At 45.4% G+C, this 70,063-nt stretch overlaps 7 protein-coding genes and 1 long non-coding RNA gene across 15 annotated transcripts; 6 read left to right on the forward strand and 2 right to left on the reverse strand.

Moving 5' to 3' along the window:
* Positions 1-5,001: 5,001 nt before the first annotated feature.
* LOC129599650 (uncharacterized) lies at positions 5,002-6,183 on the forward strand. Its single transcript, XM_055497946.1, has one exon. The coding sequence runs from the start codon at positions 5,002-5,004 to the stop codon at positions 6,181-6,183; it is 1,182 nt and encodes a 393-aa protein (XP_055353921.1).
* Positions 6,184-9,251: 3,068 nt separating this feature from the next.
* Positions 9,252-22,548, reverse strand: LOC129599648 (uncharacterized). 3 transcript variants are annotated; one of them, XM_055497943.1, is made up of 4 exons: positions 22,376-22,548; positions 13,338-13,741; positions 9,667-9,832; positions 9,252-9,595 (listed from the first exon to the last, which is right to left on the reverse strand). In XM_055497943.1, the coding sequence occupies exons 2-4, from the start codon at positions 13,454-13,456 to the stop codon at positions 9,542-9,544; spliced, it is 339 nt and encodes a 112-aa protein (XP_055353918.1). In that variant the 5' UTR covers positions 13,457-13,741; positions 22,376-22,548; the 3' UTR covers positions 9,252-9,541. The 3 variants fall into 3 exon arrangements, with proteins under 3 accessions (XP_055353918.1, XP_055353919.1, XP_055353917.1); XM_055497944.1 differs by having other exon boundaries at positions 9,650-9,832; XM_055497942.1 differs by lacking the exon at positions 22,376-22,548 and adding an exon at positions 21,005-21,126 and having other exon boundaries at positions 9,650-9,832.
* Positions 19,394-20,632, forward strand: LOC129599649 (uncharacterized). The gene is made up of 3 exons (XR_008691943.1): positions 19,394-19,552; positions 19,635-19,694; positions 20,437-20,632. It is a non-coding gene; the product is annotated as an uncharacterized LOC129599649 (long non-coding RNA).
* A 1,704-nt stretch (positions 22,549-24,252) lies between the features above and the next one.
* On the forward strand, positions 24,253-33,809 carry LOC129599631 (uncharacterized). Of its 6 annotated transcripts, none has more exons than XM_055497917.1 (10): positions 24,253-24,516; positions 25,051-25,324; positions 25,546-28,194; positions 28,603-29,144; positions 29,370-29,523; positions 29,779-30,183; positions 31,021-31,223; positions 31,436-31,805; positions 32,141-32,577; positions 32,866-33,809. In XM_055497917.1, exons 3-10 carry the CDS (start codon positions 25,605-25,607, stop codon positions 33,469-33,471), a joined length of 5,307 nt encoding a protein of 1,768 aa, XP_055353892.1. In that variant the 5' UTR covers positions 24,253-24,516; positions 25,051-25,324; positions 25,546-25,604; the 3' UTR covers positions 33,472-33,809. The 6 variants fall into 6 exon arrangements, with proteins under 6 accessions (XP_055353892.1, XP_055353891.1, XP_055353893.1 ...); XM_055497919.1 differs by having other exon boundaries at positions 24,262-24,390; XM_055497916.1 differs by lacking the exon at positions 25,051-25,324.
* A 3,223-nt stretch (positions 33,810-37,032) lies between these two features.
* LOC129599642 (uncharacterized) lies at positions 37,033-40,907 on the reverse strand. Its single transcript, XM_055497932.1, has 2 exons — positions 40,308-40,907; positions 37,033-38,146 (listed from the first exon to the last, which is right to left on the reverse strand). Exons 1-2 carry the CDS (start codon positions 40,486-40,488, stop codon positions 37,284-37,286), a joined length of 1,044 nt encoding a protein of 347 aa, XP_055353907.1. The 5' UTR covers positions 40,489-40,907; the 3' UTR covers positions 37,033-37,283.
* Positions 40,908-43,679: 2,772 nt separating this feature from the next.
* LOC129599636 (keratin, type I cytoskeletal 9-like) lies at positions 43,680-46,425 on the forward strand. The gene is made up of 9 exons (XM_055497927.1): positions 43,680-43,850; positions 44,543-44,749; positions 44,814-44,861; positions 44,992-45,114; positions 45,207-45,266; positions 45,418-45,459; positions 45,533-45,577; positions 45,654-45,836; positions 46,139-46,425. The coding sequence occupies exons 1-9, from the start codon at positions 43,814-43,816 to the stop codon at positions 46,231-46,233; spliced, it is 840 nt and encodes a 279-aa protein (XP_055353902.1). The 5' UTR covers positions 43,680-43,813; the 3' UTR covers positions 46,234-46,425.
* Positions 46,426-46,617: 192 nt separating this feature from the next.
* On the forward strand, positions 46,618-49,359 carry LOC129599643 (probable serine/threonine-protein kinase clkA). Its single transcript, XM_055497933.1, has 5 exons — positions 46,618-46,787; positions 46,884-47,141; positions 47,627-47,839; positions 47,905-48,375; positions 48,894-49,359. The coding sequence occupies exons 1-5, from the start codon at positions 46,751-46,753 to the stop codon at positions 49,145-49,147; spliced, it is 1,233 nt and encodes a 410-aa protein (XP_055353908.1). The 5' UTR covers positions 46,618-46,750; the 3' UTR covers positions 49,148-49,359.
* A 10,785-nt stretch (positions 49,360-60,144) lies between these two features.
* Positions 60,145-63,233, forward strand: LOC129599651 (E3 SUMO-protein ligase ZBED1-like). The gene is made up of 5 exons (XM_055497947.1): positions 60,145-60,586; positions 60,785-61,021; positions 61,162-61,698; positions 62,005-62,418; positions 62,583-63,233. Exons 1-5 carry the CDS (start codon positions 60,290-60,292, stop codon positions 63,231-63,233), a joined length of 2,136 nt encoding a protein of 711 aa, XP_055353922.1. The 5' UTR covers positions 60,145-60,289.
* The last annotated feature ends 6,830 nt before the right edge of the window (positions 63,234-70,063 follow it).

The raw sequence follows: 70,063 nt of genomic DNA on the forward strand, positions 1-70,063 counted from the left end.
ACCCACCTCCACATGAAACTGGATAAACACGAGGCGGAAGAGTTGAGAAAAGAAAGAGGTGTTGAAATCAGAACACTGAAGAACAGTAATCCAGTGCTGCGCAACAGGGAATGGCCAAGCGCAGTAAAGACGATACTGATCTTCATGAACCTTATTCCCCCGGAACCAAAAGAAGAAGAACAGGAGAGAGGAGTTAAAACTCCGGCCGAGGAGAGCCCCACTAAGGAAGAGCATACGGCCAAGCGAACGAGGAATGACCCGTTTCAGCCTCCGAGTGATCCGTTAGTAACTCGGGAAAGAGAACTGTTGAGAGAAAGGGATAAACTCGACAGAGAAATCATGGAATTGAGGTCTCGTACGGCATCGGCAGTACAATCAGGATCATCGCGTACCAGCCCGGCGAGAGAAACTAAACCGAAACTGAAATATGAAAAGGTCAACTCCCGGTGGAGGAAGGTCACACCGGTCGAGAAGAAAAACCGAAAGGTCATCCTGGCGCGAGCACGCGAAGGGGCGCAGCTCGAGAAACAAAGTGTAGATCGCACACCAGAGTTTTCCGGCTTAAAAATAAAACGGAAGGAGTAGTCAGCGCATTCCTAGTCCATAGAGACACTGATCAACCAATTCCATCAATGGGGGAAGGAGCTGACCGAGCCGCATATCAGCTGATGTGCAAAGAAGCCAGCGATACAGCAGAGCAAGCGATTGGTGAACTCATTAAGTCAGAACGGAATAACCCGACCATGATAGGAAGAATCCTGAGAGACCTGTTGAGAGAAACAGCATTCAAAGAGAAGGCGAATATCATGGTCACAATTGATGCGAAGGGTAGAATGGAGAAACAACTCTATAACCCGCAAGGCGAAAAGATTGATATGCTCTCGCATGGAGCATATCCGGCGTCAGGTGCGAAGGGGCACGAGGCGGAAGAAGAAGGAGAATGGGAAGATGTAGAAGATGAAGAAAAACCGCCATACAGAGAGACGGTGTGCAGATGTCTAAAGGTCAACTATCACATGGCAGACGGAGACGAAGGTTATGTCCACGGCTTTATTATCGATCCGACAACATACATGCCGATCCCCACAGCAGGAACGAATGCGACTCCTGAAGAAGTGGAATGGCAAACACAGAAGTCGTATAGTGACCTTAATAAGATACTCAATCTCCTGCCAGAGGACCAGCGGAATGACACTGCTGCGAATATACAAGCAGTGATGAGTATCCTCAGGCACAGGGCCGAAGAAGACCGAGCCTATTTGGTAGTCTTTTGGAAAGATGACGAAGGAAAGTGGAAATCACTCTTCGACTCCAAGGGCAAAGGGCTCTATTTTCCGGAAAACTTCCAATTTAACCCGACGGCGGAAGAGCACATTAAATATTACTCTGGTGACCCGCCGGCCCAAGCCGAAGCCATGGAGACTCAAGAAGAAATCGATAGGGGATCACCATGTCGACGCATCGACTATAAATTCATGAATCAAGAAGGAAGAGAAGGGATCCTCAGAATCGAAGTGGTCGATCCTCAGACGGGACAAATGGTGTCAAACGCAGGCTTCACTCCAGAAGAGGAAGAAGAGGAAACATCAAAACTTATGCAAGAGGTGGAGCAAGTACTGCAGGTCCTGCCACAAGAGGAAGAGCGCGAAGAATTCGAAGCCATAACCGAAGTATTGGTTAACGTCATGATGCCAAGAGCACGCCAGGACGGAGCATACATGCGCTTGACCCATATTGACCCTTTCCATGGAGAAGTGTACAAGCAGCTTTACACTTCGAGAGGCGAGACACTGACCAAGCTGTCGGGGGCGAAAAAGGTCAGGAAACCGGCTGAGAAGGGTCAGCCCGAGCAAATTAAAGCAGAAGAGAAAGGTTACGAAGAGAAGAAAGAAACGAAAGGTCAAGAGACTAAGGAAAAATCGCGAGAACGGGAGATCAAGAAGGAGGAACATCCGACTCCCGTAAGAAGCGCGGAAAGGGTCAAAGCGATAATTGCCGGAGAAGTTCAACCGCACTCATGCAACGACCCTAAATGTGAAAGATGTCAGAAAGACGAAGAGAAAAAGAAAGAAGATCAGAAGAAGAAAAGGAAACCAGTAAAGGTCACGGCACGAGAAGGTAGCGCCGGTGAAACTTTTGTCAGACAGCCGAAGTTACTGGGAGTTATGAATCGGACTCTGAGCCAGAACAATTGGCTATCAACGCAAAAGCAGGGTCGTCACAAGCCGAGACCGACGAAGAGAAGGACAGAGGTCAATCACGCAAGGTGATGGAGGAAGCGATGACGATGCAGCCGATCTATGCGTCGACGATGAAAGAACGCAAGGACAAGGCTGATAAAGAGAAGAAGAAAAGGGATACTTCTGTCGAATCGGCGAAATCGGCGAAATCGGAAGTCAGCGTCGCATCGTCGAAGTCGTCAATAAAAGAGAAAGATACAAGAAAGAAAGGTCAGAGAGACACAAGAAAATCTGACCCCAGCTTGGCAGATTATATGGATGCACAGAAGAAACCAAAGGTCACTGCCAGGAACACTCTTATCGGACGAGTCGATGCAGCTGACATCGTGAACTGGAGACCTGTTGAAGGGGACAGCGAATTGGATTACACGGACGACGAATACGATGACCGATTCTTCGTCTGCGAGTCTAACGAACAAACAACAATCGAAGAAATTGACGAAATCCTCATCGGAGCAACAGCAGATTGGGGAAAGGCGACGAGATCAGTTACATCGAAATTCAGAAAGGACGTCAAGGCGTATTGCGAAGAGACGAATAAAAGACTGCCGCAGAGCAAGTACAACGCCGTCCTGGAATACGCAAGGAGCACAGGAAAAGTCCTCCAGAAACATCCGAAATATGGTTCCAAAGCGAAGCTGTACATCACCGGGAACAATAATGAGCGGAAGTTGGCTACAGCAAACGCAGATATCCGAGAACGGATTGAACGCGCCATTATCGGGATGTGCAGTCCGATGGGCACGACGAAACACCGTATGGCGCAGTTCATTAATGGAGTCTGGAGCAAAGAGAAAGGAAATGCTTCAATCATCGAAAGGTCACGGAAAAGCGTTAACACAGATGGTAGCGGAAAACAAGCTGCACACCACAAACCCTCACAAAGGCGTGACTATCAGATACAGTTCACTGAATGCTGTACCAGAAGAGCTGAGACAATACAAGAAGGAAGAGATGAGCGAAGATACGACCATTATATTGGATCCCAGACTCGATGCGGAATGCCCCATCTTGAGTCAGATCAAATTGACAGTGAAAAGCGACAACTTCATCGAAAGAGAAAGAAGAGCAAATAGAGGAATCAATGGTCGTTGAAGAAAATGTCGTTGAAGAAAAGAGGCAGAAACGGTAGAGAAGGGGTGAACTGCATGCGCCGAAATCGGCTGAAGAGCTATTGCGTTGGTGGGACCACCGAAACCGATGTCGGTACAGGAAGCACTTGCCGCCGTACGTAAGTGGATCCAGTTCAGCAGTGGATACCCAAAAGATCCACCGATCGACAACAGCACTGACATCTTAAAGGCAGCACACGAACAAGCGACGCAAGGAAAAAACGACGTTAAAGGTCATGCTGCGGAAGAAACAGCTAAAGGTCATCAGACTTCAGCGCAAAGTGGAGTCGAGGAGAAAGGTCATCCGAGCTCAAGTCATGGAAAGATGGGGCAGCCTACTGATCGCAACCGCCGGTAGAAGCTACAGCAAGTGCAGTCCCCATCGCAGAAAGAGGAGACGGACGACGAGCTAAACGAGAGTAACGTCCCGTGGATGACAATTTACGCTGCGATCGGTGCAGCCCCGTCGAGAGAAATGGATAAGACGGATATTTCAAAAGCAGTCGGCGACGCCGGAGTCAGCAGGACACAAGTCAACAAGCTCATAAAAAAGAGCGTATAAAGAAGGACGAACACGAATCAACCGAACTATTACATTCCTCCGGCGGAAGAACAACGAAAGCAGAGACCGAAACCAGGTCCCCAGGCTTGGAAGGACGCTTTGACTCAAGATGCCATGCAGAACATAGGCGGGACTAACGGGTTCACCGCAGAAGACCTCTCCAATTACATGGCAGTTCAGTATGATTCCGGCCAAGAAAATATGAACGGGGATCGGTTCAAGATCCAGAACGCGTTGGACAGTTTGGTCAAAGACGGAACCATCAGAACATGGAAGAAGGATGGAGTCGACCAATACGACTGGATCGCGAAAGCGTAAACGGAAGAACATGTGTGGGAGGAAGGTCCACCACACAAAAAGAAGAATCAGAATCAGAAAAGAGAAAGAAATGAGCAGACCGTAGTTCTCAAATTACTTTCGAACCACACTCTGCAAAAAGAGTTGAATTAGCGAAGGGGCTATTTTACTTAGCGAATGGGCTAAGATGAGAAAGGTCACCATACAGTTGAGAATGGTTCAGTTAAAGAAGGATGACAAAGGTCACCATGAAACAGCGAGAAAGTCTCAGCTCAGCACTGCATAGCCTAGTTACCATAGGCGTAAAAATAGGCGTTGAGAAGGGTAACGTAAAGGTCATAGCATTATAATGTTTGAGATTGCAGGCTGAGACATCAAAATGACTGAACGGAGCCAATCCAACCAGAACGCGGCGAAAAAAGGGACAGCGACCAGCTGTAAAAAAGGTCACGGGAGACCCTTTGACGAATTACAACGAGGACTGCCCGGACTGTAAACGAAACAACATCCTATCGAACGAACGTTTCCCATGCTGGACTTGCGTGGTGGCAGTACCGAACCAAGCAGTGGTGGTACCAGAAGAGGCGAGAAGGGGGGTAACCTCGATGTGTTCCGGCATTTGGTTACGGGAGACACATGGATGAAACTGTCACCAGAAGACCGGATGATTTTGGAAGATAAGTACAGAATGTGGGTCGGACGTAGACCGGGTTGGGATATCACCCTTGAACCTCCGAAAACACCAGAAGCGGATGCGTTCAGAAAGAAGTTTGAAGAAGACACGATGAGAATGGTACAGGAAAAGCGCGAGGCAGAGCGAAAGCGGCTAGAAGAAAAGGAAAAAGCTGCGGCAGAGAAGGGTTTAGCCGAAGCAGCTAAAGGTCACGCACCTACCCCATTCGCGATATTGAAGAAACAAGATGAAGGAGAAGCAGCTGTAATCAGACAGTCGCTGATACAGCAGATTGACATCATCTTGCAAGATCCTCTCGCGGTATCGAAAGAGGAATACAAAATCTTCCTGGATGAAAAGGTCAACCTGACGAAAGGAAATAGACCGTCCCAGGTTATCAAAATTGCGATCGAAGAACGAATCGACAGGATGAGAAATTTCCGAAAACGGGAGAAAGATGTGGTTGAGGCCCTTCGGAACTTCAAGAAAGAGGAGTTCAAACGCCCAAAATCACCTCAAAGAGATGATCGCAACCGCGGCTATGAAAGGTCGTCAGACCGCTCCCGAGAAAGGTCATGGGACAGACATCATAACGACCGATACAGTGGATACGCGAGAGATACGCGTACGTCGGAGCAAAAGAGAAGGGATGAAGAACGTATCCGACGTGAAAAAGAACAAAGAGAAAAGCGCCGCCAAGAAGAAGCGGAAGAAAAGCGCTTGGCGGAGGAATACAGGAAAATCAACGAAACCTGTAATAGGCAGCAGGAGAAGGAACGGGCTGCTAAGGAAACGCAAAATCGCGATTTACAGAATCGAGAAGGAAGAAGTGAAGGCTCGAGTAAATCAACATCCTCAAAGGGGCCATATGATCAAGAGTGGGTCCAGGATAACCTGAACATGGCTGATTATGAGTTTGGAGACAAATCCTACAACAGCAAAAGGTCATCCAGCTCAGAAAGCCACCGCACGCCTAAGAGCCCGCGCAGAATGCAGTCAGTAGTCCATTCTGTTTGTTCAACGTTCAAGTCAGCCGAGAAACAACCGGAAAAGCAATTGGACGAGGTCATGGAATGCAGCCCGTCATCCTCGAATGTCATTGAAGTTCACGGAGACGAGGATATGCGACCGTCAAGACGAAACATCATCTTCGATCTTGAGCATCAGCTTACAAGCGCGGAGATGGCGAGTAATGCACCGCCAGAATCAGATTCAGAGAAGGGCGACCAGAAAGGTCAATCAAAGGTCACCGCTCCGAGGAGACATTCCTCCAAACCATCGAGCTGGTATATGAAATGAACGACATCATGGAGCAAACGAACGAGATCTGCCGTTCGGTGGGCATCGCGCCAGATAATAAGGATGAATTCGACAAAGTTTATTGGCTTCTCATGAACTTGCGCCAGGTCATCAACGACTCGGGATACGCGAAAGAGTACGAGTATGGCCAATGGGAAGACCTGATCATTACGCAAGAATCGGCGAATCTTCATTACTTCCCGACGAGAGAATGCGGCCTTGTCAGTTTGATCGACCTGAGTCTCTTGGAAACACCGTTGGACACACCGGATCCAACAGGAATGACACAGTTCCAGTATAGAGACATCAAGGAAAGACGTCTGCACGTGGCACAATTTGTGTTACGCCATGTAAATCCGGCGTTGAGACTCCTCGCAGGAAGGGCTGCGTTAGGATTGTTGGTCAAACCAGATTCTCCGCCTGATCACCGCGCCACGATTCAGAAGATTTTGCAGCAAGGCTCGGCCATTATGAATCGCATCACCAGCTGCGAAAGAGCGCTCAAAGAGGTATAGAGATACCGCCAGCACTGACCGCGCAAGTTATAAAGCTGGGAATGCCTGTTAAGAACTTTAACTCCTCGGAAACGGCCAAGAGGCAGCTGAAGGACGTCCAGAGAGCAATGAATTTCGACGAAAGTCTGAGACGTCAAGCGAAAATGCATGCCCACCGATGTGCGGAAAGAATCAGAATCACGATGGGTACGAGATTCATCCAGCCATCCGACTTCGTCTATGATTTCATCCAAGAAATCAGTGTAAATAGAAGCAGCTACCGTCCAGAGCTTGCGAGACAGCCGCAGGAAAATGAAATGAAACGAAGAGGACGAAGAAACCAACAGCTGCATTTGGACTATGTCGAATTGTGCAAAAGGTCACGGGATAATCCATACGATGAAGGATTAAAAGCGCGAATGGTCGACGCTCGAGATCATCTGATCCGTATTCAGCGCAGACGTGACCGAAATCGGCACAGTGGTGCTAGCAGCCGGAGCGAAGGAGACGAGCTGCCTGAGAGGGAAAAGGAACCTCGGGATCGAACGTCTGATCAGAACGAAAAACAAAGACGTTTCGATCGGAACCGCGACAATGGTTCAAATGATCAGTGATGACCTTTAGGGCATCGCTGATGTGCTAGTTACGGCCACCAGTCGGCAGCACGAGAATGGTAGTGAAGGTATAGTATTAGGGCGAAGGAGACGTAACTTTTTGAACTGTCATACCGTTCGTGTTTTGTTGTTTTCAGAATTTTGTTGCAGGGGATCAAGGTGATCTGCAGTATGGGGAGTTACGGAGGTCATCCGGCCCTCGAAGCAGGAAGAGTAACGGCGTTAACCGGCCTTCCTCATTACATTTAAACGTCACTTCTAGAGTGTAGTTGCGGCCTACTTAGTCGGCACACTCTTAAGGAATGTCAGAAGCCACAAGGGTGAAAAGAGAAAGAGTTCAAGAAAATAGGGTAAAACTTTCAGATGTTGAGGTTACGGCGATAACCGGCCTCAGAAGAAGAGGAGTTACGGCGTTAACCGGCCCTCGAACCTGGTGAGGAAAAGAAGGAAAGTGCGCGTCAATTAGCGCTAAAAGAAAGGAAAGGATGTGCGACAGAAGAAAATGGTTGAAAAGATGGATGACCTTTATCAGGGAGGCAAGCAGAATTGCTTGAAAGCCAAAAATCGGCTAAGTCCCTCCATGACCTTTAATATGGAACTTATGACAGAAATGGATGACCTTTTGGGTTCGTCACCTCCCAATTGAGTCGCACATCAGACGAGAAAGGATGACCTTTGAGAACTTCACTGCTCAAGAGAGTCATCAAGAAAAAGAGAATGACCTTACCAGGGAGGAAGCATTAAGCTTGTCTTTCAAGACGTCCCTCCATGTCCAAGAGGAAGAATCTCATTTTGACAGAAGTCGTACTTTGATACGCAACTAATCCAAAGATGAAGCATCAGTATTCCAAAGTCGTACTTTGATACGCAACTAATCCAAAGATGAAGCATCAGTATTCAAAAGTCGTACTTGATACGCACCTATTCCTACAAGCGGATCTCATTTGTGATTAAAAAGATTGCTCAAAAGAGCGGAATGGATCAAAGCGGATTACGGTTGACAGGACCCAGTGACCTTTACGAGTCGGAGGATCCTAGTCGTTTTGATTATGAATTCTGTTGATATTTTGTACTGTTTTACTTTTGTTTCGAGATCTCTTTATTCACACATGTAATTGGAATTTGTGATGTTAAAAGGAGATAAAATCTCGATGTTTTATTATGCGCACAGACGAGCCGTCAAGGATCCCAAGGAATTGGACGTGGATTATGCTTCGACGGAGCTCAGCCTCCCTCCCAGAGGCATGTGAGCGCAGGCGTACATGCGTACACCCTCGCTTTGGCAGTCTGTTGTGTTTTGTTGCACGCCCGCCTACGCGTGGCGAAAGCATAGTGTTCTGCGCGCACCCGCATCATGTGGCGGCTACGTGCGCACTTTTCACGCTTGCTGCAGTCAGCAATGCGGAGTTGTCCACGAGGAAATTCTATCGAATTTAGTCTGGTTATAAATTTCTAGCAATCACGCCGTTTCTCGCTTTCTGTAGCGTAGGCGTATTTATAGCATTGCTAGTCTTTTTGGTAGGCAGAATTCCGTCAATTCTGTTCCTACGCGTGAACCTTCATCAGGTCCACGCTCATAAGGTGAATGCTATAAAGAGGATCCCCCTGTGCTATAGGTCACATTCAAGTCACAGGGCACTGGGCGGTCACATTCAACTTTTAAGAGCAGCACCTGGACCTTGCTCAGATTGTTACAAAGAATCACGAAATTTTGTGATTGTTTGCTAGTCTGATTGAACGAATGTATGACGAGCGGCATTGTGCGTGCAGCCAATCACTCACTCCTGCAAACAATCTGCAACCGCCCACAATCCTGCAATTCGCAAAAGAATCGACGACTGTAACGGACTATTACCGTGTGGTGATTAAAACGATTGTATAACATTTCACAGCCGGACATTTCATGACGTGGCATTTCAAGGCGTAACACTTCACAACCCGTGCTTTCGTAACCGCAAGATTTCATGGCCACAACATTTCAAAATCACCGGAACGCTTCGAAGCTGAAACTTGTATTCCAAAATTAAGAAACTTAATACTTGTACATAAGAACGCATAAATAAAATTAGTTTTTGAATTCTGCTAGAAAACACTGAAACAGTAGAGAAATCCGCAATTCCGGAATGACGTAGCATATCTTTCAGTGACATTCCAGGAAGTAGTAAATCGATGAATAAATAATCAAGATAGCCACGTATGCCACCCCGATTATTAAAGTCCAGCATTTCCCCTTTCCCCAGATTCTTCTTTCTATATCCGTATAATCGTCGCTGACGTACTGGTTCCACACACATTTAGCCAGAACTGCATACAAAATCTGATTAAAAAAGGCATCAGTATTTTACCTAAAATAGTTACCCATAACTTATGGGTACCAAAAAGTAAGGGGAAGACTCCCCAGTAGAGACCAAGCAGGTTCCAAAAGAGCAAGTCGCCATGGCAGTGCTTGGACTGTGACACTGAATTTGAGTTGTGTTTTGGAGCATCTTCGCCATCGCCGGTAAGACGGCCACTTTTTTTGGCAGTCCAGGCTCCAGAGCCCTGGAAAGAATTCATTTTAAAACAGCCAACCAACCCATGTTCACATCATATTTTTGAAATTCTGAGATGGACATCAAAAATTTTGAAATCTACTTCAAATTGAAAGAAATTAGCCGGAAACGTTTCCGACCGATAACTTGTCGCGATCGTACAACTGCTACAAAAACTATGTACTCTAAATTTAGCCGGCAACGGCGTCCCCATCTTATTCAAATTCCAACTCCAACAGCACATGTTATTAGTTTTGTGATAGATACAGAAACCGACAGTTATGCATAGTGGTAGTAACACTCGATGTAAAGATAACTTCAGCGCTTGTTAGTTTGCTCGCTTGTTGTCTAATCTAGGCATTTGCTTGTTGTCGACTCTAGATATTTGCTGTTGGCCTGTTGCAAACGTAATGTTATTCTGAATTTAGGCAGATTATTTCATTAGTTTTCAGTTTTTGGCGCAACCGGATGAGCCAACTGCAACACCGTCAACGGTGAAGCTCAACATTTGAAGCTGCCGTATATCCTTTTCTTCACCACTGGCAGTTCTGTTTTTGTGAAAACGAGTAAAGAATGTTTGCGTTCTGCAAACAAAGATAATTTACAGTAAATATATTGGACTGTATTAATGTTCTTCAAGAGAAATCCAGCACGATACGACGCGCGTTACCAGAATCGGGTAGTTTGCTGTGCGCCCAATATCCGTCCCTATCGCCAATGTACTTCGCGCCCGGTTACCGGGCGCACAGCCAACTGCATCGCACTCAGATTATCAAAAAAAAGGAAAAATGTTAAAAAAACCAAAAAGTTTTAAGAGGTCAATCAATACCTTAGCATGACTTTCTGCAAAATCTGGAAGTGCCGCACAATTATTTTTATGCACATCTTATTTTTGAAATGCTTAATCGGGGCTTGAGGATGCACCGTGCCTCTCGATTAATCAAATGTGAAGAAACTCTTTACCACGGCATGGTAGAGTGTTCAATGAAGTTTGTAATAATATTCGTAATTATTATAATGGTGTACCTGACCTGTTTAATAAATAATAATAAATAAAAGTAATATCACCGGTCAAGTTTAAAAGGTTTCAGTAATGCGCCAGAAGTATTGATTTACTATCTATCAGCCAATTGCATCATTTTAGTTAGTTAAAAAATAAATAGCTACATGGCGCCGCGGCAGGCATGCCAACCCACGGTGCATGCAGTGACGCGATGCATTGCGGCAACAGCAACCTGAATGAAATACAGGTCAGCGATCGATGTAACAGTGAAAAGCTAAAATAGGTTTGATAAGGCTTGAGCCACTTCCGATGTAGACTGCACTATACTCTGTAGTTTTTAATAATTTGTGTTTGTCACCTCGACGTACCTTAGGAATGGAATACAATCCAGAAACAGTTTGTTCTTAAAAATGTCGGTGCATTTTGATTCCTCTGCTGGAGTTTCGTCTTCTAGCAGCCCCACTCCAAGTATGGAAATTAAAGCCACCACTAGCAGACAAAGCGACACCGGCTTTCTAAAGGGACATATGTGGCAGTTAACAGTCATTAGCAGCTTAGCACTATTTCCGAATACAGGGCGTGGAGTAGGCAGCGCACAGAATGACAGCGAACAGATAGCGGCCAACAGATTTTCAATTAAATCATTCCTTGATCACGGAGATCGTTGCTTGAAGAAGGTTGTATGTAACGTATAAAATCTGTCACGTTACGTAAAAGGTCCATCAGCTTACTAATACAATATTCAGGCAGTGTTTCAGTACCCATGTGGAAAATACAATGGACTTCATATACCGGCAGGAAGGTGGCTGCGAGTTCATTGGACAGGCATCATCCACCCCCCCATGCTCCTACCGGCTACAAGCTCTATTACGCAACTCGATAATCTTAACGCTTCCATTGATAAAATTTAATACCGTAATTACTGAATTACGGCAGAGCCCTGGGTCATAAATATTTACTACAGCGCCTTATGGAGGGGCTCCAGTTACTGGCCGGAACTCATATTGCGGGGGGTGCTTCTACGTCTTTCTCGAACTAGCATCTTGGCATGGCCTAATAAATCTGAGGCACATAAAAATCGTAGCTGAGCACTTTCATCGGGAAAAATGCTCGAAAATACAACAACCGTAGTACGACTGCTGGAATTCGTTTTGCCAGATTCTACACGGGTACAGGCATCGAAATTTAAAGTGTGCTTTAAATACTGTTAATAATCTTTATAACAGCTTATTGCATTTTAAGGTAGATGCGAGTTCACTGAACCTGCATCATCCATCCACCCACCTTCCTGCCGGTTACACACTCTATTACGCAACCGATTGTGTTCTTGTGTTCACACTAAACACACTTACACTAATCGACTGGTAAACCGTAATTATTGAATTACGGCATAAGCCCTGGGTCATACAATATTAATTTATAACGTACGTCTCATGGAGCGGGGGCTCCAGTTACCGGCAGGGGCTCGAAAGTAGCTTCGAGGCAACTATTTTCCTGGGAACTGGTTTCCGATTTACTATATTTCGGATTTCTAGGATTGGTTGTTACAGCTTTCGTAAACTTCGTATAAAACTTTCAAAATAAATAAATAAAAATATTGTAGACTTCAATGGTAAGAATGAGCAATTTTGTAACTTGCCCAACTTGCGCGGCAAGCATTTCTGTATATTATGCATTAACCAAGCCGTTTACGATACAAGTCGGTTAACGCAACCGCAAAGTGCGGCTGTGTGTTAAATTATATAATAATTGTTATAGTTATAGTACTGTGCAACCTGTGTGCTACGATAATTAAAAGATTTACCGTACAAGCATCAAATATTTAATTTTTAGCTGTAATGTACTCGTAATCTTTTAATAATTCAAAGGACAGAAATCGAATTTAGGTTTTGTTTAATTCTGACAATTGCTTGCCTGTTGTCACGAGGGTTTTCACATTTTTTTATAAAAACACTTTTTCGTTTTTTCAAATCCCTTATACACAAAAGGGGGTGTGGCCTTCGTGTTTCCGCTATTTTTTATAGCAACTATACTATACCAATCTTTAACATCTCTTCTACTCGTATATATCATTGGATTTCATCTATGTAGATGGGAAAATGCGAAAAAAGTTTCCGAATCACATTGTTTTAAATTTTTTACATACACTAAATGAGGGATATCTCATGATCAATAAATTTATTTAGCATAGGGCACTCCGGCACTGATACTTCAGCTTTCGAACATTAAGCAAAGGATGTGTGCTGTTCGAGTACTGTAATATTAAACAGGTACCCAAGTTACCCGTCTGCGAATACGTCCGCGAATACCAGCCCGTAATGAAGCTGAGACTTGACATACAATACTCATGTTTACGGAGTAAAATTTAATCTTTCGCAGTAATTACAGTATTAATTTTAGACTGGAGGCATTCAGCCGTCTTTTTGGTCGAATCAAGAATTTTTTAACGTGACTACCACGAGTACACTGTAAATTGTTCGCCTCATCTAAAATCAGTCCGTACTTCCCGTACCGGAAGCGGATGCTCGCGGTCAGGCTGGCGGCGATGGTGCTGACCACCAGCTGGACCACGCCCACGGCGATGAAGAAATCGGTGAGGGGCTGGTACAGGCAGATGTCGGCGTGGCGCATGATGAATTGTGGGGTGTATAAGTATAAGAAGGGACGTTGGCCCAGCCGCAGGAGGTGGATGATGTTGAGGGCAAAGAGGGCACCGGCGCCCAGGGCGCTGAGAACAAATGAGGACGATGTAGGCGGTGGGGAGTGCGGGGCGCCAGTGGTTCTGCTTGCTGTCCTGACTGAGAGCGGGGAGGTGGAGGAAGTGCGATTTGCGCAGCCGGAGCCCGGTGACCCCCGTGGCCAGGAAGAGCAGGCCCACCCAGACGCTGAAGGACAGCAGGAAGTGGCGCATTTCCGCTGGAAATGCAGCAGAATGATGCCGGTAAGTATGTTGAAAGAAGGTATTAGTATACCGGCACGTTTGCAACTCTGATCTTCGTTATTCAAGAATGTACCCTGATCCCGTTTTTAAGCTCCTTAACTTTGAAGAATTACCCAACTTTCGCACGGCGTTTTCTTTCCAGAATAAACTGTACATTTGCCGCTTGAAGGTTATAAGATCTCAAAAGTGTATGTAGTGTTGCCGTTTTGACTTTTCGTGAGTTTTCGTATCGTTTTCGTGCGACCTCCAGATGAAACGGACTTCTTGTATAATTATTAAAAAATGGTTTTCGTATTTGCGCCGCTTTTTCCAAAACCAAAATTTTACGAGAAGTCCGACCGTTGGGTCGTGAGATAAGATAAGTAACGAAAAGTCAAAACCGCAACACTACAAAAGTGGTACTGAATGGAAACGGACCTTACCGGGCGACTTGTCAGATAGTTATGTGTTTATTCATTCTGCTAAAAAAAGTCGTAAGAAAAATCCGTTCGCCTTCGCAGTTCGCACATGCTAGTTTATAGACAAGTTATAATACGAGTATTTCAGCCCTTTTTTAAAATCTGGGGCGAATACCGTATACTGTATGTAGTTTTAATTTTCTACCAGCGTAGGATGATTGCAATGCTCACCGTCAACACTGGCTGCAAAAAAAACTGGAGACATGGAAATAATATTAATGTTATATGACAATATAGCGTTTCCCTCAACATATTAATATGTAATTTGTAATAATAATAATAATGGAGTTTATTGTCCTTGCACGGAGCAGGCACGAGTACATTAAAGGCAACAGCGAACGTTAGTAGTTAGTACTTCTAAAATCGGTGTCAGTTGGCAAATATAAATTTCTTTGCTTTTTAACTACGGCGTTTATTAGGGAAAAATTTTGCAGACTTCAACCTACCCACCGGCGATAGCGCTATACAAGTGGGTGGGTATGCGTTAACACCATATTTTGAAGTTTATTATATGTTTCTGTTGCAGCGTTTGGAGTACACGTTATTGGGAGTGAACGCATGACTGGAAAGGGGCTCAAAAAGGGATCGATAACCCAATTACCTATATACATTCAAGCCTGTTGACAAATTGAGTATTCGCAATTACAGCGAACATCACAAATTGAAGGGTTACTCTTAAATCCATACTACGGCGTTACGCCGCATTGCTTAAATACGTAACATGCATTTGGCTGGCTAGTGACATGGCGTACGCCAGATATGTGAATGGGAATAATTGTAATTGCTTGGCGGAAGGAGGGTCTTAAAAACGGTCGGTGCAGTAAGGGAAAATCTAACTGCGTAGCGCAGTTAGGCATTGCGATAAGCGCAGTACAGTGGCCACCAATCAAGCGCCAACTTCACGTTAAAATCGATGTATCTGTACCTTTACATACTAATTTGTCGACAGGCTTGTACAATACATATTAAGGTTGTGCTCGGTTCACTGGCGCATATATTATGCCTGATTAAATCAATCCGGGCTGCTGTCACCGGAAGTCGGCGCCCGGATGTGTGGATATACCGATATAGTGATCTGAAAACGAGATAGGTAATTCTGCTGTCAGCCCCGGCGCGCAAACCTCACGAGCGCTTCAACGAATTATATAATAGGGTTATTGCCTCCGATGCAATAACCCTTTATGTTTATCGATTGGATGCGTTTGTATATCGATTGACTGCGATTGCCTTGCTTTCCAACTGCGAAACGTCTGGATGTGAAGTTAAGGTCACACCGCGTAAATTTAACCGAACCGGCGATCTGTGAGAAAAAGCTTCTTGCAAACAATTTGCAGCGATACGTTCATTTTCTGATAATATAACTATTACGGCAAATTGAAATTTCAAAGTGATTGAGCGCTTTGTTGTGCCCAAACAGCCAGTTAAATCCTGTCATCCTAAAACTTTGCGGAAACGCGCAGATGCAGTAATTACGAGGATGATTTTAAAATTAAAGTCTTTGTCAAAAATATTTCACACAAATTCCAAAGTAGATTTTAAAATTCTGAAATTTATTTTAAATTCGGAAAAAATGTCGTAAGTCTCATTTCGGTTCAGATTCGACTTTGTAGCTATATGGCTTAATTCCAGTCAATAGCAGCTTCAAGAAGGTCAAATAAGGTTACTACCGTGACCTAATTTTTGGTGTCCGACTGTGCTTTGGGAATATTTTCAATCGCCGTTTTATGACAATTGGATGTTACGCACACATGCGCACAAAGCACTCTGGTATAAGCCATAAAGCTAAAAAATGCCTGAGAACGCGCGAAAGCGAAATTCTCCATGGATGTATACGAAACGAATTATTTTCCTTAAGAGTTATTAGCGCAACTGCAAAAAAAAATTCGATTGAATAACAGAAAAATAATAATGAAAATATATTTAAAATACAAACAATGAATTTTGGAAAATATCAAATGGAGTTAAAAAACCATTACGCAAAAGAAATGTGAAGTAGTAACCCAGTTAACTGTAATAATAAAAAAAGAGAATACATGCGCCGCAGATGGACTAATAAAATATGTGTTTAAACAAATGCATAAGAATGATTGCGAGTACAATATGTGTACGCAAACTGCGCAGGGATTACAGTGAAACTGCAATGTGTTAAGTGCAGCCACAATTCCCTTCAGAAAAAGCCATATGGATGAGAGCGCGCTTATAACCGGCAGGAAAGTGGATGTGGCTTCATTGAACATCCTCGATCCACTCATTCGCCTTCCTGTCGCACACACTATCACGCAACCCGATGGTCACGAGGCTTCCGCTGATCGATTGGTATACCGTAATTATCAAATTACGGTAAAACCTCGGGGTCATAAGTACCGGCATTTAGAACGTCGTATGGAAAGGGCTCTAGTTACTGGCATGGGTTTATATTACGGGTAACCTTGCTACAGATTTTTTGAACCGGCATTCTTGGAAATGGGCTAATGAATCGGAAACAGGCAAATATCGCGTAGCTGAGCGCTCTTACCGGCAAAAGTGTTTGAAAATACAGCAGTTGTAGCGCGGTTGTTGCAATTTTTTGTCATATTGTACTCCTGTCTGTACAGGAGTACAGGAATTTTTGTCATATTTGTACTACTGTTTGTACTGTACTGTCTGTTGACTTGGTTACCGGAACAGGAAAGTGATCAAATGTTGCTTAAATGAAAAGAAAACGTGACCAATTGTTCATTACTGTCGAAGTACTTATCTTAAAAATGGAGATTGTTCTAGCAAAAGTTTAGCCTTTGCTCCGTCTGGTCTTCAAAGTACCCAACCGGACAACCGCTGGACACCGAAAGCCGTTCAACACCTGAATTCCGGTGCCAAACGGCTTTCCAGTTGGGCATACAATTTTTTAAGCATTTCGCCTCCTAGTTCTTCCTGTTCCCAATCTTATGAACACGATTTAATCGATCCAGGTGGCTGCTGTCACCGTAAACCGGAGCTCAGATTTGTGGATGTACTGTATTAATCTGAAAATGAGATGGCTTATAAGGGTTAGGTTCGACTTTGTAGTCATGTGGCTTTCACAGTTTACTACGTGGTTCAAAGAGGATTTATACCGTGACTTAATTAAATTTTGTGATGCCCGACAATGCTTTGGATGCATTTTCAACCGCCGTGATTCAGCAACCGCAGGTTACACATCTGTATAACACGTTTTGGGATACAGTGAAACTCCTCTTAACAATCACCTTCCTATATCATTCACCACTTTACTGCATGCATGAGGCTGAGAACCAAACTGTCCGGTATACTATAACACAGGGGCAGTTCTCTGTATAACATTCACCCCCTTTCGGCTTACAGCTATAACATACACCTTTTATGGAACCGGTAACAGTTTTACCGGCTTACTTATTCAACCCCTGCGTAACATACGGTTGGCTAGGCTGGTGAAAAACCATTTCGGTGTCTCTAAAAGAAAGTTCCGGCTTCTGTTTTTAATGTGTTTAGTACCGGATCTTCCAACTCCATGCATACAAAAGGGCAGCAAAACCAACATTTATACCGAATAATGTCCATACCCCGATATTTTGTTAATGTTTTGGTTGAGTAACACCCTCCGGCCGCTCTGCCCCTAAGCCCTTGAGGGCAGTGCCCCTGGGGGCAGTGCTTCTATATAACATACACCCCTCTGTAACATTCAGAAAGCCTGGAACGGAGGGTGTATGTTGTAGAGAAGTTTCACTGTATTATACAAGTATATAACATAAAGCTAACAAATGTCTGAGAACGCGCGAAAGCGAAATTCTCCATGGATACATACGAAATGAACCGTTTTCATTACGAGTTATAGCGCAACCGTAAAAAGTCCGAATGAATAACAGAAAAATAACAATAAAAACAATATACAACCAACGAAAATTTTAGGAAAATATAAAATGGAGTTAAAAAACCATTACATAAAGATAATTATGTGAAATAGTAATCAACGTAATTACAATAAAAAAAAATACCGTAGATGCGCCACAAATGGAATAATAAAATACTGTACATGCAAGGAAATACTGTACATGCGCCGCAAATGGAATAATAAAATGTGTGTTCACAATCAAATGCATAACAATTACTATAGTATGTGTATGCAAACTCCGCAGCGATTCTAGAAATACGATAAAACCGGAATTAAACGCGCTGGGTCTGGGTTTTCGAGACCCTCGTCAAAAAGTTTGTTATAAACTGTATCAACATACCTCAAATGTTAAGCCGTTTATCATAAAATGTGCCGACGGCATGATTTTGGCAGCAGATCTTATGTAATAATTTATATCAATATGAAAACGTATCGAAGTTACAAAACTTATTCGAAACTCGTATCCGCGTCTTCGCAACAGTTTAACCAAAACGTTAAACAGAAGCAAACGTAATACAAGAAGAACAAAAGCTTTGTCGGTCGACCGACACGTAAACAATATCTCGCTCAGCAAGAAACAATTCCAGAAAAGTAAAAAAATAAACCAGCCAAATTCCAAAATCCACCACTATGAATCAATTCGTAGTGCCCCCTGTTAATTGCCAACAGTCCCGACGCCGTCGCGGTTCTGATTTATTGCGAATAACAATGTAAGATATTGCATCTAAAGCGAAAGCTTTGTCGGCCGGCCGACATTGATCGCCTCGCCACGTAATCTAAAAAGCGATTTTGATCCACGTGTCGCCGTTATAGAGCATCAAAGCTTTTCTGCAGAACCTTGTTATCAAAGGCATAGTTTCTGTGCAGGCACATGATCGGTCGACCGACAATAATTATCCTCAAAAGCAAAGTCGCGAAAACGAAAAGGAAAAAATCGCAAAAAGGAAACAAAAGTTTTCGAAACAAAACAAACTGCTCCAATTTACTTAGTTGGAGGCAAAACATCAACGACAAAATTTTGAGTAATACCTGACGCTGCCCGCGCGGTGGCTGCATTACCTTTGCTGCCGACTACGCTCACTATAGGCTACTTTCATGCTGCTTCTGATTAGCTGTATAGCAGTTCAGTGCTCACCGCAAGTCCACGTTCAGCGCCGTTGCGCCCAAGCTGATTTTGACAGCCAGTTTTGGTAACGGCAATTCTCGACTTTTTTATAACTGTGCTTTTGAAATGGTTTCTGCTATTTTTTTGAATCTTTAAAGTTTTTTTGTTTTATGGCTCTCGATAGCCAAATTTTATTTAAAACATTTAAAAAAACACTGCTAGTGTTGATATTTATGCGTGGCACTGTCACGCACGGCATGCTTTTGAGAAAAAGTGCAACATTCGACGCAGTCTGCAGTGATGCGAGGACCCACAGCAATTTTGGACCAGTACGAAGGTAAGAGCTTATCGAACAGTTTACAGTTTAAACGTCATAAAGATAGCACTTGTTGAATTATTGTGTGCGTTTTTATTTCTAGATCCTTAGGAGGCGCTGTTCGATGGACAAATGTGCATGAAGACATGCAGTAAAGCAAAAGGTAATCCGATTGTGTAGTAGAGCGCTATTTTTAGCTACAAAACGATAAAACGAATTTCTACTTAAGGGGAATTTTAGTACTTTTTGTTACCTTAAACTTAAGAAGCGAGCAGAAACTACATTTTTCTCTAAAGAAGTTTTCTTCAAGTATTTTAAAATGCATCACGGACAAGTTCAACGTATTAAAATTTGAGTTGATTTAAGTCTATTTTATCGCTTATTAGCATGTCGACATGCCTTATTCAAAAGTTGCAGTCAGTGCGTAATTGGTGGTGCGTATATGAAGTGTCCATAACTTGTTTTTGCCATTTTTCTGATTTTTTTTTAAATAGTAAATTTTTAAAAAATAATAAATAATGAATTTAATGCGTTTTGCTGCACTGTGTTGACCATTGCAGTTGGCTCATACAAACAATATAGAATGTTTATGTCAGAGTGTCGATTTTTCCATTCGCCTTATTTTATTGGCCAAATGCTCCGTTGACAAAAGCAATAATTCCTAATTTAAGATTTTTTGTTTGACAACTGCATGTGGACATGCACAACAATTTTATTGCTAGTGTATTAAAAGTCCTAACACACAGCGCTTTTCTATAACGGATGACCGTTCTTGAATGCAGTAAATCTGAATGCAGCGTCTGTTGCGTTCAAGTAAAACTTGAGTGCAATTGTTGTGCATCTGAAAATATCATGTTGTAAGTAAGTTTACCATGCTGATGGTTCAAAATTTAAATGTTTTGCAGGGGAGATGAAGTATTGCTCTCCAGGCCCTTTGCCAGACGCGAAATTAACCGGGAAGTGCGTGGATGTCGATATCCATGATTGTCCTTGCCATCGTGGCGATAATTAATTTCTTATGCATTTAGTAGTCGCTAATGCTATCCATGCTGGCTCTTTTGCAGTTTCTATTGCTCTTGTCAGTTTTCCGTTTATGCTTCTGGCGCATTATCCAAATCGATTTTTTTACTTAATTATGTTGGTGTTTTCATGAGAAAGTATGTCTCGGATGTTGGTTTTTTTGTGCAAAACTAGTTATGTGGTATATTGCAAAATAAATACAAAATGATCTCTGATATCCATATCTAAATGTTTCATATTCGTAAGTATTATAAAACAAAGAGATGGTCTGTTATATCTAAGCTTAATTCAAAAGTTGTTATTAAACTATATGATATTTCTGACGAGGGAGAGCTTCGGAAGGGGCGTTTATTAAGGGGGGCGTCTAATATTCCAAATGGATAACGCGCCCTGAAACTTCAGCTTTAACGACAATAATATTATAAATATCGAAGCATTGGTGTGTGTACTCACTGTACTGTGTAGTATGTGCCTTGATAATCAATACGATGATTGGGTTAATGTCCATCCTTCATACGTGGTAGTTTGCTAACATTGCAGCACAAAGGACTAACAAAGCGGACGCGCCAAAATTTATTAGGCGCCCGGGGGCCGGGGCAACAATTGGGGGGTGGGGGGGCGCTTTATTATTTCGTGACCCGTCGGAGGAGCGTTTAAAACCGCACGGGGTGTTAATTTCGGGGGAGCGTTGAAATCGGGTTTTACGGTATTTGTACGTATTGAATGTTCAACAGAAATTCCCTTTAGAAGCAGCCATATGGATGAGAGCGCGCATTTACCGGCAAGAAGGTGGATGCGACTTCATTGAACATCCTTGGTCCACGTTATGCACCTTCTTGCCGGTTACATGCGCTTTCACGCAACCTGATGGTTCACTTAAGGCTTCCATTGATCAGCTGGTACATATACGGTATACCGTAATTACCGAATTACGGTATAAGCTTTGGGTCATAAGTACATGGGTCATGGAATGGTCTCCAGTTACTAGCACTGGCTTATATTGCGGGGGATGCCCTTTAGTATATATTTTTCAAACTGGCATTCTTGGCATGGACTAATCAATCTGAAACAGGTACATAAATATCGTAGCTGAGCAATTATACCGGCAAAAGTGTTTGAAAACATAACAATTGTAGCACGGCTACAATTGTTATGTTTTGGCTACAATATTTTGTAGCCAAAACATAACAATTGTTTTGGCTACAATATTTTGTAGCCAAAAGAATTGCATATGTAGGCGTGAAATCCGTTTGCGTGCGCAACTTCCGGTTGCAGAGTTATCAGGGTAGCAAAATTCTAAAAAGTTTGAATACATTCAGGTGTACCAAAAGTCTCCTTATGGACCGTTATCCTTCAGATTTTGAAGGAAGTGCACATAACGATTAAGATCGTTCTTACACCAATCCAGACTTCCAATGATTTTTTTCGAATTTTAAACTGAAAAATTTATAATTCAAATTCATTTTAAGATTTGAAGAACATGCCAGAATATTAGATCGGTGTGAAAACTAGCTACCTTCATCGTTATGTGCATTTAAGTGCAAAATTTGAAGGAGATCGGTCCATAAGGAGACTTCTGGTACACCTGGATGTATCGTATTCAAATTTTTTGCATTTTGTTACCCTGATAACTCCAGCAATCGGATGTTGCGCGCGAAAACGGTTTTCACGCCTACTTAAACAAACCATTTGGCTGCAAAATAACGTAAAGTAATGCAAAAACAAGTGCGCAACAGCGAAAGTTACTGTGGATCTACACGAATTTGGTCATATGTACCAAATCTCTTAAAACATTATTTGGCAACGGCCAAAGAAACGGCTTACATCTGGGCTGACGGCCGGTTAATCCAACGCGGCTGGACGTTGCAGCGGGCTAGAGCGGCGTTTTAAACATTCATGTTTTAATTTAAAATTCGGAAGTGCTATGCACAAGAAAATTCCCTGGAGCAGTGGAATATGTATCATTCCAATTGGAATAACAGATAATAAGTACAGTAATGAAATTGTGCAGGTAATGCTAGTGTGCGAAATATTATTGTAAACTGTTCCGCTCACTAGCATTATCTATACTGGTCCAGTTTCATTATCTCCACTGGCATTATCTCCACAATTTAAGCTGGGCGGGCAAGTATCTGCAGTTAAGTATAATTTTGTGGTGTTGTGCGTTTGGCAGTGCGTTGACAGTGTTTTCCTTTTGAAATGACTGCTTTATAGTTTGTGTTACTTAACTACTTAAGGGAAGTGGCCCGGTACATGGTTCCTAATTCGTGTACATGCACGAGAACTTTCGCTATCGCGCGCTCCCCAACACATTTTTGTTCCAGTTTATGACATTTGTAGCCAGAAGATTTCTACAGTATACACTGGCGTGAAAACCGTTTGTGCGCGCAACATCCGGTTCGCGAGTTATGGCTGCTCCAAAATTCCAAAAAATTTAAATGCGTTCAGGTGTAAGAAAAGTCTCATTATAGACCGATCTCTCAAATTTTGCACGTAAACGCACATAACCATGAAGATCGTTTTTACGCCGATCCATTTTTAAATTTGAAAATGAATTGTAATATGTTTGAAATTCGTTTTAAAATTTGAAAAACATGCTAAAACAATGGGTCGGGGTAAAAACGTTGTTCGTGGTTATAGCATTTACGTGCAAAATTTGAATGAGATCATTCAGATCAATCCATAATGAGACTTTTGGTACACCTGAATGCATTTTAACTTTTTGGAATTTTCTAACAGCCATAACTCCCGAATCGGATGTTGAGCGCGCAAACGGTTTTCCTCGCCAGTGTATGCAAATCTTCTGGCTGTCGAATGTCATAAACCGAACAAAATGTGTTTGGTAGTGCGCGAAAGCGTAAGTTTTCGTGCATGTACGTGAATATGGTGCCATGTGCCGGACCACTTCCCTTAAACCGATATAGTATTTTCTCAGTCAGCGACGAAAATTTAAAGGCGAAGCCCCGAGTATATAGGTTACATCCGACGCAGCTGCACATTATACTCCGCCGTCAATCACAGCTAAAGTTTTCAATGTGTTAAAGCGTGAGTTACTTGTTTTAAGGTTTACAGATATTATATAGTAATAATTCTTTGCAACTGGAATGTTTAAATAATAACTTTGTGGTAATAGCAATAACTTTTGTGGGTATCGAACGAGAAAGTATCTAATTTTTCAACAGAGACATGTGTTTCCATTGCCAAAAAAAGTGAACCGCTGCTAAAGAAAACAAAATAGCAGCGAAATGGATAAATTTTGGCTGGAACCAATCCGTGGTATGCCAGTGGATCAAAGTACCTGTGGTGCAAGAGAGAAGTCCTAGACAATTTTATGCTACAGTAGAAAGTTGTGTTCTGACTCGCTGCATCCACAATAACACAGTACTCTAGCCACTCCTTTTTAATCCACTTCTGTATCTGTATGGTATTATTATGTATGTGCGGCCTACGAGTATCATATTCATCGGAGTATGTGCTGCACGTTTACGGAGTTTACCGGTTTTTGAAATGGGTAAATATTGACTCATAGTCAGTCAGCGTCAGTGAGTAAATACTGTAGTAAGCAGTGATAACGAGCGATGGAAGCGATTCTGATAAATACTCGTACAGGTATATAAGAAGATAAGAAGCGCGCAATTGCAGATAAGAAGAGAACGTACATGGCGATTTTCGATGGCTTTTCGTGCCTTTGGCATGCGAGTTATTTGACTGGTTGAACAAAGCAGCTTTTGTGTGTAAGAAATTCTTCGTTCGTACCGAAAAATCCCGTTTTGCTTCCTTCCTATTTCACCGTTTTAGTTTGGTGCTTTAACAAGGATTGCGCAGCTGTCGCCTCACGCGTGAGTTGGAATCGATTTCCTGCTTAAATATGTTGGCTTGTTTTATCGACATTGTCAAGTGTACTTGAAATGCTGTTATTAAATAAAATCCCAAAAAAAATCGGATGCCTTTTGAGAGGAGAGAAGGTAAAATATGGTGTGGGTGCCTCCCAGCGAAGCCCGTGTATTGCTTTCGAAAACTTCAAATTACATGACCCAGCTTTTGGTCGAAGTCCATCCACAGTATATAAAATCATCCGCTTTCCTGCCGGATTGCATCCTTTTCTGTTTGAACTAATGAAATGTAATTGCGTTACAGAAACTATTAGATACAAGCTGCACTAAAGGCAGATGCCAGGCAGATGCACTTTTTGTTGGTTGTACACGTACAGTAGTACGTGGAGACTGAGTAAAATTATCTGTTTTCAGAATAATCGTTTACTTTACAGTCCTTACTGGTTAGATATTAATTTTTACCTTATCCTTAACAAAGCTACCTGTATACGGTATTTTACATTGATTCAAAATAAGAAGGGCTGACAGTTGCTTAGACAAGCACTCCCTTTACTTGCTGCCATCACCCGACTGGTGTTTTACGTTGTTGATAAAAATGGTGCTTATGTAGCGCGCCTGATTTAGCCGTATGTGTTGTCGCAACGTCATATCGGGTGCCGAATGCAGGTACAGGTAATCCTTGCCCAAGCTATTGACAGCGCCTGCTATATGGCTGTTGGAGTATAGTTTATACAGCCAAAAGCGCTTGGCGAAAATTCTGGTGGAAGCCCCTCAATGATATAACCTAACTGCACTGTCAAACAACTGAAGCCGAGATGCCAACGGAGGAAAATTTTGCACTCTTCTAATTCAGTTCAAGACAGTTAGCATCTGGCTGGAAAATCAGCGGCGGCAGGATATTATCCTAAGGATATATATTTGCATTCGTACTGAATTAAAAGTGGGTCGGCCTACTTTACAATCGAATTTGTTTCTTACAGCAAGTCGTTGCGAAATTAAAATTATCATTTCGACAGTTGTACTCTGTACAATGGTAGTGTAGGAAGTGATTGCTTTATAACAATGCACTGTAAGAACGAGAATCGCGCGTATGTACTGCTGTACTCTGTACCTGTACCTTTGTAGGCTTTACGCAAAAAACTAATTACCCAGTTTGCACAGATTCGCACCTACTCGGACCGCTGATGATCAGCTCAAAGTCACCCGCTAAGAAAAATTGAATGGATGAGAAAAAAAGACGGCTGATTTGTGAACTACACAAAGGTGGCTACAAATGGCAGCAAATCATCGATCGCGTAGGCATTAGCCGTGCCACAATCCTAAAAGTTATTAAAGCTGAAAAATTATCCCGACGACGCACGAAGCTGAATGAAAGCCTCAGAAAAGAGATTCTAGAGTTAGTTCGCAAAGGAGATCAAAGTACGGCCGAAATAGCGAAGCAGTTCAATATTTGCACGGCCAGCGTGGATCGAATTCGGCTGAAAGCCACCGAATCGCCAGTCACGGAAGAGCAGAGGAAAATGATCCTTCAAATGTTCCATCGCGGCTGCTCAAGGGCGGATATTATACGTGAGGTTAAGGTTGACGGCGATGCAGCATATGCTGTAATTAGAAGTGCTCTGGCCGCGCAGCGGAAACTCTCCGTTAGCCAGTCGCAACAGGAAGAAATTCTGAACTGCTTCGACGAAGGCCGTACTAGGGAGCACATCTTGAAGAAGTTCGGCATCTCCGAAACGACTTTAAAGCGGGTGTTGCAGCAGAAAGGGAAAACGTTCCAAGAACGTTCCCTAAAAAATTATGAGGAGCGACAAGCGTCTGTTCTGAAACTCCGTGCGAAGGGATTAACAATGACGGCCATAGCTAAAAAGCTGAAAATAACCACTGGAGCGGTATTCAATATTCTGCAAAAGAACTGTGACAAAGCAGTGAAAGCACCCATCGTGGCTGATGGGCTCCCTTTGGGCAGGGTTACCCTTGAAATGGATTCGAGTACTGACGCCGGAGAACAGGTCGTCCGGAATCCGCCCATTATCGAGAGAGGCGATACCAACATAGCTGTTGGGTGCCGGAGGTCAGCTCGGGTCACAGCCTTGCAACAAAGAAATCCAGGGTGCAAACGCAAAAGTGTTTACGCAGCACATACTTCCGAATCAGAGGCCTCTGATGCAGAAACCTCTGAAGCAGAAAGCGATGCTTCCGATGCAGTTATATCAGGAGAGGAAACAGAGACTTCTGATGCGGAAATTTCCGAACCAGAAACTGACACTGATGCGGAGGATTCTAATACAGAAACCGAGATTTCCGGTGTGGGAACTTCCGGATTTGAATCAAGTTGTCTTGGTGATGGTCCGACCGCACAGCAACCTGCAGTTATTGATGGCGCTTCCGTTGGATGCGGTTCTACGCACCAGGATGGCGAAGCACACCACGGAAATTCTACAGCTCAACCCAAGCATCACAAGATGAACGAGAAAAACAAGCAGCTGATCTGCGAACTTTACAAAAGCGGCAGTTCATGGAAGGAAATCACAAACCGCGTGGGTATCAACATTATAACACTTCACAAATTTATCAAGGCAGCAAAGTTGCCCAGACGGCGTACCGGGCTGACTGAACTTCAGAAAAATGAGATCACAAAGCTAGCGCGCGAAGGAACCCTCAGTCCCGAAGAAATTGCGAAGCGATTCAGCATTAGCGTCCTGACCGTGGAGAGATACCGCCGAATGACCGTTACTAATGCGCAGAAGAAAAGTATCCTCCAACTGTATCATCGTGGGAGCTCAATAATCGAAATTATGAAAGAGGTTAAGCTGGGTGAAAAAGTCTGTAAGGCTGTAATTTCCCGCATCTCGGTCCAGCGAAAGAAGATCTCTGTTAGCCGGAAAAAGAAAAAAGAAATTCTGAAATGTTTTGAAGAAGGCCTCGGTGGACTGTACATCCAGGAGAAGTTTGGAATCTCAGAGAATACTTTAAATTGGATTTTGCTACAGAATGGGAAATCCCTTAAGGACCGCTGCCGAAACAGCTACCAGCAGAGACGAGCAGATATTCAGAAACTGCGCGCGGAGGGGTTGACAATGAGAGCAATAGCGAAACAGCTGAAGCTGAGCGTTCGTACGATAAGCATCATTCTGAAAAAAAACTGGGAACAAGAAGCGATTGCGCCGGAGGTGCTGTTGAGCAGGAAGTCACCTGCGATGGATTCCAATAATGTCGCGGAAGAAGAAGTCGACCTGACACCGCGAGTTGATGAGGACGGTGGCAGCAACACGGTCCATGGGCACCGGAGGTCAGCTCGGTTAGCCATGCAACAGAGAGTTCCAGGCTCTGAATGTGAACGTTGCTGTAATTCCGATTGTGTACATACCTTCGAGTCTAATCCGGACGAAAGAACTAGCAATGAAATCTCAGAAGAGCCGAGCGTGTGCACTGCCGCTGTAAAAAATTTACCTTCAGCCACAAGTATAAGTCTAGAATCGACCACTACGAACACGCATGGTCTGCAAGATGCAAGAACTTCCGAAGCTCATGCACTTGAATCGACGAGGAGTCTCGATAAAAGTCCAATCGCACAGCCAGCGGCAGTTACCGATATGGCCCTGCCAACCATGACTGTCGATGACGAAAATCAGGACGATACAGCGTCTCAATGCGGAAGTGCATCAATGGTTACACATAGCGGAGATTCTGTGGCTGGCTACATACAACACGGCTCACCAAATTTAGGTTCGTCGGTGTTCGGCAGTGAAACCGCAAGGATGCCGGGATCTGTTGAGGTCAATGAACTGCGTGACATGGGCAGTCAGAATGGTATGGCGTATTTTTATAGTGTTATTTTTACAATAAGTGCATGTAGCTTCATGTAGCCGCACTGCCGCGTTATTATGAAGTACATGTAGCTACATCATATTTTGTACATGTACAGAGTATGTACATGTAGCTGCAGCCTGCATCTTCCTGTAATACCTGCTGAAATTTACTGGTAATCAAGCTAAACAGACAATCTAACAATACGTAGGTTTAAGTTTAATGCGACAACGTTTAAGTTTAACAGTTGTTAGGCATTTTGTTATGTGTAGTGGTTATTGCCAAATAAAAATACGTAAGTCTCCACACTCGCGAGATGTTGATGATAGCACTTGTACAGCGCTTACTTGTTAGCATCTTCAGTCTTAATTTGCAATCACGAAAGCATACAATCTTTCTGCATCTACATAGCCGCTGCTGCACACAGCCACCATGCAGTAGATATAACGGACCCCCATCAGCCGCTGTCGCGCGCTAATGAAGCGCGTAACGTCACACCATCCCCTCTACATAACGTAGCAGACAGTGAGCCGCCCATTGTACCAGTCGGGAACATCGCCTTCACAGAAGAATTCTCACTGGACCCCGCAAGCGGACAGCACAGTACTGCTGCACGCAACGACCATCCTATAAGCACTGTGCATAACCAGCAGCTGCTGGCGCCTATCGAACCTCGTGACAGCTCTCCAGAACGGCAAAATAACGAGCCGCCCATTATGCCAACTAGTAGTGCGCCCAACGCTTTGCCGGACCTGACTGTACAGGAACGAGAAACGGTTACGGATCGGAACAAAAGCCCATACCGAGAACTGCAGTCCATCGTTCTGAAACTTCGCGAACACGGGTGTTCTTATGAAGTGGTTAGGCGGAACATTAAAACCTGCTTCCTTTCCACAGCCACCTCAACGGGAGATGCAGAAATGCCGGGCACCAGCCGTGAAGACCTCCCTCAGGTTAGCCGCATGTTTGGCGTGCACATCGCGGTTGCCATGGCTTGAAAAATATATCAAATTAATCTTACTTTATTATTAGTTGACTGCACCGCAAAACTTTCGCGGGAAGGTTACGTAAATTCGGAACGCAGAATACTCTAGCGCTTAACGATTTCGTATTTGAAATTCCTTACGCTATACGCAATCTCGTACACTTGCATTTACGACAATATGTTTCATTATTAGGATCGGCCTTCACCCGCTATACATGGCCCCGAAACATTCATTCCAACGACAAACGCATTACGCCCGGCTGAAACTGCTGATGTTGCTGATACCGTTCTGCGTGGATCGGTAATTCGGCACACTGACAGCTGCTGCGCTAGCGAACGCCATAGAGGTGCAGAAAAATTGAACTGACGTCGAATTGGCTTTTACTGGTTTACAGATACATTTCACAATAATGCTTGAATGTATAGTAAACAAATTCATTCCGTTTTCTTTAAATGTGGCTCGCGTGCAAGTAACCCAGTTTTCAGTTCTATGCACAAGGCAGAAATTTATACGTAACTTACTCGCTTCCAGAAGCTTAACTCTATCGTAGATGTTTTTTGTGATAGAGTCACTGGATTCAAAATATGTTTGCAAATTTCAGAAAGGAGCAGCCATGATCTTCCTGAAGTCAGCAGTCACGGCGAGCAGCAACGCAATTCCTGTGATGATGTTTCTAGAAGAAAACAAGACCTAACCAATGCAGGCAAGATCGCGGGGATAACGGAGAGACGTGTCCGCAGAATCGTCAGATCCGGCCCACGACGCCAGCTGTGTAATCCTCCAACAGCATTTTGTGTTTTGGCATCTAAGCGTGCCAAGCCTTCCCAACGTCCGAACGGCCCAGCATCTGAAGACAGACGCGCAACCACATCGATACACCACGGAGATTCTATGGCTGAACATACTCCACCCGGCTCTCCAAATTTATGTCCGCCGGTGTGTCGCAGTGAGAAAGAAGGAGCACCGGGACCTCCTGAGCTAAATGAAGACACCAGTAGCCTGAGCGGTATGTTATATTTTGATATTACGGGCCATAGCTGCACAGTACACGAATATAGGGGGAAAAATGAGTCTAGCCGAACAAGTCCCTTGTACTTCTGATGTCAGCCGGCTGGTGTTTTGCGTTGTGGCTATACATGGTGCTGATGTACCAAGCCTGATTTAGCCGCATGTACTGCCGTAACGTCACATTCCAGGCGGGTGACGGCAGCAGTACAGGGAACCGGGCCGAGTAGACTTGTTTGTCCCCCTATAGACACTCTGTGAGGTACACACCTATTGATTAGACTGCACTGCTGCACCGTGCTGCTACCAACTAACGTTTTACGAAAGTGTATTCGTGTGAATACCAAAAGACTATTGTTGTCCACAGGCAAGTCTGTTGTGTTAGTTTCATCAATAATTCTATGTTGGGATAAGCATAACCTGTAGTGTATGTTAAGTACTCGTACAAAGGTTGTACGAGTATCTCGTGAAATGGATAATGACCTATGGCTAATGTGCCGTAGCAACGGTATTGTTGTTGTCCGTTATTGTTGCCATGTCTAGTGTTTAGTTGGTTGTTTGCTGCTGTCCCGAGCGGACATAATAAAAGATTATGCCGTTCGTTCAATACATGACATAACCATTTATTTCTTATCCGCATGGTATGTGTGCATTTTAATGAATTCGACCTTATAAAGGTGTAGCTGTGGAATTCTTTAACGTTTACTTGTTATTATAACAGAACAGACATTTTCTGCATACATTCAGTAGTGATGTTTCGCCGTATATTGAATACTCGGCAGTGGTTTATTTGAATAGGCCATTTGCCTTTTGCCTAATGTTTTTCGCCTTATTTTAGTCTCTACTGTGTACAGTCACCAAATCCTGAGCGTCAGCACAATGGATCAGCGGCCGCAACCGGACGATAGCGAAGCCTGTAGCAGAGCTCCAGAATGTCAGCATAACATGGCAAACAGTGAACCGCCCGTTGAATCCGCCAGCAACGACGCCGTTGAGCAGGATATACACAGCAGGGAATCACCGGTGACCTTCCCGCTGCCTGTTAGTTAGTTCAAGTGTGCCGACTACTTGTACGATTGCTTGTTAGCTACTTTAAGGCTGCAAAATCAATATCTTCAACCAGGAATAAGACACAGCGAAGACGTTTATTCAGCTGTTATTGGCCACCTCATTTGCTGCTAAGAATGTTGGGCCAAACGCAATAATTGTGTGGCAGTCTTGCCGTTATTTTGAAATATTCTTCATGTTCATAGACTCAACCTTCCACTGCAATACTTGAGGATGATATATGCGTGACTCCGGTTCCTGTATTACATGTATGTCGGTTGGAAGCTGAAGGCGCTGGTAATATCGAGCAGCGATCGGAAGCAGCCGTTGATCACACCAATACGGGGCCGCTTCTATATTCGCCCCAACTTGAGCGGATGCCACCTGAGGACCGACAACAACCGCATGTAACTTTAGAGAAGGCGGATTCACTCAACCGTGAAAGCAGGAATGGTGACGCAAGTTCATTACCAAATGACAACTGCGCTGTCGAAGATCATCCTCCACACTCTGGTAATGGATCAGCAGAAAAAATCACAAACAGCGACGACTGCCGCGCCACTGAGAGCCAGAAACGTGTGTATTTTGTATGCTGTAATGTTACCTGCACTTGTCCATTAATTTATTTTGCAGTGCGAGCTTACGTACGCTGTTTGAGCCATTCACAATTCTATAAAACAGTATACGGCTTACGATACAACACATGGACTGGGAGCCATGTGTGTGATCTGTCAGATCCGGTCCGGATCTGACAGAGGTGCAAGTCGACCGAACGGATTCATTAAAATAATGACGTAAACTGCAAATTTGTTGAATAAAATTTGTCATGATGTAACCAATTTAAATTGACGATCTCAGCGTGGCCTACGATTATATAATGGAATTTTATATGACGAGCAATTATTTTACAGAAGTTACGGCTTCAGTGTGTGGGGATAATCGTTGGCGTTCACTCGATGATTATTTCGGCATGCGACACTGTCAACAAAACTCTGCGCTTGAGGAAGATTCCGTGGCAACGAAAGTACCGGAAAACATTTTGCGTGGCACAGACACAGAACCCAGGGAGTCTGCGAATACAGCTACCCATATTCCAAACATATCCGCAGCCGCAGACAACACCGCTTTACAATCGCAGAAGACTACGAACAGGGAAAGCAGTCAATATCGAGAAAAGCAGTTCATCGTTCTAGAATTGCACCAAGAGGGATGTTCGTCTGATGCAATGCAACAGCCCCACGATGTTTGCTTCGTGCCCGGTGCAGCATCCATGCAAGATGGCGGTAGAGTTGTCGAAGGCCAAGACAACAGCGACGATGAAGCATTCGCAACCGGTCAACTCAGTAATGTAAGTGCGGTGCCAAACTATATCTTTGTTGATTTTTTGAGGTTAATTCGTACTTGCACGAATACTAGTTACAGTACCACTCAAAAGCGATGTATCCTTTATACAAATTACAATTGTTAGCGATTAAAGTCGTCTTCAGTTAACAAAATGTAGGGGTGTCAATATAAAGAGTTGCTTTGGCGGTTTATAAGTTGCACAGTTCATAATGCCGTTAAGCCTTATGAATTGTATAAAATTGTATACCATAAATTTTAACTTTATTTTGAAAATACTTCCTATGTTACGTAGACTCAACCTTCGACTGCATTTCCTAACCATGAAACATGCGTTACGCCGGTATTCACATTATGGCCGATCGAAACGGAAGATGCTTTGGATAACGGGCAGCAGCGGTCGGATACAGTCGCAGATCCAACTTTTGTGGCCCCGATCGTAGAACCGCCTCGACCTGAGTGCTTGCCAAGTCATCTCCAACAGCCGGATCATTCGTCCGAGCCTATCCCAGAAGTCGGCGTAGATGTGGGAACTGACACAGCACAATTTCACTCCAGCCACAGTACAGTGCACCCAACTTCCAGTGAATCGCCAATCCGATGCGCGGGAACGGCTCCCGAGATGCTGTCACTTCAGCCAGAAAATTCCACCACGAGCAGTGTCCGCGCAAGATATCAGTGTCAGATTTGTCGCTTATCCTGCGAGGAAGAGGACGCATTTCTGTCCCATCTTGCAAACAGGGAGCATGAGCAGCTTTGTGCAACCGGGGTTTTTCTATATTGTATAGGATGTAAGTTCAAAACCCGGAAACCGGCAACGATGGGCAAGCATATTGTCAAGTACCAATCGCAAAGTACTTTGCAAATCAGTGATATGCATTCTGTTAAAGCTATCCATTGACTAATGTCAAGCGAATCATGTTTCGGGCACTACAACTGTGACGCATCAGGCACGGATTCATCTTAACAGTGACATTACGCACACCACTGATTGCGGACCTGGGGTTCAAGACGTAGTGCTTGTTGTTTGTCCAGTTAATTACTAGTATTATTATTATTGATTATTATCACTTATGGGTTCCACAATTGTAGATAAAATAATATATGCAGCCAGCGGATTGCGGTGTATTTTTGAATAAACACATTAATTGTACACTAAAGTGTCTTTTGTGACAGTTTTGTCAGTTAAAGGAGACCGTTACCATTTCCTGCAGTACAGTCTGTATTATGCGCCTCTGGCTTTTGTCACATAAAACAAAAAATAAAATTCTTAAAAATTATTTAAACGAGTGTGTGCGTTTGATACATTTGTGAGCATGTCAACGTATCAGATCTCTGTGTACTGTACACCCTGCACTTGGAGAAATTTTGTACAGTATGAGCAGTACGGCATTCAGTAGACAGGCGAAAGTAAAGCCGATTGCGTTAAGGGATTTGGCCCGGTACATAGCGCTAAAATCGTGTACATTGACGGGAATATTCGCTTTCGCGCACTTTCAAACACTTTTTTGGGTTGCTTTTTGACATTGTGTAGCCAAATTATTGGTGTACATAGGCGTGAAATCCGTTTTCGCGCGCAACATCCGATTGCTGAGTTATGAGGATAACAAAATTCCAAAAAGTTTAAATGCATTCAAGTGTACCAAAAGTCTCATTATGGACCGATCCCTTTCAAATTTTGCGCGTGAATGCACATAACCATGAAGATCGTTTTGACACGAATCCACTGCTCTAGCATGTTTTTCAAATTTTAAAATGAATTTCAAAAATTTTAAAATTCATTTTAAAATTTAAAAAAAATCGTGGAAGTCTGGATCCGTGTCAAAACGATCTTCATGGTTATTGTGCATTTACGCGCAAAATTTGAAAGGGATCGGTCCATAATGAGACTTTGGGTACACTTGAATGCATTTAAACTTTTTGGAATTTTCTTACCCTCATAACTCGCAACCGGATGTTGCGCGCGCAAACGGTTTTCTCATCTAGGTATACAATTCTTCTGGCTACAAAATACCATAAAGCAATGCTGAAAAGTGTTTGGGAGCGCGCAACAGCGAAAGTTCCCCTGAATGTACACGAATTTGATGCTATGTACCGGGCCAAATCCCTTAAGCCATTAGCCAGCAGTCTGCATGCACATTTGCAAGCCGTGTATGTGAGCAGTGAACGCTGTCGCACAATGTACGCGTGGCTGCACAGCTGAAACTTTCTCCGAGTGCAGGGTCAGGGTGACAGTACAGTATATGATAATTGTCAATCGACTTTTGCCGAAAAAATTAATTTTCAAATTACACTGCGGTAGAATTCAATCTTTCTACGAAAAACAATTTTTAAATAAAATTAACCTAAACACACTCGTTCCAAATCGTCCGGTTAAGCGAAAGGTCACAAATGCTGTTGGCGAAAATTATCTTTCAATTTGCATGATAATAGCTCTTTTACGCAAACCGACCTTCCATTCCCATCGCACTGCGTTGGCTAATGGCAAGTTCTGCTCGAACTACAATTTTCTTCAAACCGAATTCAATGTGGCTAAAAACATTTTGTAACAAAAATACTGTAGTTGAACTCTTTTTTCGATTTGTAAAGGTTGCCAAAACTGCCAAACTGACAAAAATTAATTTAACCGGCGCGGCATAGCTTCCGCGGTTATTACCTTTGCCAATTTATCAATATTAACATATTGGGAGGAGTGTATTACAGATCCCAGAAGAGCGCTGCACCATCCTTGGGTTTGGTCATTATGCCAATATTAAAAAATCGACAACGAGTTACGTACCTTAATTTTTTCTTACGCGGTGGGACACTGATCCCACGCAAAACGGTTTTGTCAATATTGACAGAGTATTTCTAAGTCAGCGCGTTACAACGCACGCCTTGCGACGCTGGTCGCCGTTAAGCCTCAATAAAACAATCTTGCTGAAATACTCCCCAAGCCTCAGAACACTTGAGTCACGTGAGAATATTGTTGTTGTAACCTGTAGACGGAAGAAGAAAATGCCCACGAGCCTCGACGACGTCAAAATGGGGCAGCTACCAGGCTGTTTCCAAAGCTATACTCTTGCTATTACTGTCCGTGTTGATGCCCGTCACAGGAACGTCGGCGCTTGACGCAGGTGCAGCTGACTCAGACTCAACAAATAAATCTAGGGACATTTATGCACGTTTAATCTGGGAAATATTCGTGTGTAACCGGCAAATTTTAGACACCCGCAATTCTGACTCCATAGTTCTATTTGTAAATAAGGGCCAAGAAGCAGATCATGTTAACCGTTTTAAGATATGAGCGTTTGCTAGCTTTTGCAAGCTTATGCTATGCAAGATACGAGCCCGTGTTGCACTATTCACTTATGTACTGTACTGAACAGTACTTGAACCAACTTACCTTACTTCCAACACTTCTGCAGATGCTTTGATTACAATCAACTTAAATGTGCACTGCACACTTTACAGTTTTTATATAAATTTTTATTTTACAATACTCAAGACCAATAATTTGGAAACATTTTTCTGAACCCGACGTTATAAAAAACAGAATTCAGGGTTTGAAATGTCTAAAAAATATGGCTTTAGTGGACCAAGCTTGCTTAAACCTATCGCACAGCCTCAACCGATTACGAAATTTCACGGCCTAATCAAACAGAACATTTCGTCAAATTAGCCGATGCTGGTGCTGTTCCCAAGACAGAGGCCGCATTCCCGCGTTGGATTTCAACGCTGATCTGCTGCATGGCGCAATATTCCGTCGCCGGTACCTCGCCTGCTTCCTCTCGTATCATCTTCCCGACTGCGGTGACCAAGCGAGAAGCCTCCGGTCCGAATGTTTCGACGTCTACTGCACGGAACATGTAATCATGGGTGATTTCCCGATAGTTTTCTGTTCTGCGCGTGTCGCGGCACCTGCTTGCTTCCATGTTGCTGCGATGTGTACCAAAGCTACCGTGCACACCCATGTGGCGTCCCAGGTCAACATTTTTCCTCTTTCCTACGGGACCAGCGTTACTCCATCTGGGCGTTTGCCGTTGGTTCGGCATATATTAGTTGGTTCCAGTTCCGTTTTTATGCCGAGTCACCGGCTGAAGCGAAGGCCTGCTTCAAAGTGACATTACTACAGCTGTGTCTGGGCTTCCGGCCCCGGCTATTTTTGCAGCTGAGGCCATGGTATCCTCGCGCGTCGACCCATTCGCCGCAGTTGCAACGATGGAAAGTGGTGATCGTTAGCTACGGTAGATTCCACTAGATCTGTTCGGTAGTTGCCGACCGCTATAGGCTCATTGCCATATGTATTTTATTTTATTTAAAAACTCTAATGGCCTTCCGAAGCCAAATCCGAAAAGGAGCCAAATCCATTATATATATAAGTACTTTAATTAACTGCCGAGCGCGAATGCCGAGATTCATGTAAATATGTACTGTATATAAAATTACTTCTGTGAATGTGAACTGATAAGTGATAACAAACCTTAGTCTTTGCATGTACTTAATCAATCTTCACAGAATAAACTATTCATAAAAGTTGAGAATTTTTGACAGGATGCCTCAAGTTGTTTTTGGTCGCATCAGGAAATTTTTCAACGTGATTGCCACGGGCACACTGTAAATTATTCTCCGCAAAAAACCGGTACAAACAAGCCCCGCAAATGCAAAATCACAGACTACAACTAAAAAAAGGACAAAAAACAAATGTGCGGAGGACCCAAGCTAAAACATCAATCAAAAACTAGCGCGCGCAATCAGCGGAGCTCCGGACCGGGAACGCGTCATACTGCCAGCCGTGGGAGTGCGGCCGTTCTCCTGCCCGCGCGCCGGCACCCGTTCGCGGGAGGCGCTGCGACTACGTGACTGCCGCATGCTCCGACACAGATCAATCCCTTCCCAGGCGTCTTCGTAGGACGGAGGTGGCGGCAGCACCGGAATCATCCCACTTCCGCCGCTCGTGGCGTAAAACGCCCGATTTCGATTACTGGAAGTCGGGGCGTTACGCAGCGGCACCGGGGGCTGGACCAACGAAGATTGCGAGTACGAGCGGACCCTCCGTCCCGTCTCCCCACCGCCGCGTTGGGAACCCAGCGTGGAGCTCGGGTAGTCGATAAAGCTGCGGATGCGCCGCAGGGAGGAGTTATTGGAGCGACTCCCGTACTTCCCGTACCGGAAACGGATGCTCCCGGTCAAACTGGCGGCGATGGTGCTGACCACCAGCTGGACCACACCCAAAGCGACGAGGACCCCGGTGAGGGGCTGGTACAGGTAGATGTCGGCGTGGCGGAGGATGAACTGCGGGGTATAGAAGAAAGGTCGCTGGCCCAGCCACAGGAGGTGGACAATGTTGAGGGCAAAGAGGGCGCCGGCGGCCAGGGCGCTGAGGACGTTGAGGACAATGTAGGCGGTGGGGAGTGCGGTGCGCCAGCGGTTGTGCTTGCTGTCCTGACTGAGATCGGGCAGGTGGAGGAAGTGCGATTTGCGCAGCCGGAGCCCGGTGACCCCCGTGGCCAGGAAGAGCAGGCCTGCCCAGACGCCGAAGGACAGGAGGAAGTGGCGCATTTCCGGTTGGAGGTGCAGCAGAATGATACCAGTAACTAAATAAAAATAAGCCGTGAGTGAATTGGCGCCTGTACAACTGTGAGCCTATCGCCATAATATAAATCGTGCAGATTCCGTGATTTCGTTTTATTTTATCTTTCTATTTTAACTTCAAGGTACTGTAATAATAAGTGTCATTAGATTTTATTTATGTACTAGTACATTGACTCCGCTAAAAAGAAGCGCAGAAATACTGTAATCTGTTCGCAAATTGTGGGTTTATTTGCATACATACTCACATAATGTGTGTACGAGTACGCTTAAACTGGCTTTAATTACTGTAGCCGCTAGATGAAGTTAGACCACAGAGTCTGGTGTACGGAAAAATGCAAGCCCGATATACGGACTTTGCTCCATGCAAAAATGTTTTTGATTTTCCTCTGCTGGTACCAACATTTGACATGTTTTACTGTTCTTTGCTATTTTTTAATTCTTTGCAACGAAAGATATTTCTTTTAAGAGCACAATGACACAGCTCTGACAGTTTGCTATTTATAAATCTGATTTGTTGTGGTTTCTGGGGTGCCCCTGGCAGGGGCAGCACAATACTAAATGCAATGAAAAGTGTGCGCCGCCCGGTGGGAGGAAGGCTCGTGCTCAATGCCTGATGAGTGGAAGGCAGCGCCCGGATCTAACAGTGGTCTCACTTCATCTAGCGGCTACAGTACTGCATGTAGGAAACTGAAGACGAAGAAATTGTACGTAACACGATGTTGAAATTTAAACAATAAAAAAATTTATTAACGAACAATTAACCGTGAAAGCGCATTAAACTGGTGCGATTTATCTGTACCGACAGTACCGTATACGATATATATGATTTTTTACGTAATATTTATACTTCTACGTATAACAGTACGATTTCTACTTTTATGAAACTAGTACGGTATTTATTTACGATATTTATTTACTTTAAACTAGTGCGATAAATAGTACGACACGATTTAATGTCTATTATTAATGTTTTATTGTCTAAATTTTGGCTGTCAAGTTTTGTAGTGTACCAGCGCTCGCAACCGCAGTATACTTAAGAAGTAGTGTACTTGGGTGGCTGTTGCGTATTAGAGACAACATAGTATTTATTTATTATTTATTATTACCTAGTTTTAATAATAATAATTAAAGGCAGTAACATGGGGATCGTACTCGGTAAAATCGGTGTCAACTGGCAAGTAAAAATCTGTTTTCCTTATAGCTGCGGTGTTTATTATGGTACCAACAAGGTACATGACAGTCATGGCCAAGAGCAGATTTTTCATCCCGGAAACTAGTCATCGTTTTGGTAGCACTTGTAGGGTTAACCAAGCATTTATAATACCGCTTGTGTAATTGTATTTTAATGATTTTGCCGGTAAGCAGCTTAATCACCACAGCCACTACTATACTGCCGACAACCTGCGCAAAGCGATGACCGGCTGAAGTGTCTAATGTCTATATATAGTTATCAACCAGGGCTACATTCTCCGAAAATTCTAAACGGTTTATCAATATTATGAGTCAAACATAACAGGCATATAGAATTTATCACGCAAGCGTCGTCGATTAACGAATAAATGCAAAACCAATGCATCGGACCTTTAATAAGACTTAGTATCATGTCACAAGTACAAACTTAGTACTAGAAAACGTTGCTAAATGCTAAATGCTAAACCAATGCTAAATGCTAACCGTTATTATTAAACGCGGTGACAAGGGATAATTTCGATCAATTTAATTACCTTTTTTAAATAGATTAATCTGTTTTTTTTAAGGAGTGTTCACTCGTACGCGCTCTTGATTACCGCATTCTACTTTACCGGATAAGTGTACGAGTACTTTTCGATTTAAGATTTTAAGCGTATCGATCCAGGTTTAGTGAAATGTGTCAAAGAGGCGCCGCCACCCGCGGGCGGAAGGCGGTACATGCTCTTTCTTTTAAACCGTATTCGGGTAAACTGTCGAAATTTGCAAATTGATAAAATCGCAATCAATGACAAACGCTGAACTCTATATCTGCTCCAGACATGCTACATAAAATACTGCTTTTAAAGGAAACATACGTGTAATTTATTTTATATAATGACCAGTTGACCACCAAAAAATGCATAGACTGTAAAAATGCTGCTTGCAAAATCGGTGGAAAATATATAAAACAAAACATTGTAAATTTGCACTTACAAATTCCTTGTGTTATCAGGCTGGCGCAGCCCAGCGCGATCTGCAGACCCGACAGAACACGGATTGTCGTCAAAACACCCCAACTGGAGCTGCTCACCCCCGCACTGAGACCAGCATGGTCATACTGGCGAAATTCGCGCGATGCCGACAATGTCGTCATTGTGACCGGAATTTCAATCATCAAAATCGCAACGACCGTTGTTCACTCGGTGGCGTCTTTAAGGAATGCAAATTTTTACAAAAGTTCATTACGCTAAAAAGCGCTAACGTGACATGACAGAAGGAAAAACTGCAACTACACTGTCAGGTTTACGGGGAAACATGGCGTCGACGGAAATTTTTCTCAACAGCTCCGCACTTGATCCGTCACGCGTAAATGCAAACTGCACGCGGGTGAGAGAGATAAACTAATCAACGATTGGTGTATAACGACCATCTTTGGCCCGTGTACACTGCAGGCGATTCTCGCATATATGCATTGAGCAGAAGAGAGAGAGTGAGATGTCGATGTAGTGAAAAACATCAACAAAATGGGGGATATTGTTCGACCTAGTTGAGGCTGCGCGACGCGGTATGGTGTGCGCATGGCTGCGGATATTGATCATATTCCTTTAGTATCGAGTGCCGGCGAGCGACAAGGTTAACCTCGCACTCACCTGGGCACTGTGTCCATACAACTGTCGTACCGGCGCCGGATGCAGTGGTAGAATCTATGAGTAGCGTATGGAGGAACCGGTTTAATTCACCTCGTACACGGTGCTATACGGCTAGTACAGGTGCCAGAATCCTTCGGTAGTGAGTGATACATAAACATGCTTAATCCGCTTCGTACATTTGTAGGATCCACTGCAAACCGGATTTTTGCTGTCCTTCCTGTGCAGCATTACACCGTACATACGCACAATACTACAGTACGTAGTGCAGTCATTTAATACCGTACATATTAGTACAGTACTATTAGTAAACCTGCGATTCATTCTGTCGATGTTCAATGCTGTTTGTACGAGTACAAGAGTTACTGTAGTGAACCGGTTTTAGTTGGTATGGTACACTTGTACAGCTACGCTCCAGTGGCCGTCAAGACGGGTCGATCAATTCCCCGCGCTGATGGATACAAGCGGATGGGCAGTGTGGGGGCCATCCGACACTCCGCAGCACTGGCATTGGCACTCATCCGACTGGATATGGCTTAAGCCATGTTCCCGCTGTGTTCATGCGCTAAGCGGTCCAGCCGGCACTTACAGTGTGTTACCGGGAAAAGTATGAGTGAATAACATGGAAGATGCCATGCGCGCACCAAGTGGAACACCTGAATAGTAAACTGTTCGATAAACATACGATCGCAGGCGATACGGATACGTACATTCCAGCGCCTTCTGTACGAGGCAAGCGGCAACTCTTTCCCATCGCTTTAGTAAATTTTATCACTTTCCCCGCTGCATCTTACCCGTGTGCAGGCGCTCACGTGATATCGTATCTATTCACCATTCTAATCAGCGCTTACTTAGCCGGCGATAAAATCTCACCTGCCGTCCTCTTCGCTGTATTCTTTATCAGTCTGCGTAATCAACTATAGCTGCAAACCGGTTTAGACGTGAAACGGCTGAAATCAAATATCACGTGACCGCCTGCACACGGGTAAGATGCAGCGGGGAAAGTGATAAAATTTACTAAAGCGATGGGAAAGAGTTGCCGCTTGCCTCGTACCAAATTAAACTGTTATACAAATTATTAATTAATTACGAGTCGAATTAAGTACAGATGATACAGCATCTTCGTTAATTATACTGTCATTGCATTTCACTGATGAGAAATTTCTAATCCGGTTTTATTGCCCTGTCAGAGAATTTATGCAACTATTTAGACTGTGGCACTGCAGTACAGTTTTTATTGGGCAATGAATTTATTTTTATCATCCTGCTTTTTTAATGCAGGAACGGCAAACTGCGCTCTTAAGAAAAGTCAAACAAAAAACTACAAATTAACGGAAGAAAATAGAATTACGTCCTTCACAACCCACGCTTCAAGAAACATTTTAACTGTAATTATTTATAGTGGTATGTACGGTACACCGAGTCACCGGAGTCCAAGAAATCGTAATTTCCAATCCGGCACGATTGCCCAGACTTTAGCGATTCCCGTTTTGACGGGCTTGTTCTCGCCTGCTCCCACCAAACTGTCGATGGATAACCGATCAGCAAATCGCAGTGAATTAACAGGCGTTAATTAGCAGTTGAATGGGCCCTGCCAGTGAAAAGGCGCTCTAACGACACTGCCGCACTCCATACCAGCTGGACACGACATGTCTCTGACATGGAGAGGGTATAGTGCAGTGTATGGCGCAATATATAGCCCAAGCTGCTCATTTGGCCTCTGCGTGCCGCTCCCGCTGACAGGGCCAAGGGGCCGGCCGGGATACAAGGGAGACGACGGGCCGACGGAAACTAATCACGGCCCTCAAAGACTCTCAATGTCGAAATGGCGTGAGAATCCCCAATAAATTCTCCCGCCATTCGGCATTGTGATGCCGCCCCCGAAAAGACAACAATGCGCGCCGTTGGCCGGTTGCGTGACTGACGATCCCGGCGCTGCAAGACAGAATGGGTAGTATGGAGCTGAAAATGAATTGCTGCAATTTGTAAGTCATCGTTTTTGTCGCGCGCTGGTGTGAGGATTTGAGGATATGCTGGGTGTTGTATAATCATGTGTGTGTGCCGACTTAAGGAGTCAATTGTGGACTTCTTTACGATCGTGCAACCGGGAAAACATTTGTTTGCTGGGTCATGTTTGCAGCACCGCTTCTTTGCTCTATGTTTTTCTTAACAAATGCAGTAAAATCCGGTAAAGTTGGATTAAAATACTTATGATTAATTTTTATGGGAGTGCTCTTCACAATTAACTTCGGAAATTATTTGGCGAGCTTCGGCGGAGTACGAACAGTAGAACACAATGCTAACACGTTCGTTGTCGCTGAAACTTGCCGGATTTTTTCGGACTACCCCGCCTGAAATTCCCCGCAATCTGGGCGCGTTATGACGCGCCAACGCTGCCACCCTCGTTTTGATCTTGTCAAGTTTATTCAGACAAGTAAACACGCATCTCCAGCAATATCTGTACAGTTAACATACACAGCTGATTTTGGCCATGTGATGTCACAATGGAAGCCGGTATGGGGATACAACGGTTTGACTGTAAAGCGAGCAAATTGCCTTGATGTTTCTTTTGTGCCGGGTAAATAAGAATGTCTTACGGTAAGCAAATTTCGCCGGTTGCTTATTGTGTCGGTGTATCAACAACGGCGTGACACTGCGGTATTGTTAGAAGTGATATCGTTTTGATGGAAGCGGCAAACAGCTTTATAAGCGGGACGAAATTCTTCGTACAAATGCTGGTGTCGTCGGGAGGTGCGCATCATTTTACATATATTTTTACACACATTCCATTCTGCTTAGTCGGGCGCCATAGATTACTAGAAAATAGTAACTGCTAATTTTTATCCAATAAAAATGTTCGCAATTTCCGCGGTTGTACTGCTTTTGGCCGGTAAGACTTTACAGTTTACTATTATTATATGATTCTCATAATCCGTAAAATAACGTCTGTTCGCCCTTATTGTTGAAAATAGGCTTTGGCTGGTTTTCTTTTTAGATTTTATACTGCTAACGACAATAATACAATTTCTAAAAACAGGCAATATACTCTAAATTTCCATATTTTTTAAATTTTTGCATTTGCTTGCGTACTACGGTATCTGTAATTAGTACAGTTATTCAGCGCTGTGGTTATACGAATTCCTAGTGGATCTAACTATAATAAAATTACGTTAAATAAATTTCGTTTGTTTCTTGCCTCACATCTGTTACTGCTATTTGGCAATGCATTTTCCTTCCTTGAAAAAATAAAATAGTGATCGGTATTTATTAAATCATACATGCATGATGCCACAATAAATTCGTTTGTAAGCACTAAAAGCTACAAAAAAGCTAAGTTTGTAAGACATATGGCGTAATGTATACTGTAAGTGCATGTACAGTTTAGCAAAACGTTAAATTGATGGCATATATGGCTTTGCTAGCATATTTTGACTTTACTTTATATAAAAAAGCTGTGTTTATTGTTTTGCTTTTTATTACGCTATAACGTTTATTGCTGGACACTGGCGATCAGTATCTCAGATTTTACCGCATTCCGTCGATACTGGTTATCGTTAATCGATATATCGACGTATTGCATAGCTGGCGGCTGTCTGAGCCAGACCAACACCACTCCCCGGCCTTCGACGTCACCGCCCAACTGCAACTGCCAGATGCCATCGTGGATGACCTCGCAGAACAATAACGGGCAGAATTTCGCCATGCCCAGTCCACCGCCGATCTGCACCAATCAGAACCGGAATTTCACCAGCATGTGCGATTTGATTAATGCCGGAGCCACCAACCAGAGTAATATTCTTGACCACGCCCAATGGGAGCATTACGTTTAATTGATGTATGTTTTGCCGCTCAGATCTGGGATTCCGACCATGTCAGTTCTTTAATTCGTCTAACCAAGGAGGTAAGCAGACTGTTTAAATGATCTTAGTTTCACTTTTTCATGACCTTTTGGCTGGCCCAAAATACCGTATTAAAAAAATAATTTTTTACTGAATGCGTTTATTTATTTTTCGTTTATTTATGATTTGCAGTTTTTCCTGGTCCAATGATGGGCGGCAGTATGAACTTTTCCGCTTCCGGGTTCCCAATGCCGACCTCGAGCGGAGCGTTCCAGCAGTCAGGATTCGGTCAGCAATACCAAACAACTGGACAAGGTATTATTTATCATAAAACTACATCTGCGGGCACAAAATTTATGTGATACAGTATTCTACAACCTGGCACCCAAAATCTCTCGTATGCGCAGGATTTAACGGGATGCAAGGAGGACAATTCGGCATGCAAGGAGGACAATTCGGCAATCCAGGTAGAAGTCGTACTACGATTTTTAAAAAAGCAGACCGAAAAAAACTTATTTGTATTGCAAGTGACTAACAAATTTTTGTCACCCAGTATCCGTAGTTTTGAACGCCACTTCATGAGCCTTTCCCGCAGCTCGATAAATAATTTTTTGGTAGGTTTCAATGGAATGCAGAGCAGCCAGTTCAGCGCAAATCAAGGTAGGAATCGTAAAAAAATTTTTATACTGCGGTCGTATGGGTCTGTTAGGCCTAAACATATTATCATCAACAGGCTTCAACAGCGGGAACCAAGGCTTTATGATGGGTCCGCCGCCCGGTAAATCTCACGAAACAGCAACGCGCATGTAACGATCACAGCACTGTTTACATCATTCTGACAAATTCACCCATAGCTGGCATGAACGGCGGACAAGGCATGAACGGCCCACCTCCCGCTGGCATGGGCGGTATGCGGGGCGGGATGATGGGTGGCATGGGTGGGATGATGAACTTCAGTAAAGCCGTGTGCCTAACCAACAATGTTACCATGAATAACACCATGCAGGCCATCGACCAGTTTCTGCAGCAGAATCCTTGTAAGTATCACGCTGTACTTGTACAATGCACTAACGTTATGATGATTTTTAGCACATATTGCGCAAATAGCCATTTCCTTGTTGGAAGTTATTGGTGGCGATTCATGCGCATTGGATGAGTTCCTTTTTCACAGTTTATTGACTTCATTTTTTTTCCAACGGCACGACTTGTATCCCTACCTCTTTTATTCCCAAAATATTAATAATTTATTTCATTTTTCCACTTTTTTTAGTAATTTTTATTTATATGTATTTTGTTAGTGCGTACTGCAAATGATGCGTTATTTACTTGTCTTCTTTAGCAATCGGAATTCGCTGCAAGACCGCCTGCCCCTGCACTCTTCAGTGCCCACCGGACTTCAGCCAATACCCTGGTCCACCTATGATGATGTTCTAAAAAAACTTAATTTATCTGCACAACGCATTTTCGGCACACCCGACAAACTTTTCGCCCGCTGCGCTTAATGCTTAATTGCTTTGCAAAAAATGTACCATTAGATTTACTGCTTTACTTGCTTGGTGCCAGAACCATCGCGGTTATGAACTTATGGCATTTCGGAAGCAGAAAGCAAAATGTGTTGGAAAACAATATACTGCCTCGTTACGGCGATCAGTACGCATGCAAGGTACAAAAACAAATCGTGACCGGAATATGGGCAAATATTGTAAGATTCCAATCTACACAAAGCCGAGTAAGCAGTCGTCTGTACTTATACGTGTGTTGACATTGACTGTCCGCTACAAATATGGCATCCGGTGGCATTGATCATCGGTGGGCAAACAAGCCTTACACTAATCTTCCCTCTGATAAAACTGCTCACAATTTCTATATCAAAATACGAAACACAGTTTTCTGTCTTGCGAATTTCGATTTTCTGAAGAGTTGAAAAAATAGAAAAAAAACACAGAGTAATATGCGTTCCGCTCCGGAATTTGTTTGGATTTTGGCCGGTAAGTTGAATGATAACGCGGTAAAATTTCGAAAAGTTAAGCGGACACGTTAGGTTTTTTTACTAAATCGTTAAGTGCGTTATGGTCGTGCCGTAGGGATTTTAAGCGTTCGCGGACAGATTATTTTACGCGACGAAGGTCAAGGGCAACAGCCTGATAATGGCTTTTCCGGCAATACCGCTGTGGGTGGTGCACAGCAACCGCCAAACTGCAACTGCCAGAATATCGTCAGCCCAGTGTCCGGTTTCGGCCAATCGGGCTTTCCCATGGACAGCGGCAACGATTATTGCAGCAATACCGGCGAAACGCTGACCGATCTATGCGATGTGGCCAATAAATTATTTTCCAGTCAGAGTAAGTACAGCAAGACACTGTTCAGCATTCATTCTGAACACATATTTCATCGTTTGCCGCATTACTGTAGATAGCTCCGCTGTATGAATTTTAAAAGAAGATCATTCATAAGAATTCTAGGGCAACGACAGCACACGAATCATTCTTATCCGAACTGTATTTTGCTATAAATAGACTGTCTGCAGTTGTTTTAATTTTTTAATGCGCTTTCCTGTTTGTTTTTGTGGAATAAATTTTTTTAGCATAAAAAATTTACATGTGCAATAGCGTAGGGAATTTCTTTTCGTGTTGACCAGCATCCTGAGTGCCTTCAAGTAAATTTTGGGTAACGGGTGTTTTATTTACGAAATCTTAGAGCAGAAGCTATCATAAATGCAACAATCATATGGTTATATATGGAATTCGGACAACATAATTCTATTTAGATTTATATCTTAAAAATGACGAAACAAAATGTGAGAGCTGGGGTTTTTTTGCACCTGCAGACATGGGACTGCGACCTTGTAGTTCCAGCAATAATTTCGACCAGACATCCACCGACCAAACCGTCCCTGACTCATCCGCCGAATCAGCAGAAGATCCCCGCCGTCGGAAACGCGCCCCATCCATCACTCGCGTTACGCAAGCCTGTTTATCCAACGGATCAAGCGTATCGGTTGATGTGGCAGAATTAATGCAAACAATTGCGAAGAACACCGGTAAAACTGCTCACAGACGCCACTTAAATATGTTTACCATTCACTTTAACTTGTTTGGATATCAGAACTCGGCGTGCGATGTTTATCGCAATGCCCATGCGAGATCCACTGCCCGATCTCGGCCATCACGGAAACCGGGTACCCGTCCGGTTCCGGCCACACTAGCAACCCGAATAACTACACACCCGAACTATACACACTGCCACCGGATGGCGGAGAGTCGGACGGCAATATGCCGGACCAATCGGAAGCTGGCGATATGAATACCGGCGCTTTCGGGGAAGGAAATGGAAACCAGTTCCAGCCGGGCCAAAACCAGCTTGGTGGGAATGGTCAAGACCCAAACATGTTTCAGTCCGGTTCAAATACCGACCAGTCTAATAGCGGGACGAACTGGCCAAGCGGCAACTCTCAGTATGGGGCAAACTCCAACAACTATGGTGTGCCACAAAATTCGAATTATAACGGACAAAATGGGGGTTATGGACAACAGTATCCTGGCTCGCAGTCCGGCTACCAGAATTATGGAATGCAAGGTGTGCTTATCGACGGTGCTTATATGTTTTTGAGGAATACCTTTTTGTTGCGTGTCAGTGAAGTCGTGTTGCAGAGAAAAACTTGATTACGTAGTCGAAATCTCCGAACTATTCTGACCCGGACCACATAATACAAAAAAATCCCTTTTCAGAAGAATCCCGTCTTCGAGTTGTCCCTGTATAGGTAAAATATCACGTTAATCAGCAAAATTTTACCATTTTCTGACGTTGGTCCTAATTTGTGTAATGGCAACCACAAAGTGCGGTTGCCATTATCGGATTTAGGACAATGCTCGAAGGCAAGCCCGGCGCGCACATTAATCACGTGACAAAACCGTTTCTGTCAGTTCTCCTGAAAACCGTTTTTCTGCGGTATACGTGTCGCGCTCTGTTGCAACCGTACGCATTGTATGAACACAGAATTACCTGGGTGCGCATTAAAGATAAATTCTGGCGGAGAGGGAATTTTTTTCAGCATGGATGTTGAAGTTTTTTTACTACTCGTATTGTTTTGACAGGCATGCCAAATAACCAGAACGGTAATTGGAATTCCGCTCAGCCGGCTTCGCCATACGGCAACACCGGAAACGGAGGAATTTACGGGAATGCAAGGCTGACCGGAAATGCGTACACTAACACCAATAGCTACCAAAGCAGCCAGCAGACATATGCCACGCTGGGCCAGAATTCGTACTGGATGTCGGATGGTCGGCGTACCGGGAATCATGGATTCGGCCGATTTTCCGCGAATAACAATAAATACAACTACTAAGGAAAATTAATATAAAAATTATTTACCAAATCTTGATGTCTTGACTTTTGAGTACGTATTAACTTTTGGGACGGCCGGGCGGGTATTACGAGAAGGGTTTTTAACTTTTTCTGTGTTCCTTCCAGCTAAATTATAAGGAAGTAACAGGTAACTGTTTGGAACGCTACTGCGAAATTATTTCCATTACAGTGTCGAAGAGATTAAAGTGTTTGTCAGGGTTATTGCATCGCACGTGCATCCGCCTACAGAATGCTCGGCCGACGGCATTCGGATAGGGATTACTGCAAAACAGTGAAATTATATTAAGTACTAATGCACACTATAAATTTCTCAGTATCAAGTATGTATTACGATGAGAATATTTGTGCACTCCACGAGCTGCTTGTGAAAATGGCATCCGACGTAGGCGAAATCAATTACAAAGCGCAGAGAAATAATTTCTGGTTTCTGTGTGCCACCCAGCTATTATCTGCATCGAGCCGCTGTGTTGGTGCTGGTTTTCCTTTCTTACCGCATCCTTATGAAGGTCGTTAGGGTGTCTTTCTTAATAAATATAATTTTGAGGAACCAACCCGGTGGAAACGACATTTTTTCGCTAAAATTATGGCAACGCTGTCAGTAACGGACAATTTGGTCAATGATAACGCACTTCTCAATGTCAGTTTAGTCCTGGTCGGCTTCGCCGTTACCAGTTTCGCTTCGTTAGCGTACGTGGGATCGGCTATCTCGTTAGCGGTGGATGAGGCACAACGCCGATACAATCGCACAATGCGTTTAAAGCTACGCCTGCTATACGATCTCTTGCGGCCGACTTGTGGGGATTTAAACGACATTGCTGTTAACTTGGTTTCCGAATGGCATTACCGGAGAAGGAATGCTAGTAATCTAACGATTTACCTTATCCCGGGTGAGGACATTTAGTTAATTTTGCGTTATATTCAGAATACAGAAGAAAGTTACACGAGGAATGTGCTGTGTAGCTTGTGTTGAGAACACCGACTTGCCATATTTCTTCTCCGAGTGGAATACCTTGTGGATATCCACGTAAGTTTCAGTCTTTTTTACGGTAATAATAAATAGGAACGGCCAACTTCTGTGTGTAACCGATGCCCGTCGGGGTGACGAGGCAAAAAGCGTGCCAGCTATCAATTAATCAGCGAACAAAATTAACAACAAATCATAGGATGAGTATGCTGGCGTGCCCGAAAGGAAACTGAACGTCGATTATCGAAATTAAGGTAGAAAAATCATGTATAATGCACGATAATGTAAATGTGCTATGACGTGTTATGAGGCTAACACATCATTAAACTTCCAGCTTGGATGTGTTGCTCCAAACACAAAAAGATTTTGCTGATCTGAGCATTTGCTTAGCATTAAATTACTGTCATCTTAGAAAACTTAATATAATCCTACAACGTAACATGTTTTCGTAACTAAATTACAAAACCACTGACTTTATACGTATGGAACAAATTTTGTTATTGTAATAATTATGATTTTGCTACCTGTAAAATTGTAGATCAATTTAGTTAATACTTGTGCAAAAGTACTCAAATGGTAGTTATGTACAAAATCAGTAAGGCACTGCACAGAAAAGAAAGATTTTGTTCATATCGTTTGCCCGCTGGAACTGACGTCGGCATTTTGTTTAATTCATTTCTTTTCCAATGCCATCTTTCCCTGCCTTATTTGCAGGGTAGCGGCCAGTTCTAGGATTCGTGATCGGCAATCTTATCCAACTTGGCTGGCCACCAATTACCTGCAAACATCTCTCTGCTCTGAACTGGTAACGGATCTTCTGAATCGTTACAACTGGACGACCATCTCCATTGTAGTGGACCAGAACCCCGATGTCCCCTTTTATCCGGTATTAGCGTCGGTGTTTATTAGCGATATGCAACAGCAAAAACACATTGTTGTGGCGGCTATGCGAAACGTTGTAGCCAAGGCCAACAACTGTTCGGCGGCGAAATTCGCGGAAGTTTTGGATGATATAGCGAAAGTCAGTCGAAGTAGGTTCTCCTGTTATCAACTAGCGACCGAGGCAGTACTCAGTAGTATTCAGCCGTTAAAAATTTCTTGCTTGCAGTTGTGGTGTATTATGGATTCATGCCATGTTTACGGGATTTCATGGTATCAAGACGTCCACATTATGCTATGTACAGTCTGTATCTTATGATATTACAGTATGTACCTACTCCTCAATGTTCAGGGTTTGTTTTAGCTCGCCGCGCATTCCAAAAATATGACCAATGGGGAATATGTAAGCGCTGCCTTTTTCGTACATTAATTTATTTGTTTCGCTTTACGCCCTTACCAATTAATGGTGTAGCTTACTTACAGGTGTACATAACAATTCAAAACAACCTTCGTGGCAACATTCACTGGCGTCGCAATGACAACGAAGATGAGGTATAGGTATTTTCCTTTTATTGGTAATGTGCAGTATGCGCATTCTACTTTTCGACATGTGTTGAATCGGTATTTACGTACAGTAACCGAAGCCTAATCCATATCTATATAGGGGGCAAAACTAAACGTGTTCCACGGTTCCCCTGTATTGCTGCCGTCACCCGGCTGGAGTTTTACGTTGTGGCTAAACATGGCGCTTATGTACCGCGCCAGATTTAACCATATGTACTGCCGTAACGTCACACTCCAGGCGGGTGACGGCAGCAATACAGGGGAACCGTGGAACAGCTTAGTTTTGCCCCCTATATAAAGCCGCCTTTCAAGCTTTCCAGTCCGTACTCGTTCTGTATCCCGATACGCACGAGTACGACAGCGCCACGAAAACACGCTTCGACAATGCACTGCGTGAGCGAGCCCAACGGGACTACAATTTTACGTACAGGGAAACAAACGCCGACCTGGTAACAGCATGATTTCTGTGGGCTAATCTTGTGACTTTTCAACGGCAGTACTGTATGTTTAAACAGGCATATACGTTGTTCGTTGGTAGTTATCTGACAGTGACGGCAGTTTCACAGGTAACACGCCAGGCAAATTAATGTTTTCCATCAACGCAAATACCCGGTACCTTGTACTGGTTACTGTATGTCGTTGTTTCGTTACAGGTCGTCAATGAAACCGTCACTGAGCTGACAGACCAGGATCAGCGCAGAGGCGCACAATTGGCTCAAAAGTTGACGAATAGAACATTTTACGACAACAGCTGGGGCCAGTCGATTTATATTGATTTTGTGATGATGTGACATAGCAACGTGTGAACAGCAGCAGCGTAAGCTGCCAGTATGACTGTGAAGAGCGAAGTGAATAAAAGGACTTTATGAGGACGTGACAATCTGGCGTGAGGAATCGAGCTCATTGCCGTTTAGAGAGAAAAGGTGTCTACGAACAGTGTGGTCAAGCCTTTTGGAAGTAGTGCAGCCGTGCCGTCGGGAGGAAGGAAGGAGGACATTGGTGGATTGATGAGGTTTGAGCCAGCCGCGATGACCTGGCGATCCTGGCAGTTTCGATATAAGAACTACGTGGATCTGCACAAGGTCACGGACACGGCCGAGCAGAAAGCGGTACTGTTGGACGCCTTAGGTGTGGAGGCGCTGGAAATCCTTATTTCCATGTGCCTGCCTGGCAGTCCGGACGATTTCACCGGTGGCCAGCTGGCGGATAAGCTGGAGCAAACGTTTGTGAAGAAAACGCTGAAGGAGACGGAGTGGGCGTTATACTTTAGGATTAAGCAGGAACCTGGAGAGACGCTCCTTGAGGTCTCAAACAGATTACGTCGAAAGGCCACGGTGGTGGGGTTTTCGGCGACGGTGTTGGAGCAAAACATGATGGCCGCATTCACCAATGGGCTGGCGAGCGAAAACACCAGACTACACCTGATATCTAATAAATGCCGCACCAAGCTGGAGGAGTGCTTGGAAATTTGCGAGCTGTACGAGCTCGCCCGGGAGACGAAGAAGACACGCCGCGGTGACTATATAACGGAGGCGGATGTTACGGATGCGGAGAGCGCGACCACCGCAAGGCCGAATGTTGGGCAAAAGATCTGCGGTGTGGCAACTGTGGCAGGTATGGCCACATTGCCAGGGCCTGTCGCGCCGACCCGAAGGAGAAAGAGCAACAGAGGGATGGTGCACGGCGCACCAATCTGATAGAAGAAGAGTTTGATGTCATACAGGTCAATGTGGATAGTGATTTTGACTGTATGGTTAAACATCAGCCTAGTCACACCAGGCGAGCGAGCAGCCGCCCTTGGAGATGCAGCAAGGATGGAGATGCGGTTCTGGATACTGTGCTAGGCGAGTTGGCTGCCTTGCACAAGAAGGTGGACGAAATGGCACGACGGAGCACAGAAGCGACTCCACGATACTGGAGACCGGTGGAGCATCGGCGATATCAGCCGGAGCAGAACCGGACCGTGGAGGAAGTTGCGACGATCCAAATGGCAGAAGACCACGAAGTTCGGGAAAGCGTTGTGGCAGTCAGCGACGGCGGAAACACTGACGGGGTCCGTAACGAACAGCCAGAAAATGATTTTCTGCCAATCGGAAGCGTACCCGAGCAGGAAATGGAAACGGCTTCGAGCAGTGGACTGTTTAAGACTCGCAGCCAAATGAAGCGGGAGAAGAAACGGAAAAAGAAGGAAGCATTGAAAGATACCGATGATATTTCAGATTTATGTTCTGATTAATTTGGTGTTAATTCTGGAATTTTATGTTTCACTTATCGTGCATTTTCTTTAGTGTGTTTCACACACTGGGGAAGGTGTGATGATGTGACATAGCAACGTGTGAACAGCAGCAGCGTAAGCTGCCAGTATGACTGTGAAGAGCGAAGTGAATAAAAGGACTTTATGAGGACGTGACAGATTCCAACGGACAGCGGCGCCTGGATTTCGTTGTGGCGTATTTCCTACCTTCTGGTTCTCGTTTGGTACGACTGATACTTCGTAGACTCTTAGAACAACCTCAGCACAGAATGCGTAGAAATATGCTTATGCATTAACAAGGTCATGTACAATTTATTCTACTACGTACATGCGACTGTCCAACCATTCAGGAAGTTTAATGGGTATGCAGCTTTATTAGAACTGACCAGGCGTCAAGGAATTTGCAGTATATCTATGCAAGCTTTGATTTGTGCATTTGGTAAGGTACTGGCCTAACGATAGCAAAATGTGCCTTTTTTGCGCAGCCGCTTCTGCGCAAAATCGGACGGACAGGTGAATTAGTTCAACTGGTTAACGTCACCCTGTGGGTACGTGGAATGTTTCCACCGGCTAATGAGCCGCTGTGCGGATACATGAATCAAAAGCTCGATTTTCAATGTCTTCCTACAGGTACTTACCGTAAAAATGATTATATTTTAAAGTTTTTGAGCCCTAATGACGTGCAAGTTTGGGCCGGGAATTTTGCGGCACAAAAAGCTATTGACGCCGACTTTGACAAGAAAGTACGACTGTGTAAAGTTTTGTTGAAACTTTACACAGTCGTACTTTCTTGTCTGGTCAACTGCCTTACTGTACAGTCTCCCACCGCATGAACCACCTTGCGATACGGTATCATTTTTAGGAGAAGCCAAAAAAAGCCGTTGTAATCGCGCTTACTGCGTCGTTCTGATTGTATAGGACAGAATCGCTGGATCACCATCACTGCTGCTAGTTGCGCTGGGATATGTCTTGCTCTTGTCGGATATCTCATGTACGTATTAGTAATCAGTCTCATGCATTGCAAGTATCGATCAACATTGCTTTGTAATCTGGGGAGAATGTTCAAGCACGTTGTTTTGAATTTAGAAATTAAGTAATCACCCCGTTTTTTTTTTAAATTTTGTTCACACAAGGCCAATAGTTTCGTCAGTGGATACTGTAGACGAATCTGATACCACACTTCAGTTCGACAAAGTAGTTATGGACGTCAGTTTATTCACTTTATTGCATTCAGATACCGAAAGCGTAAACTGGACGATGAGCTTCTTTATGGAACCTGGTGGCAAATCCAGCTGCCAGCGACCGCGGCAAATCCGGAAGTGCGACAGAGCATCTATGCCACCGTTTGTCAGAGACCGCACACTCGAGGCGGTAGACACCTCTTGTGGCTTTGCTCTGTCGCCCCCCCCGCACATGGCTACTCCATTCGTGCCGCGCTATTACGCTGCTCACTCAGCGTATACTTTGTCTACGCTGACCAATCAGCGCATTTCTGCACTCTTGGGGGCGTAGCCCAGCGCCTACGAGCGATTCCATGCTTTACGGCATCAGCTGTTGCATACCTGCAGCACGCTGTATCATTACCATTTTTACTGACTTGCGCGCTCGCAGCTACTTTTTCCACAGTGATACCGCATTGGTTTTCTGTGTTTGTTTGTGGTTGCTTTATTGTTACCAATAAAGGCGATATTTGCCCCATTTTCCCATCTGCTTCTGTGTCATATCTGACATGGTAGCAGACTCGCTCGGTTTTCTTTCCTGCGAGACCTCTGATTCCCAGTGAAGGCAACACGGTCGAACTACGCTGATCGCCTATAAGTAGGCCAGCCATACCGCGACCATCATCTCCTGCATCATACGGATCTCACTGGAGATCCGCAGCGCGACGGATTACTCATACGGGTCAGGTTCATAAGTGGACCTCCCGCAGCTTTGGCTCCCCGCGCAAAAACTGCGTTGGGTACGTTCCAGCTGACCAAATAAGCGCCCTACCGGGTTGCGTTGATACGGGTCAGGCTCATAAGTGGGCCTCCCGCAGCTTTGGCTCCCGGCGCAAAAACTGCGTTCGGTACGGTCCTGCCACACCATTACGCCCTATCGGGTGCGCTGCGGCCCTCACGGTAGAAGAGGGTGAAGGGGACGACGGAGCAGCACTGTCTGGATCGAAAAAACGACCGGTAAGACCTGCTGTGGCGTCGTAGGTTTTCGTAGGACTTTCTAAAATTGGAGGTCTCCGCGGAGAACCTACCTAAAAACCTTCATAACTCTTCAACCGTTCATCCGATTTGCTTAAAAATAGCTTTTTCGGATTCCTTGAGAAATTCTGCACTAGAGAAGTGTAACAGAACTCTCGAAAAATATTTCCATAATTTTTGGCGAATTTTCGGCGAAAAACAACCGCCATTTTGTCCAGCCGGAATTTTCGCGAAAAAGTCGCGTGACGTCAGCGTGGTGATTTTCCATAAAAATTTGACCAATCAGAACGCGTGGGAAACTTCCCCGTGTTATAATAGTCATAGTGACTCATACTTTTTTGCAATTTTTGCTCACGGCACGCTACTCGTGACGTAGAGCTTTTTGCAAGACCATTTTGTAACTGACGTCACACTGGTCAGTAACGTAACATAGGGCCATAGGAAGCTAACGCTAAACCTGAGCTCTAGCATACCTGACCAGCACCGACAGCGATCCAACCCGTTCCGGTCCGGACCAAGACCAAAGAAAACTTCTAAGTCCCAATACCATGGGCCAAACAGAAAGCGCCTTGGCCAAGGTGATGCCATACACCAGCCATGAGCAACTCCAACGGAGAATGCTCAGTCCTATGGACAGGCGCCAGCAAAATGACTATGCCAAGCCTCGCGGGAAGAACTACGCCACGCGCGAACCAACGGGGCCTTACGGGCTTCGTAGCGCCAGGCCAACCAGTTCTGACCCGGACGAGCCAAACTCGGCCGGCTCTACGAGTTCGGTCGAGGCCAGGGCCAGGCGGGACAAACAAATCCTGCCGGCTGATCTGGAGACCAGCGACGAAAGTCTGGACGCCACCCGGGACGACACATTCCAGGAAGCGTCCGACGAGTTGTCCGAGGCCAACCAGCCTCAGGACAGCCAACCTGGCGCCGATAGGACGGCCCAGGCCAACAGTGTCCCTCGGGACTTGGCACAACAACCGGCCATTCCTGGCTCGGGCCAAGTCCAACTTGAGGCGCCAACGGCGGCCACAAGCGAGGACAAGACACGCACCGATGGACCAGGGCCAAACAACTTGGCCCGGTCCAACCTTGATGTCCAGGATCTGACAGCACGTCCAACCCTACCGGGCTTGGACCAGATCCAACCTAAGGCACCAACGGTGGCCAAAGGTGGACGCAAGGCCAAGGGCCAAGCCAAAAAGGCTGGTCCAAAGGCAGATGACCAGTGCCAACAGCCCGTGAGTCAGTCGCCAATCATGTTTGAGATCGATGGCTCAACCCATACAACGCCATCGCCGACCAATGACGTCATCGGCGCGTCTGGCCCGTCCAAACCGGACCGAGAGCCAATTGTGGACCTGGCCCAACTTAATAGGGCCACAGCCAGGATGGACCTTAACCAGCCCTCCTGGGACACAAGCTGCGCCAACGTCAGCCCGCCAAAGCTGATCCAGGCAACCCGGCCCGAGGAGATCGACGAAGTCGACCAATTTCGGACCACAGTACGGGACCTGACTAAACAGCTAGCGGACATTGCAGAAGCAGCCCTGCTATCCGAACGCTGGATGCAGGACGAGATCTGCAAGCACACAGACCTTGCGTCCAAATCGGACGCAGAGGCTAAACGTGTCTCGGCCATACTGGCCCAGACCCAACTTGAGCTAACCCAGCTCAAGTTGTCACCATGTCCCAATGCTGAGCGAGACCAGCTCGGCAGGACAATCCACAGCCTAGAAATGGCTGTGGCGGGACTCGAAGCCTTGCTCACCTCTACGAGGGCTGAACTGGCCAAAGCCAAGGACGACTTGACTGCGGCCCGGACCACAATCGACGAAACCGATTCAGAGGCGGACCGCCTCTCGAATGAAAATGAGCGTTTTACCGACGACTTGGCCAACCTGCAGGACGAAATCAATCGCCTGCGCAACGGCTATAACCTCCTTTATGAGAGCCATCAAAATCTCATGAAGACAATTCAACAAGGAGGACTGTTGAGCCAAACGGTTCAACAGAAGGAGGCACAGAACGTGCAACTCCAGCAACAAATTGTTGCCCTCCAGAGCCAGCTCAAGACCGAATCAACCATTCGGGTCCAACTTGAGCAAAACAGCGCCATTGGACATCAAAACTTTGTCCAATTGGAGCAGGCCTTCAACCAAGCCAAACAGGTGATCCAGGGCCAACATGACCGGATCATCACATTGGAGGCCAACAACGCCGGCCTGGTCAAAGATTACCAGGCGGCCACCCAACGTATAACCGAACTCAACGAGGACCTGGAAAGGCTAGGCACGGAAAACGCCTGCTTAGACGCGGAGAAATCGCATCTCGAGAACTTACATTCTGAGATGTCCGCGGAACCACCGTCTTACCATACCTTTCCGGACCCGGATACACAGCGTCGACAAGAAAAAGTCGACGAGGCTTTGCGGCAGGGCCAACGCTTCTATCGCGAGCCAGTGTATCACCAACAGAACTACCATGTTAACATGGCTGTGGAAGGACCATCGGTTGGACATCCCCCAACGGGGCCAACCATACCCACGCCTCCCAGCCAGGTGAACCAGGGATCATCCACGGCGACAGTAACGCTGCCGCCACCACCAATCCCGGTCACCACAACAGCCACTATCGGTCCAACGACGATAGTGACACCCGCAACGCAGACTCATCCGTCTACGTCAAGCGGGCCAGGCTTTGACCCAAGCCAGGCAATACCCAGCCACAGCTACTTTGGGTCAAGGCCACAGTATCCGTCCTTGTACCCATCCATATTCCCGAACATGGACTTTAACTTCAGTCCACATCCGGCCACAAGCCAGGCTCACACCAGCGGTATGGATCCAAACCGGACCAACCCGCTGAGCCCAATGTCCGGGCCACCAACCACACAAGGACAGATGGGAGGCCAAAGTGGTACACCAACGGTGCAACCACCACTAGTAGGCCAACTAAGCCTATTTGGCCCTCCTACCACGGCGGCAGCCCCAACGGGCCAAGCTCAGCCACAGATGGGCCAAACCACGCCCACGGGCCAAAACGTGCCCAACCCACCAGGCATACCGCCAACAGCGGCCATGCCACCAGGACCAGCAGCCCAACCAGGCCAGGGCCAAAATGCGCCCATGTTGGTCCAGCTCCCGAATGGAGCATACGCATGGATGGCGTCCAACGGGGCCATCCAGCTTATACCGGGACAGCCAATGTTGGCTCAACCCCAGCAGGTGCCGCAGATACCAATGCAGCTAACACCTGCCCCGTCGCCACCGGCCAGTCCTTCCCTCTCAACCAGAGAGCAAATCAAGGAAATGGCCCAAGAGATGGGAAAAGCCACCGCGAGAGCTCAAGTCCGCACCGTGTTGCCAAAATTTGATGGCAACAAAACAATGGTGAAAGGATGGCTTGCACAGGTCCGACGGATCTGTAAGCAGTCGTCCGATCTGAATAAACCAGATCCGGACTTCATGAGCCGCATTTACATGGCCCTATCGGACCCTGTAAAAGAATGGTACACTGGCCAAGCCAACCGCGAAGACGAGGACGGCTGGACAGTGGAAGAGTGGCTCCAGAAATTCGCCACTCGATACGGCGATGATAATCAGCAGGCAACTGCCATGGGAGAAATTACCCATCGGTACTATGATCCAGACTTGGCCCATCTTTCAGGTGAGGTGAAAATTTTTCCCATTTTTCCCAGCCCACCTCATCTTTTAGGTGAAGATGAGGATGAGGTGGGAAAGAGCCGTAGATGAGGTGAGGTGGGCTGAATTTTTAAAAAATGGGATGAAAATCTTTTATGGAAATGGGCTGAGAATGGGCTGGGTTGCTTCGTAATAAAATAAAATTGTAATTATTATCAGCAGTTAATCAATTTGTTTCCGGCGTAAGAATTAACGAATACGCTAACAGAAATTCCAATTCCAAGTGTGAAATCTTAACAAATCCACTCAGTCAAGACAACGTTTACAACTTTACACTGGTATGCGATCGAACACTGATATTTCGTAAGCCCGCTCGAAGCAGCTGTTCCAATGGCACTGGCACTGTGTCAGTGGTTGAGTATATTCGGTGCAGTGCGAGGCCGAGCACCTCACAAAGCAAGCTGCAGTTTCAGAACTGCAGCTTTGGACTGTGATTTCTGGGTGATATAGATTAGTTTCGTAACTTGTCATTTGGAAGAGAAATGATTGTTCTTACTTAAATCCACATTTCTGAAACCTCCGCCAACCGCTACCAGTTTCGTGCGATCATCTGGCAGCACGGAGCATGTCCAAATCGACAGACACTGTGGAACTGCTGAGCTCCGATGACGAAGGAGATCCGAAGAAACCTGCGAATTCCCAAAAATCCCATCCGCTGGCTGATACTATATCCCCGAAGCTGTTCTACCTGCATCTTTACGAAGGCCATTCGTCCATAAAAGAAACAAGAAACTCACGAACGGGGCAGCTGCACAGCGCGAAATGCAAGTTCTGCAAGAAGGCCAAAGGGAAGATTGTTAAGGACTTTGAATCGTACGGAAAGTTTAGGATCCACGTTGTTTCTCATCACGCACGGGAGCCAGTAAGTAAACCGTTTTAGATGTCATTTTTCAATCTTTCCATAAAAATTTCGTAACGTGCGTAATTTTGTACGAGTACTGCGCTTTACATGACGTTCTGTCATAACTTTCTGCATTAATATCGCAAGAAAGTTAAACACTTTGGTACAGCAAACGAAATGCCCGTAAACTAGTGGAATATCTTATACTTTTTGCTTTAGGTTGTAGAAGATTTTATAACTGCTCATGGGAAATCCACGTCTGACTTAGCGCAACCAAAGATCGACAGTCTCAAGTGCGTAGAAAAGAAAGTCACGCCGTACAGTAACGACCACCGCCAGCAACGACTTCTAAACGAATGTGTGGCGGACTGCCTTTTTTCTACCCTGATTTCTGTGAACGCCATTACAAATCCGTGCTGGGACAGGCTGGTGAAGAATTTCGACGAACGACTACATGTGAGTAATAGGTATAATTACAATACGAGATGTAAACGGCTGGGGATATTGTTGTTCTACTGCTTTACGTGCTGTAATGCGCAACAATAATTGTGTATTGGTGACTTGTAGTTTCTAATGAAGTTTCATTTATTTTATAGTGGCCAACACGAAAATACATTGCTCGCCATATGATACCGGAATACGATCGCGTATACGTGGATCTGCTGAAGAAAGAGCTAGAGTTCGTCGATTTTGTGGCCATCAACTGCGATATCTGGAGTAGCAAGAAACAGCGCGGCTACCTGGGCGTGACTGTTCATTTTATCGACTCGTCGTGGAACTTGCGGAATCATTTACTTGCGTGCACGCGCTTTGAAGGAAAACACGGAGCGGAGGAAATTTTCAAACTGGTGATTGAAATACTGGAGAAATTTAATATTCGAAAAAAAGTGATTTACGTGGGCACTGATAATGGTGGCAACGTTGTAAAAGCTTTTGAAGACTGGATGCCTGGTTTTATGGAAGGGTTCTGTGATGGGAATAATACGGACGATGGTCCCATTGAAGCAGTAGGCAATGAGGAGCACGATATCGACTACCTTAGTCCCGAGGATTTGGATTCGGATTCCACTTTAGCTAAGGATGTATGCGGTCTGCTAGAGCAAGAGTGTGTTATCAACGGTAGATCGATTCAGGTACAGAAACCAGTGTAAATTAGAGGAAACGGAATCGTAATTAAATAGAAGCGTACGAGTGTTTAGTTAATGCTAAAACGGAACGTATCTGCTGAAACTGAAACGCTGATGTACAGCGAAATTTTGCTGTGTAAAAACTACTAAATAAATAGCAGTTTTAATACGTTACCGAGAAGGGGAACTTGATACTTAATAGTTAATACTAAGATGTAGTAGTTAAGTAGTAGTTAATAGTTAATACTTATTACTTTGTAGTTTGTCGCTGTACTGTGTATTGCGTAACAGGGATATTTTAATTATTTGCAGTTGCGATGTGTCGCCCATACCATGCAGCTGTGTTTGAAAAACCCAGTAAAAAATTGTGGAAAGTTGAACGCCGTAATTGAGAAACTCGCAAAGATCGTTACTTCCGCGAAGAAGTCTCCGCAGCAAACGGAGCAGATTGTGAAAGTCTTTGGACGTGAATTTACCAGCCGCTGCGTTACCCGGTGGAACACTAACTACAAGATGGTTCAGGTTGCAGTGAAGTACAACTGGGAAAAAGATGGACTGATATTTAAAGAAAAGCACCGACTCACTACTGAAGATGTGCGAATTCTGCAAGATTTTATCAACGTGACGAGCACATTTGAGCAGTTGTTTCTTAAACTGCAGAGCGCGAGTTATCCCACCGTATGTCAAGTTATTCCGGCCGTTTACCTTCTGCGCAGAAATCTTCAGGTAATTCACAATGGTTAAATAATACATGACGTAAATCATAAATACTGTTCGTAGTTCGTACACTGTGTAACTTCATGTATTAGTACTACTATTATAAATACAGTGTATTTTTATTTCATGGAATACGCTCTAACTATTTTAATTTTTATCTAATTTACTTTCAGACATATGCTGATAATCCGGCTAGCCTGCTGAAGTCGTATGCTCGCGATCTACTCACCGAAGTTAATACTCGATTCTGTAATACTGAAAGTGACAGTGTTTATATTGCGGCATTATTCCTGGATCCGAATTATAAAGCTGAACTGTGCGATTGTGGGTTTGGGACGTTAACGGCGACCGAGATGAAAGCGGTAGTGATTGGCATGATGGAGCGAGTGAACTTGAATATTTCGCCTGTGGAAGAGCCTGTGTCACTGCCGTCAACATCGTCAAACCTGTTCTCCGTTTTGAAAAAGCCGAAATTATCTGCAACTTTACAAACTTCTGCCGGTCAAGTCCTCAGCGTGATTGCAGAGTATGAGATGTATATGTGCGAAGTCGATCAGTCTTTCGGCGTCGAAGTGAATCCTCTTGTCTACTGGAAATCTAAAGCTGATAAATACAAACGTTTATCCCGGATTGCTCAACAAATACTGTGCGCTCCCGCAACGACAGCAGGAGTGGAGCGGATTTTTAGTGTCGCCGGATACTTGCTTTCTGAACGTAGACTTCGTACTACGGATTACAATTTCGAAACATTATTGTTTTGCAGTCTGAATCGTGATCTAAAGCAGCGTGGTGATAAGCGAACCAGTGATGAGATTTCTCGGTAGCCGGTAATAAAATGTCTGCAGATACAGCGTAGATGTAAGATACACTTCTTTGTTAGGTCAAATGCACAATAGGTCATCCGCATTTAAGTAAAATTCTGCATTTAGCACTCAAATCGAGCACTTTTAAAAGTTTTTAAAAAAATGAAAAGTGGGTGTGAAAATGGGGTACGTTAGGTGAGCCGGGATGAGATTTTGCGCGGCTGGAGGTGGGCTGAGGTGGGAAAATAAAAGGCAGAAGGAGGTGAGGTGAAGGTGAGAAATTGAGAAATGGGCCAAGTCTGGTACTATCAACATTTGACCGAAACCCCTGAGCAGTATTACGATGCTATGCTGACTCTCCAGACGCGTGCAGGCCTGGATGACACGATGACTCTTCACTTCTTGCGAGAGAATGTGAAAGAGCCGGAACTGCGCCGCGCTCTGGATATCCGGATACCAAAGTCACCGGCAGAATTCCGGGACTACGTCCGGCAGTACACAATGGGAAAGCCGGAGTACGAAGGGAAGGCAGGCCGTGGATACCCAACAAGCCGAACGGCCATACAAACGCCACTAGCCCAAGTCGTACCACAACAACCGGCACTTTATCCCCCGCAGGCTACGCAAGCCCAAATTGAGGCAACATACGCCGCCATCGCGGCCTTGAACTTAGCCTCCCCACAACGTGGGCCTACACCGCCCAACGGCGGTACTGGCGGCTATGGCCAGGCCCGAAACCAGGGCAACTATGGCTACAGCCAGGGCAACAGCGGCGGAGGACCAAAGGGCAAGTTCTCCAAGGGCCAAAACGCCAGCTTTAACGGAAACCAAAGCGGCAACAGCCCTGGAGGACAAAACCGAAGCCCAGGAGGCCAGAGTGGCCAACGCCAGACTCTGAGCCCCGAAGAGGCCCGCAGACAAGAGGACATGTACATCGACCGAGTCGAGCGCATGTTCGAACGATGGGCCAAAGACGGAATCATTACCTGCAGCCACTGCCTGTGGGGAAACCACACAACCGACGGATGTGGCTATGCAAACAGGCCTTACTCCGAAAATCCAAACCGAAAGTGGTACTTGGATTGGAGGAGCCGTTACACAAAGGGCTACCCTACCGGGTCAGCAAACCCTAACCGCTTCGGCTTGGTGCCACCCAAACAACCCAGACCACAACGTGGTATTGGGGGGAATGGCAGCCGAAGACAGTCCACCGGCTCAGGAAACGGGTCTGGTGGCGGCAACCGGCAGAATGGTCCAAAGCAGGGATACCAAACGCCGGCTAATGAAATGCCAGCGCTACCACCCATACCGGACCAGCTGGTGAAGCCAAATGGTAGCGGAGGCAGCCCTAACCGGGCTAGCCCAACCGCGGGAAACGCTTAAGGTCGGGGAGTATAGGCAACTCACCTGACCTAAGACCGGAACCTAAACCGCCGGACATAACCCCTGTACAGTCACTAACCTATATGGATCCCAAATCGATGGCTCAACAGCCTACCGGCGGATCCAGGCTTTGCGGCAAACCAGCGCCTAAGCCACCTGGCTCTAAAAATGATGCCAGGCCGACAGTCGTCCAGCTGGCGACCAAGTCGTTTTTCGGAGCCTTAACTAACCCCAAGGCCAACCGATCACCAAATTTCGGAGCCGCAGCTATTGCTAAGGCCAACCGAATACGTGGCAAAGCGAGACGTCGCACCACGAACATGACGTATCCACAATCGGCGGCAGACACATCCTCCGACAGCGCACCGGAAGGATGGTCCGTACAAGATACGGACAGCGAGGTCGGATCCCTAAAAAATTGGACAGCCGAACCTCTTGAGGCGTCAAGTCCCCGCACCTGCTGGCCCCAGACCGGTGGACGACCCCTCGGCACCACACCAACGGTGCGAACCATCAACAGCTCACGGACCTTCCTGAACACCAAAAATATGTTTTCGACCCTACGGGGTGCGGAAACATCACCACAGGAAGAGTCTGTCCAACAGGAGCTAGCAGCACCCAAGTACGCTCCTGATGGTCCAGGACCAGTGTCGCTAATCCCCATTGTACCGGTGATGCGGGAAGTGACAGTTGGCCTGGACGAGAATCGCAAATCGAAAACCGTCAGAGCATGGACGCACAAAGTCCAAATTGGACCAGTCCACACGCTCGCTATGCTGGACACCGGAGCGGAGACATCCCTCATCAGCCAGCAATTCTGCACCGCCAATGGCATCAAAACAGAGCCATTAGGACGGAACACCAAAATCCTTGGTGTCGGCGGACAAACCGCCTTCGTCGTCTCTCACTGCTGCACCGTACCGGTGACACTGCAGGGATACAAGAGCCACCACACGTTCTTCGTCCAACCGACGTTAACGGACGTGCACGTATTACTTGGCTGTGACTATCTTCACTCCAAGTTTACGTTCATCCTCAAGCCAAACGAAGAAATCGTTTGGGACGCGGTAAAGTCAATCCCGATACCAGAGGCACCGGGACCCGATGATGAAGTGAGAGTTAATCGGCTTGATCACCCGACGAGTTCTCCTTCTACCTGTTGGGAATGCCTGGACACTATTGAAAGCCTCATATGGGAGCTGCGCGTCCATAACGCAATTGAGCGTTACATGACTCAATTCCGTGCAGGCATACTCAAGCCAAATCACGGGATAGTAAAGACTATCCCGATACCAGAGGCACCGGGCCAACGGCCGGTGCCTGACAGAGAGATTAAGGAGAAACTGGTCCAGCGATACAAAACTTGGTTTACGGGGGTCAGAAACTTCCTCGAATACCGCGCTGGCCGGATCCTTGCCCTAGAAGAGGGCTGGCTTGAAGAAAAAGGCGTACCACTAACGTGACCGCAGATTGCCGAACAATACGGACCATTCGCCCAAGAACTGGACGACTTGGTCCAAGAAGGAGCTTTATGGGAGGACGAACGTCTAGCCCTAGTGTGGGAGTACAGAGAGTACCACATGGAAGCTCCGAAAGCACTCCAAAAGATGTGCACGGATCTCTTCGATGACATAATAACACTCCGAAGACAAGTGGCCCAACACCCTGGCTTAACCGTCAGCATATGGCCGAAATATGATCTGAGCCTGACCAACGTCAGGACCATACCAGAACCATTGCCAGAAGCAGCACCGCATATAGCGAAAAAAGTGCGCTTCAATGATGGTCCACACCCAGAACAGGGAGGCCATCGAAGGGACACCAGCCAGAACGAGCAGGACCCTTCATCGGAGGAAGTCCCACTGACTTGTCCTCTATGTGGAGACGGCGTTGAAGCAGTAATACGGGCCATACAGACCCGTTCGGCTCAACGTTGGGCAAGAGGCCGACCAGCCTCGCCACTCCCTAACGGGAGCCGTCCAACCACTTCGGCGGAACCGGACGAACCTGAGAAACAGGAAATCGCAACCGGGACGCCAGAGATCCAAAAAGAGGATCTTATGACCACACCGGCACCAACGGTGACCGGCAGGCCGCCAACCTCTAACGAGGACAATGGCGAGCCAAAACATGAGCAGGACGATAAACCCGAGTCTACCGATTCGGACGTCCAAAGCTCAAGTGACTCACCGGACACGGACTCCGATAACCAATCATCGGAGGAGTCAAGTGATGACGAAGAGGACACAGAAATTCTCCAACTCCGGGCCGAGGCACCGACAATCCGCAAACTGCGGACCGAACGTCCAACGGACTGCCTTAAGGAGGAGAGAGAAGTTGTCTTCGTTCATCAGCGGTACACTTTACCAGCATACTCAACTTGCTGGATTAAGGTCCGGTCCTATCGGACTATGGACCCGGGACGGCCAATCCACTTTAAATCGCTGAGACGACCACACCGCTTGGTCTTACCGATCGAAGCGGAGGTCCAAACTCGAAATAGCGAACATGCGTGGATTCAGGTCCAAAATAAGTCCCGACGCGACCAAATCCTCCGCAAGGGTGCAAAGATTGGCCATATGTACTATAGCGACATTTATGAGCCAGATATCAAGGAGGATGGTGTAGATTGGTCCATTCCCAATGCCGATGCCTTACCATGGCCAAAGGTGGCAGGGAACAATCCAAACCGGTACCCCACCATTAATGACCATGCTATGGTCCGGGCAACAGTAAAAGTGGAACTCCCACCGGAGTCCATTACCCCGGTCCAAGTTAGCATTGACTTTCCTGTCGACCCAAGACAGAAACTCATGTACCTCGGAAGCCAAGACACCAAACGGAGTCTGGCCATGCTCGACGGACCAGTCCAGCATGATGGCAACAGTTTCACCATACTGGTGTCAAACTACTCCAAAGAGTCCCATATACTCCGGAAAGGAGTCAACATGGGCCAAGTGGAGCCATACGAGGAAATCTCGGACGAAGATTATGCCAAGGTCAACTCCCTCCAAACTGGAGAGGAAGATCCAGAAGTGGAGCGCGAAATCCGCGCCCACATCGCCAACGCACATTTTGGCGATTACCTGACCGAGGAGCAGACCGCTCTACTCCGTCAGGACTTATGGGAACTCAGGGCCATATTCCCGACGTCCAAAAAGCCTTACGGCGACGTCAAAGGAGTGACCCACGTCATAGAAGTTGGCGACGCTGCACCAATCAAAATGAACCCAACCCGAACGAGTTGGAAGGGACGAGAGTTCATAAATAAGCACGTCCAAGAAATGTTGGACCAAGGCGTGATTGAACCGTCCATGGCAGCGTGGAGTTTCCCAGTGGTCCTCGCTTCAAAGAAAAACGGCGACGGGACCATGGGCACCAGGTTCTGCATAAACTACATAAAGCTGAACACGGTGACCAAAAAGAACAATTACCCATTGCCCAATCCAGACGAACTCCTGGATCAATGCGCAGGAAACGCCTACTACGGCAAGGTAGGCTGTCAGTCCGGATTCTGGCAAATCCCCATGGACCCAGCGTCCATGGACTACACTACCTTCGTGACTCCAGAAGGGATGTTCCGGTTCAAACGAATGCCGTTTGGCGTCTGCAATGGGCCAGCCACATTCCAAATGACTATGGACAAGATTATGGCGCCAGCCAGAAAGCAAGGTGGCGTCTTCGCATACATCGACGACGTGATATTCTTCGGCAAAACTTTTGAGGAATTTAGGAAAGCGTTCAGAAACACGCTCCTCTGCCTCAGAGATGCCGGGTTCACGATAAAACCGTCGAAATGCGAATTTGGAATGGAAAAACTCCAATTCCTTGGACACATCCTCAGCAAGGACGGTGTCCATACTGATCCCGAGAAGGTAGCGGCCATCGCCGAGAAACTACCGCCCAAGACCGAGCGTCAACTTCGCTCGTTTCTTGGACTCGCTAACTATTACCGGAAGTTCATTCAGGGCTACGCCCAGAAGACTTCCAAGATGTATGAACTCCTGCGGAAGGAAAGTTCGGTCAAGAACGACTGGACTGACGCCCACACCGCCGAGTTCAATGAAATCAAAAAGGCCCTAACGGAAGCCCCAATATTGGCCAAATTCGATGCGACCAAGCAGACCACCATCGAATGTGATGCAAGTGGTGCCGGCATCGGAGCCATACTCAGCCAGGACTCGAGGCCAATTGCCTACGCAAGTCGTGTCCTACATGGTGCTGAGAAAAACTACGGCGTGACCGAATGGGAATGCTTAGCCGTAGTATGGGCCGTCCAAAAATTCAAGCACTACATTGACCACGGACCATTCACCGTACGGACGGACCACAGAGCCCTAACCAACCTGCTTAGATGCGAGTCTAACCGACCCGGCATCAACCCTCGTCTTACTCGATGGGCCCTTGCCTTACAGGGACGGGACATCACCATCGAGTACAAGCCAGGCACATTCTGTGACAATGCTGACGCTTTGTCCAGATGGCCACTCGAACGGGACGATGACAAAGGCCCACACGAAGAGTTGGACCAAGTCCCTAACTTCGAGGATTATAAAGACGAGATCCCAGCACGCATCATAAAGGTGCGCAGGCTGCAAGTAACTGACGAGGACCCCGCAGATGAATGGGACAAGCCTCTCCTTCCTGATTGTAACGCAATCGGTGATTGGAATGAATTCAGCACGGCGGACATAAGGGTGATCAATGTACCGGCGCCCACACCGAGAGAGCCAGAGCCCGAAGTCCCACCGTGTCCAGAAAAAGTTACGGACCGCACCGCGCAAGAACTGCGACGGATGCAACACCGCGATCCAACTCTGGCCAAGAAAATCCATGAGTTGGAACATCAAAGTGAAATGGACAAGAGGTCCAAATTGCCCGAACATTACCAGATGGACAAAGGTGTGCTCTACCGACTCGCCGACATCAATGCGAAACTCGAAAGGAGATTCGTTGTCCCTCTGTTTATGCGGAAAAATATTATCCAGTCCCTCCATGATGAAAAAACAGGGAACCACTTTGGATACCGCAAGACCATCGAAGCAGCCAAGCTCAGGTACTACTGGGACCGCATGAGCTGCGATATTCACGACTACATCGATCGATGTCAGACGTGTATTTTCGGCAAAGTACCGCGGCGAGCTACCTACGGTAAGCTGCAGCCGACCGAAGCTGTCGCACCTTGGTACCGCGTCTTCGCCGACTTCAAAGGACCTCTACCGGTGACCCAGACAAAGAAATACCGGTACATCGCTGTGGTGGTCGACCAAATGACGAAGTTCACCATAGCCCGGCCGACCAAAACAAACTCGGCCAAAGAATTTGAGAAGTTCTTTGTCGAAGAAGTCGTACTAAAGTACGGCATGCCACATACAATGCACTCCGACCGGGGCACGCATTTTACGGCAAAATCTTTCTCCAAAGTGGCGAAAATCTTCGGCATCGAGCAGACCTTCGGATCCGCTTAC

Source organism: Paramacrobiotus metropolitanus, unplaced genomic scaffold (genome assembly GCF_019649055.1).
Source record: "Paramacrobiotus metropolitanus isolate TYO unplaced genomic scaffold, Prichtersi_v1.0 Parri_scaffold0000151, whole genome shotgun sequence".
Taxonomy (NCBI): Eukaryota; Metazoa; Tardigrada; class Eutardigrada; order Parachela; family Macrobiotidae; genus Paramacrobiotus; species Paramacrobiotus metropolitanus.

Coding starts and splice junctions, on each gene's coding strand:
- LOC129599643 (XM_055497933.1), top strand. CDS start 46,751: ATGCGTTCCGCTCCGGAATTTGTTTGGATTTTGGCCG. Junction 46,788..46,883: donor ATTTGTTTGGATTTTGGCCG/GTAAGTTGAATG, acceptor GTCGTGCCGTAG/GGATTTTAAGCGTTCGCGGA. Junction 47,840..47,904: donor AACAATTGCGAAGAACACCG/GTAAAACTGCTC, acceptor TTTGGATATCAG/AACTCGGCGTGCGATGTTTA.
- LOC129599631 (XM_055497917.1), top strand. CDS start 25,605: ATGGATGAGAAAAAAAGACGGCTGATTTGTGAACTACACAAAGGTGGC. Junction 29,145..29,369: donor GCCGTGAAGACCTCCCTCAG/GTTAGCCGCATG, acceptor TTTCATTATTAG/GATCGGCCTTCACCCGCTAT. Junction 29,524..29,778: donor CGCTAGCGAACGCCATAGAG/GTGCAGAAAAAT, acceptor TGCAAATTTCAG/AAAGGAGCAGCCATGATCTT.
- LOC129599650 (XM_055497946.1), top strand. CDS start 5,002: ATGGTACAGGAAAAGCGCGAGGCAGAGCGAAAGCGGCTAGAAGAAAAG.
- LOC129599651 (XM_055497947.1), top strand. CDS start 60,290: ATGTCCAAATCGACAGACACTGTGGAACTGCTGAGCTCCGATGACGAA. Junction 61,022..61,161: donor ATTTCGACGAACGACTACAT/GTGAGTAATAGG, acceptor TTTATTTTATAG/TGGCCAACACGAAAATACAT. Junction 62,419..62,582: donor TTCTGCGCAGAAATCTTCAG/GTAATTCACAAT, acceptor ATTTACTTTCAG/ACATATGCTGATAATCCGGC.
- LOC129599642 (XM_055497932.1), bottom strand. CDS start 40,488: ATGATTGAAATTCCGGTCACAATGACGACATTGTCGGCATCGCGCGAA. Junction 38,147..40,307: donor CCTGATAACACAAGGAATTT/GTAAGTGCAAAT, acceptor ATTTTTATTTAG/TTACTGGTATCATTCTGCTG.
- LOC129599648 (XM_055497942.1), bottom strand. CDS start 21,059: ATGGACATTAACCCAATCATCGTATTGATTATCAAGGCACATACTACA. Junction 13,742..21,004: donor GGCACATACTACACAGTACA/GTGAGTACACAC, acceptor CTGCATTTCCAG/CGGAAATGCGCCACTTCCTG. Junction 9,833..13,337: donor ACCGCGAGCATCCGCTTCCG/GTACGGGAAGTA, acceptor AATTCTTTCCAG/GGCTCTGGAGCCTGGACTGC.
- LOC129599636 (XM_055497927.1), top strand. CDS start 43,814: ATGTTCGCAATTTCCGCGGTTGTACTGCTTTTGGCCG. Junction 44,750..44,813: donor TGCCGGAGCCACCAACCAGA/GTAATATTCTTG, acceptor TTTGCCGCTCAG/ATCTGGGATTCCGACCATGT. Junction 44,862..44,991: donor TAATTCGTCTAACCAAGGAG/GTAAGCAGACTG, acceptor TATGATTTGCAG/TTTTTCCTGGTCCAATGATG.